The sequence below is a fragment of the Symsagittifera roscoffensis genome, chromosome 5 (genome assembly GCF_963678635.1).
Source record: "Symsagittifera roscoffensis chromosome 5, txSymRosc1.1, whole genome shotgun sequence".
NCBI classification, from domain to species: domain Eukaryota; kingdom Metazoa; phylum Xenacoelomorpha; order Acoela; family Convolutidae; genus Symsagittifera; species Symsagittifera roscoffensis.
Genome location: NC_087066.1, coordinates 62,761,738 through 62,823,733, shown reverse-complemented (window position 1 = coordinate 62,823,733; position 61,996 = coordinate 62,761,738). Strand labels below are relative to the sequence as shown.

Here is a 61,996-nt window from a genome sequence, read left to right as displayed (position 1 = left end):
GTCGAGTTGATCGCTCTAGGTTTCGATTTTGGAAGTCAAGCATGTGCAGTCTTGCGAATGAAACTCCGCGGATCAGAAGCAATTTTTAACTGAAACACCAGATTTTGAGAGTCGAAACATAGGTCGAGAAAGTCGAAACTTAAATCAAGCACAACCGATTGTTTTTTCGAATTTGTAATTTTTTTCAAGACGAGCCGCATGTTCAAAAAATTTCTACAATTTTGTTATTTGCAATTTTTTTTCTGCAATTTTTGCACCGTGAGCAACCATTGGTTCAAAACAATAATCCGAAATTATTTTATTTGGTTATTCCAAAGTATCTTTGTCTGCAGAAGCAACCAACAAGGCAATTTCAAAATTAATTTGGAACTGTACAGGGGCGGATCTAGGATTTTCTTTAGGTCGACCGAATTGATTTTCAAAGCTCTCCTAAAGCACTAAAAAGATGCTGTTTTGGCCAAATTTTCTGCGCCGCAGGAAATTTTTTGAAAAACAGGTCAAAAAAGCCGTTTTTGGGCACTTTTTGGAAAATTTTGACATAAAAAATCGCATTTTTTTGGCGCGAGCTCCCCCTCAAACTTAGTATATATTGGCGCCCAAGGCGCCTTTAGAAAAATTTTAGGGTCTGTCACCAAATATGGATTTCTTAAAAAGAACCAAAGGGGGGAACCTTTGGGTCGGCAGGGGGTCGAATCCCTGAAAAAAAGGCGTCCGCCCCCCGCCCCCCTCCCTTAAATCCGCCCCTGGAACTGAAGAAATATTGTACAATTGAAAAAAAAAATTGCAACATTTGCAATATGAAAAACTTTCTTCTGTTAAAACTTTCATTCTGGTAAATCTAACAATAATTCAGATTAAATGAACTTTTTCAAATGAAACAACAAAGGATTGGGGAGCTGTCGACAGAGTGGAGGACGCTTACGCAGACATATGAAAAAAAATTCTCTGGCGTCCGACCCTTCCTTATCACCCACAAAACTAGATCTCTAACAGCATGAAAGCACTTGCAGGAAAATAACGGTATTTTGATTACAAAATTTTAGTTCACAAAATCAGCAAAAAGATTTTCGTATGGAAAATTCTTGAGAAAATCAGAAACTGGTTTTCATATGCAATCTATAAAAAGTGGGTAATATCAGAAGGAACATTCAGTAGCTCAAGCTGAAATTTCCAAATCATGGAAGATCTGGTTCAAAACGCCAATCAAGAACTGCTTTAAAAAACTCTAGTAGTTTCAAAAAAGCTAGTGTTTTAATTATAAGACTTGAGATTTACTTTAAGCTGTTCTGCTTTCTGAGGCATCCCTCGGACTTCGGATGCCTTCTCAAACCTATATCAATCATAAATTAATGAACTTATTTTTTGTGTGTATGATTGTTTGAAGACAATTTATTAGGATTTTCATTAATGTGATTAATAATTTACAATAGTGTTTTGAATTAATTCCATTTATTTTTAAATTGTTTAGTGCAATTTGAGGTATTATGTTTCATAATTTTTTTGAGTTCACAATTTAGAGAGGCTGGAGCAGTCAATGGTTGAAAGTGGGGAATATATAATTGGTATATTTGTGATATAATGGTATATATGTAATACTTTCAAGGCAGCCAGAACTTTCATGGCTTCACTCTGATACGAGCAGTCTCGTTATATTAAGATGAAAATCCTGAGATTTTTGAAATCTTAGTATCCATATGTAGTGTATGAAATCGTTTAGAACTTTTCTCTATCAAGATTGTAAGTTTTTTGTGTGAAAATTTTCAAAAACTTTCCCTAAATTGTTTAGAATTTTGACAATGAATTTGTTTTTCTTTTATACTAGAGCTTTAATTATAGTTAACCGAGGTAAATATTTCATATCTCAAATTCTATTGGAGCTTCAAAAAGTAAAGTTTTCATAATTTCCATGTAATGTCGATATAAGCTTAGTAAATCTGACAATTAGTTGTGTGAGTTTTTTCGAGAAGGATTAAATCTTTTCTGAATTAGCGATTGAGTTTCATTACATAATTATTTCCCATGCGATAAAAGCTCAAGTCAGGATTCGATTTTTAATTTATGTTTTAAAACCGCTCAAGAAAATCAACCTTAAAAATAATCATAATAAATTGTTTCCAGTACAGGTTCAGGTTGATCATTATAGAGTATATAAATGACATTTTGAAAAAACCCACACTAGCAAATTGTCATTAGACAAATTTTGCCTGTTTTCAGACGTCTCTGAGCGCACAAAAAAACAAGTTTTAATTGGAATGATGGTGTAATATGAAAAAATATGAAAAACTAATAATCAAAAATTTGGTGAGAAATAGGCACAAGAGAAAACCGAGAACTATGGGAAAAATTAGAAGTTATTTATTAATTTCTTTAAATATATTTTAATTTATTTTTCTTTATTTCCTATCATTGCGCTCTCTAAAAATTTCTGGAGAAACTGTTAAATTTGCTCCGTGCCGTTTTGCAAATCAATTTTAAAAAATTGGAAAAATGTTTGTGAGACAGTTGTAGAGTTTTCGAGTTCTGGTAACAGTTGAAAACTTATGGTGTTTTTTAGGTTTGATCACTAATTTTTTCACTCCTCTATGATTATGATGAAACTTGAAGAGTTTGGCGGAAGTGATTACTTGCTGAAAGTCATAGATTCACATTCATCGCGAATGATTTCACAGAGAAAATTTAAAAAATCGTATAATTGAAGCTCTTGTACAATTTATATTTTCATTTTCTCCCGCAATAAATGAGCTGATTCGATTTTTTTTGGGAAATATAGCACTCTAAGTAATTTTGTTGATTTTGAGATCGGTCTCGTCAAGGTTTGATTTGGAAGTCTACCCGTACATTGAGACGCCAATTTGAACAGCAGGTTTAACGCTTGTTTGGTAAAACTGGTTCAGTAACTGTTCATTTAAAATCTTACGCAGCTGATAAGGGATACCACAGAACGTATCAAGCTTAGTATCAACAACTTCAATGTGATCTTTGAAATCCAGACTTTTATCGAGGGATAATTCCAGATATTTGAAAACGGTCTTTTGCTCTACTTCTTTCTGTTCTTTTTAATTGAGTGTTTTTTTATTTTGTTCAGTGACCCTACTAATTTTTTATCTGAGTTTAAAGTCAGTTTGCTTTTGTCCAATCATTCTTATGCTTTTGTCAATGCATTTTCAAGGTTTTCAAATAGTATTAATTTTTCAGACAGAGTTTTAATGGCTAAATCATCGGTATAGAGCTACGCATTAGTGTTTGCATTGAATTTTAGTATATCATAAATAAACGGATTGAAAAGTCGAGGTCCTAGATTTGAGCCCTGCCGGACTTCGCATTTGGTTTTTTGACTTTGCGATTTGATTCTGTTAATGCTTACAAACTGTTCTCGATCCGATAAAGTTGAAACTATTATATGCTGATCCCCTAGTACCGTAATCATAACATTTGCTTAAAAGAAGCTAGTGATCAACAGTATCAAGCGTTTTTCTTGCATCAAGAAAAATACACTGAGTTTTAATAGTTTGGTTTTTCCAATCAAATGGAAATTCTTTTTAATTGAGTCTGAACTGAGATCGATGTAGTATGTTTTGTTGATTAACAAAATCCAAAATTATTTTTTAAATTAATCATACTAGTTTTTTTCCAAAGACAGGTAAAAGTTAGGTCAGTCTAAAACTGGAAGGTTTGAGTTAATTCCCTTTTTTATATATAGTTATCACTTTTGCAGTTTTTATTGAGCTCGGAAAATTGTTTTTGTCAGAGTATTTTGAAATAAAAGAGTAAGTAGTTATGACAGGTTGCTATTAGTTCTCTTATCGAGAGGCAAGCCTAGATGTTGTGGCAACCAAGGCTGATTTTTTATCTTGTTTTTCAAGATTTGTTTAATTTCATAGGTTGTCACTGGTCTCAAAAACATTGATTTTTTTATATCTTCTGTGGTGTTCTGCATGATGTGCGGTTTACAGAAATTGTTTCCTAACTCTTTGGCTAAATTTCAAATTAATTGTTGAATAAGTCTGCATCTGTGATTATATTCTCCGTGTTAACATACTTGTAAATCAATTGAAATCGTTTTCCGGCTTGCGTCTGTATTTTTTGTGATAAAATATATTTTTTTTGTTCTCAATCTTTTGATCGAAAGTTTTTGCAATTTTTAATTCTCTCCGGCCTCTATTGTCCCAAAAAAATTATTTAAGTCTAACGTTTTTGTTTGCTGCATTTATACGAAGCAATTTTTCCTTGTGTAATCACAAGAATGTGTCGTATAAGCGTTTTTCAGAACTCCTCTCTTGTCTCTAAAGCTGCGTATAACAGCAAGCCAGAACGCCCTGCGTAGTCACAGAAAAATTGAGAAAACCGCTGCTTACAAATAAAAAAAAACGTTATTCGCGTCGCAAACTAGAACCAAAACATGCAGATTTTTTTTCTAGTCTTAGGAAAAAACAATCGGAAAGTGTAATTAAAGACTTTTTTCCTCGCGTTAGGCAGTTCGGGTTCTTTTTTCATTAACTGTTTGCGGTTACAAAGACAAAAAAAATTTTTTTCATGGTTTCAATTTAGTTTTCCTGAGGTCATCTATTTTATTGTTTTTTGTTTGGACGTTTCTGATCCAGGGATATTTTCTCACTCGAAGCAGAACTGCCCGCTGCATTGACGCTATTATTGAAGCTGCGTTTTATGGCTGTTGTTTTAAAGTTTATCGGGATAAGTTAAATAATTTACCTTAACTAAATTTCGTTAATTGTTAGTGTCAATGATAGGCACGAAAGCCACGCAGTTATTGGTAACGGTGATCGTACCACGTTTTACCGCCTCTGCTTTTGTTTTGGCTTCCGCTAGAGGAATTTGTTCAAATATATATACTGGTTTTCATTGTTGGTTTATATGTCTTTCGCAGAACTCTTCTCGTGTGAAATACTATATCCTTGTCCCAAAAAAAATCTGAATTTGCAAGTCACACTCGGATAGGTGCCATGAGTGTCTGCTGGTAGTACGCGGCATGTTTTTATTTTCTTGTGATTCAGTATTAATCCAAAAAAAACTAGCAAAAAATTGCAGTGTTTCCTGAGTAACGTCTTTTGCTTTTTTTTTCAAAAAGTCAATCCGTTTTTAATGTTCCTCAGTTAGGGCTCTTAGCTGTACAACTTGGTTTAAAAAATCACCTATTTTATCCCCTGAACTCCATTTTTACTCACTGACACCCCTCATTGCTGCTCACAAATAACTAATTGTGTCATTCACAATTGGCTTTATAGCGTCTTGATTAATTTTTTTGAAAGAATATAGCCAAAGATTTAAAACAAACATATTTTTTTAATATTGAAAGGTCTTCAAAAGAAATTCAAATTTCATATCAAGTTCATGCTTAATAGTTGAAGGTCAACCAACTGCTTCTTAATCTCTTTCTCAAGCGTTATAATTTGTATTTCAACGAATGCATGCCAAAAGATACAATCTCTTTTGAATCTAATGATAAATCTGATTTGTGAGTCTCAGGCAAAGCCCAAATGCAAATTCAATTTTTTTCCCCATGGTATCGGCCAATCGAAAAAACCTGGTTTTCCATAAAATTTCCAGAGCAACAATCCGGTCAAACCATCAATTTTTAAAGAGTAAGAGGAATATATATGCTCGTGGTGTTTTTTTGTTCAGACGATTTTTCAAAAAAAAGTTTTTCAAAGGATTGATTCCTTTATCTTCGTGAGTTCTTTCAAAATTTTTACCAAATTGAATTAAGGCATGCTAACTGTTCTTGGTTTTTCTAAATGCTTCTCAATTTTTCTTATTCAAGATTTGATTTTATCAGCCTAAATTCATAGTTTATAAAGTTTTCATTAAACAAAAATTATTCGAGACCAGTTCAAGGACAGTTCAAACATTCAGGGATTTGCCTTGATAGGAGCAGTCTGGTTTGATTCGATAAAAGCAGTATGAAGTTGTTAAGCAGTTTTTGCAGTCCCGTAACAAGCAAATTCTTTGTTTCTGGTGAGAAATATGTTTTTCTAATCTAAATATCTGGCCACAAAAACATTCCCAACAGAAATTAGCTAAAACTAGGCTATTTTTAGTTTTTACCTGAAAATATCTCATGGTAGTGCTATTGACCAAGTTCTCACGATTGCTAGACGTTTTGTGTTATCCACTAGGATTCAAGTCCTGAGAAAGTATGTAAGTGTAGCAGTCTAATGAAAAATAACGACTTTTGTGCATACTCTTAACGTGTAGACTCAACTTTTATTTAGCAGTTCAACCCACCGTTCAACTGCTTCAAGAGTTTTGGTTCATCAAGAGTTCTTCTGTATTTGGACATGGCCTATCACCAATAACTTAAGTAATTCTGTTCTTAGCTCCTCTCTACTAAACTTGAGTTGTTCAGTCTTACTCTATGAAGAGCAATAGGTGTTGAGACAAAGTCACAACATTTCATTACATGGGAGCTCTTTGCTGAAAGTTCCTGATTCATGTTTATCAAAAAATTTTTTGAGCAGCGCAGCATGCATACGGGGAACAATTAGTGGTTGCATTAGCTATTAATTTATATCTGCGTTTCTTAACGAGTTTGTAACCGATGAGTTTTTTCTCAGGCAAAATCTAATCAACTAGGTTTTTTTGCTAATGCTAGGTACAAGGAGTCCGTTTCCACCTCCTCGAATTTTTTTCATCGCAAAACGGATGATAAAGGCTGTAGGTTCATTCCAACAGTTTGATATTTTGTAGAATGAAAAATCCTAGAGTATTTGGTTCCCTTGTTCAATGATCGACTTCAAAAATTTTGTTTTGTGTATACACCTAACAATGAGAAAATTCAATCGCTTTAAAAACTTTTCATTTTTTGCTTTGCGTCTTCTCATCACCAAGCTATAAAGTTTGTCTAAAGCTGTCCATGATATGATAACCGTACAATTGTACTAGCTGGATTCTTCATCGTCTCAGCAAAAACTCCATTGTGTGGTTTCTCATCTCCTTCTCGTCGACAACCGACAGCAGGCGAACAAATGCGTTGAAACTATTCCGAATTGACTACTGATCCCACCGAAATCGTGTTTTACACTTTACACTGAAGTCCAATTTCCAGATAGATGAAAATTGAAGTTATGATTGTTGCATTTTCTGATTGAAAGCTAGAAATTAATATTTATTTCGGATTTTTCAGCAACACATTTTTTTGGCACAACTAATATGTACTCTGCAATATCCTTTCGGCAAAAGTCAAACAGTTCAAACATTGTATGAAAAATTGGTTTTCAACTTGTCAGAAACTATCAAATCACAATGGACAGAGCCAAAAAAGGATTCTTTCTTTATTTGTTTAAGTAAGGAATCAGTAGATAGTGGTTTTCTGAGGGAAATTTTTCTAAACCAATCAAATCTCCTCATATATTGATTGTTGTAGCCTTTTCTATTGTATATTCTGGCCTCATCTCATCCATTTATTTTTTAATGATTTTCTTTGAATATCTTCCTATGGCAAAAATGGATGAGATCCCTGACAGTAGCAGAGGTGATCGTATCAACCCTTAGCTTCAAACACCGTTTCAAGGTGATGGCAGTTTGCTTGTCGGTTTTGTAGAAGCTCTCAATCTTACACACCGGCTTTGATTTTTGATAGAAGGACATAACTAAGTTCTCGAAAATTTTTGCTTCAAGCAAAAACAACTATTATGGAATCGAGGCCTCTTTCAGACAAGAAAATTGAACCAAGGTTGACATCTCCTGAAACATTGAAAAAAAATATATAATTGGCTTCCAAAACTGTTTCCAAATTGAATTAAGGCATGCTAACTGCTCTCTCAATCTTACACACCGGCTTTGATTTTTGATAGAAGGACATAACTAAGTTCTCGAAAATTTTTGCTTCAAGCAAAAACAACTATTATGGAATCGAGGCCTCTTTCAGACAAGAAAATTGAACCAAGGTTGACATCTCCTGAAACATTGAAAAAATATATATAATTGGCTTCCAAAACTGTTTCCAAATTGAATTAAGGCATGCTAACTGTTCTCTCAATCTTACACACCGGCTTTGATTTTTGATAGAAGGACATAACTAAGTTCTCGAAAATTTTTGCTTCAAGCAAAAACAACTATTATGGAATCGAGGCCTCTTTCAGAAAAGAAAATTGAACCAAGGTTGACATCTCCTGAAACATTGAAAAAATATATATAATTGGCTTCCAAAACTGTTTCCAAATTGAATTAAGGCATGCTAACTGTTCTCTCAATCTTACACACCGGCTTTGATTTTTGATAGAAGGACATAACTAAGTTCTCGAAAATTTTTGCTTCAAGCAAAAACAATTATTATGGAATCGAGGCCTCTTTCAGACAAGAAAATTGAACCAAGCTTGACATCTCCTGAAACATTGAAAAAAACTATATAATTGGCTTGAGTTAATTCCAATTATACTATTGTCTCGAAGACTTTTAACGAGTTGCGAATATCAATTTGATTGAACACAGGTTCACCAGTCATTTCTTCTCAAAGATGGCTTATTTCACTTGCTTTATAGGCTTTCAGCAATGAATTCAGAACTTTCATCATTTGGAGAAATTGTACATGTCTAAACTTGAAAAAAAAATGGTTTGCTTTTCAAATTTGTAGACATCTCATTCTCCTCTCCAGCTTCAACACATTTGTCTTTTTTATTGAAATTGAAAATTTTGTCAATCAGTTTATCAGAGAGCTTTGGACACAAGCATTGAGAGTGCTCTTGAAATTCGGTCCTCAGTTGAACCTTGTTTTCTATCAGTCAGAAAATATAAATTAGAAACATCCTGTTTGTTATACTAACCTAGGAAGACTTTCATCTTTAAAACTGTCGTCTTCACATTCAAAAATCTCTAATTTTTAGTTAAAGTCCTATCGGTGAGTAAACCATAGATTTGTTTGACTCAATCATGAACATTGTATTCGATTACCTGAAATTTTGTCCGCATTTGGAGCTTGTTTTCTTTCCTGAAAAAAGAACTAAGCTACAGGCAGAGAAAATCATTATAAAGTCGGGATCTTTTTCAGACAAGAAAGATCCAACTTGTAAACTTGAAAAGAGTGAAATGGAGAAAAAAGTAGAATTTCCAATTCAAACTTTGGTTTGGGTTGCCTTCAATTGTTCTGTGAAAAAAAAAACGAAAACGACTTAAAACCATCAGTTGCCTTATTGCTGGGAAACTTTTGCCCTTCAATGTAAACAAAGTGTCGAAGACGTCTAAACTAGCAACTAGTGTTTCTCGTAGTGTGTACGCGTTTTTGGAATAAAGATAATGAACGCAAGCCAAAAGTCTCAAGACATTTTTTTTATTGATCTGATTTGTTCAAGAAGATGTCACAGCTCTGGTTCATCGAAAGTTTATAAAGAAACATTAGAACCGTTCTGATGAATGAATAAATGTTGATTATTAGCAAATTGACAATTTATAAAACTATCCGAAAACTTGTTGAGCTAGCTCTTCAATAGATAAACCTTCGTGAGTATCCAAACTGTATGTGAATATATTGCGTTCAACTAATTCCTTGACAAGAGGTAAACCTCAAATCTTCGAAAATCTAGGTTCAATGGCAAATCCACAAAATTTTTTCGGATCTTAACATGATTTTTATATGAACTTTGTAGAAATTTGAAATATTTTAGCATCGAGGTTACTATTGCCCAGCAAATACATTTTTAACTCACGGATAAGACAGATGGTTTTTGTATCGTTGCTTGTCTATGTGCGATAAGAGACAATTTACAGAATGATTTTTCAGCAAAGGTTCGAAAAAGACAGTTTTTGGACATCAAACTGCAATTGGACACTTTTTTAGTAGTGCGTTAAGGATAGTAGCTTTCTTTATCAACTTGATTCTTTGTTTTTTGGTTCCCACGTTTTTAGGTGCGTTGCTCCACGATATCAATTTTTCTAGTTTTTCTCGAATGGCTATCAAGTCAATTTTACAGGACAACTAATGCGACTTATCAAAAAAAGCAAAAATTTTTGGTGATCGCAGTTGAATAATTTTAACGGGTGTCTACATTTTGTTCAACAATAATTGAAAAAAAAAACATTTTTTTTCCGGCAGAAACGAGCTTGTTGGAGATTTTTCAATCTTATCATCCAAGAACTGTTGACAAACTCTCAGCTTTTTTTCTTTTTCTGCCAACTTCCTCCTCCTTCTCCACAATTTTGTTCAAGTCCACTACAGTACTGCTTAGCTCCCGTTGTTTTGCGCCATATTCCTTCCTTCGATGCTGTTGCGGAGAATACTAACTAAAATTGGCTCTTCACAAGACGAGCAAGTCGTTTATAAAATGAAATCTGATGAAACATGCTTCGTGGTCAGCTGATAATTCATTTTTTGGAGTTTGTAATTGAAATAATAACAATCTCAGCAAGAATCAGCTTTCCTAGCACAATTTGTTTGGTATCAACCTGCACGCGCCCGAACATAATTTTTTTAGTCCTCTTATTACGCTTTTTTGTTTATTTTTTGACAGCATTTAGCATGTACCAAAGTTAGGAAAATTGTACTTGGTACTTAAGAAAGCGGGATAATTGAACTGTTCCAAAATTTTGAGAAAACAAAATATATTCTTTTTGATATTTTCAATAAAAACAATTTTTTCAAGTTTTTTTAAACAAAATATCTACAGTTAAAAAGATCAAAATGATTTTAATTTGGTGGGTTGTTGCTTTAAGAAACCTGTCAAACCATGTTCGAAATCCCTCACCAATTTTGAGTTTTTCAGTTAGATTTACTTGTTGTTTTGCATTTCTCTCCTTATTAAGAAAATGCCTATTGAAAACTCTTGGATTTTTTCAAATTACTGAACAATGAGTCAAAAAAAATCTAATTTACTTTTTTTTTCTTTTTGAATTTGACGTTGATTCTTATTTTGTCTAAACTTTCTTATTGTACAAAATAGAGTTCGCTAGAAAATTTCAAATTTATCAAAAAAAATTTATGATAATATCTCATAGATTTTTTATCCTCTACCCGATAGCCAAATATGTCTAAACTCTTCAGCAAGGAGAACGTTTTTAAACTCTTCCATTTTTTCAAAGATCTTCAAAGCTAAGAAATTTGTTTGATTAGGTTCGGAACATGATTTCATGAGATTTGCATTGTTCAGAGATTTCCAAATTTTTGCATTGACAGTTTTTGGTTATATGCAAAAGAAATCAATCAACTGGATGAGAATACTTCAGAAATACTTCTTTTATTTATTTTCTATCTTTCGTAAATTATATCGGCAAAATGTTTATTCTTCACACAAAATCTTCTTTTCCGAAAGCTACAAAAATCTCTCCAGTGTTATTCAGATTCAAATAGTTGGAAGGATTTTACCGTGCAGCTCAATGAGGATACCGAGAAGCCAGTTTCAGAACTGAAATCTGATCTAAATGTCAACCCAGAATTTGAAGACGACAAAACAAAAGAGAAACCAAAAGTTTCGAATTTTTGTGAAGTTGTTAAAAAAGCAAAAATGTACTTACCGCTGTCAGCAATTTCTCAAGAGGAATCGAATTAGGATAAAGGATCAGACACTTGAGCAACCCCTCCTGAAGAAGAAACCAAAAAATATATCGAGAAAGAGCTGGAGTCTGAAGACGGTCCAGAAGTTGTAAATAACAAAACTGAACAGTCGACTAAACTGAACAGTTAGAATAAACAAGAATATGTTGAAAACGAAGAAATTCTAAAAGATAATCCGAGAATCCAGGCGGATTAAGAGGTGATATAGAAGATTTAAAAAATAAACTGAGGAGACGATCACGGAACTGGGGTCTGAAGCTAAGCGAGTAATGGTTTTGAAAAATCAAAATATTATGTTCAAAATGAAGACTTTGAGTCAGCGCCTTGAAATTTTTTTAACCAGAGGTCGATTCAGTAGCGGATTTAGGGGGGGGGGGTGGAGGCGGACGCTCCCTTCTCAGGGATTCGACCCCCAGCCGACCCGAAGGGTACCCCCCCTTGTACTATTTTGAGATATCCATTTTTGGCTGATTGCTGACAACCTATCTAAACTTTTTTCAAAAATTTACATGCGGCGCTGAAAGTTTGGTCAAATTTGGTTCTTCATAGTGGTTTCGGACAGCTCATAAAATCAATTTGGTCGACCTAAAAAAAAAGGTCGACAAAGTTTTCAAAATTTTAGATCCGCGCCTGGGTCGATTTGAAAAATATAACTGTTCATTGGAAACTGAAAAAGCTAAGGCAATGCCTTCCAGAATTCTACAGAGGAATTCAAAATTGCAAGTTCGGACACTTTGAAGACTAGAGAAAACTTAACTAGTCGATAAAACATGCGTTAAAATGTTTCTGAAATTGAATTCGAAATAAAGATACAGACGCTTATGCGGGTCTTGTAAAACAATCACCCTACTGAATGGAAGAAACTATTGATTCCTGATCAGGGAGTACTAAATTGAAATCTGAACTGGTCAAAAACAGAAATGAAGACAACGAAATCTAACAAGCGATTGAATTTATTGAACACCCGGGTTGACCTCCATAAACCGAAAATGCTTATCATACAATTTCCTACATCAAATGTATGGAAAAATGCTAATCATACAATTTTCCTACAATTTCAAAAAACCATTGAAAAAAGATTCAATCTAGTTTCTCCGGCTATTTGAACCAAATAAAACAGTATGGTGATGAAAAATAACTACGTTAATTTTTTTTGGAAAAACATGGTTATCTTACAATTTCCATATTTGAAAATTGTATGATAACCATTTTTTCATGAAAGGCAAGTTTTTCAGAAACTTGTTAAAACTTGTTTTTAATCAAATTTAAAGTAATTAGGAGTGCTTTTGCTCAATTTAAAGCACCTTGCTCATCAAAAACGAAAATTTAATTCGAAGCTAAAAAAAATGGTTATCATACAATTTCCATATATTGAAAGGAAAAAGTAATTGGTTTTATTGCAAGCTGATCTTTGATCAGCGTCATCTGAAATTTCTAGAGACGACTTTCAGTATGAAACTTTCAAAGTTTTTTTTGCCTTTTGACAAACCACTTCATGAATATATCGAGCTGATTTTTCCATATTTGGAAACAGAACAGAAGCTAGAAAATCAACTATGGCGAAAATGAACAAGCAATTGAGTCATAAGAAACAGGTGCTATTCGGGCAACGCTTTCGAAATTTACTGAAGAGAACCTTAAAATGGGACAATCAGGTATGTTTTTGTCTCTGTTAGAACAACACAAGAATGACAAATCTACTAAAAGTCACAATTTCCGAATTTGAACAGAACACAATTACAGTTAGAAAATTTTTATTCAAGTATATGAAATTAAAAGTTTTAGGCAATATCTCCAAGAAATCCTGCAGAGGATTTCAAACCCTGAAGGTTCGCACAATTTAAGGACTTAAGAAAAAAAACTCGGATGGTAAACTGCTAAGTAAGACAAAGCTGAAGAAACGATACAGCTTGAAGAAACAAATAAAAACATCGAAAAAAAACATTGATTGACTCAGCGCCCTACAAAATTTCTGATGTCGAATTGAATTTTAAAGTGATGATAGAGAGGCTGGATCGGCTTTGACAGATCAGCCCCATAAAGATGCAATTCAGGTGGAAACATTTATTGATTAGATTTAACAAACAACAATTGAGAGACTGAATAATGAAATTCCTGAAAACGAAGTTTGAATCGACAATGAAGCAAACACGCGATTAAATTTTCTGAACAAGGAAGGAATAAACAATTGAGCATTTGAAAAAAAAAACAAATCCTGGGTTTCCAGAGACATTCAAGTTGAAATTTCCAACGTTTCATTATATCTTGCCGAACAGTTTAATCAAAACATCGAGCAAGTGGGGTCCAAAATTGGAATACGAAACGACTGATAAACCATAAACAAGCCATAGATTGAGATTAATAATCCATAGAAACAGCAGTTAGTAAGTCAACGCTTTCTGAAAATCCTGAAATAACCAGTTAAAATTTGAACATTGAGGTGAATTAAAACGGCCCCCAAAACCTAACTGAAAACTTCAGCGAGATATATAAAAGAACTATTTCTGATAAAAATTAATAATAATAAAAATTTTAAGTCAGTCAGCCAAAAATGTACAAAGGGGGAGAGAAGCGTCCGCCCCCGCTTCAGACCACCCCCGCTCCCGCCGCTAATCCCCCCCCCCCCAAAATCCGCTAATAAATGAACGATAGAATTCGAAGAAACCAATGCAAATATCACAAGGAAGACATTGCGTCAGCACGATCCAACATTTAAGGGATTAGCTTGGAGGAAACTTTGACTATTGCAACAAAAAAGCAGACAATGAGTCAGCACCTAACAGAATTTCCCAGAACAGCCTCGAAAAATGGAGATCCCAATGTTTTTTTTAGCTCTTGAAGAGCAACTCAATGATGATATCAAGTAGGAAATCCTTCAACTAGAGTTTGATCCGAAAGAAAATTTAAGGATGGCAAAAATGAAATAGCGGCTGGTTTGAAAACTTTGAAATATCAGGCGTGAGTTAGCTGCATCCAATAATTCTGGAGAAGACTTCAGCGCTGAAGACCCAGTTGCTTCATAGGCTTTCATAGAAATTGTCACATAGAATTATTGCGAAGGTCACCTAACTAAAACGAATCTAATCTGCGTAATTCGCCTTAATTGGAATTGAACAGAACTTACAGAAAAAGAAACTGAAGTTTCAACAGAAATTAAAGAAAAAGAAGACATTGAATTGCAGTTGGAAGATTCAATATTATTCCTGATAAGAGTAAAATTGATATAACTTGCGGTACAGGTCATTAATATGTTTTCACGTCCTATATGCGCGTCTAGTTGTGCATTTTTGAAACAATTTTTGCTTCGACCGAACATTTTCAAAATGAATTTTTTTTTTGAAATTTTGATTAGTTATTTCAATTTAAACTACTCAATGGAAAATCAAATGCCGTGGAAATATTCAGGGTTTTGCCCTGATACCACTAGTCTTGTTTTTATTTGGCATTTTTTTGTATCAATTAGATCAAAAAGCTCTCCTCATGTCAATTTGAACTTATTTGCTAGCGAGATTTTTTATTCGATTACGTGTTACATCAACAAAATGGACTGCATGCTCATCACTTAATTTGCAATTTTTTTTCGATTAAATTTTAAATTCACAACTGTCAAACGCTGTTTTGAAGCTTGTCAAAAGCTAATTTTTGTTTCGGCTGATGCAAAAATGTTTCGAGTAATGCATAAAAAGAGGTGCAATTAGGATGTTGAAAACCAATACCCCCTACGACAAAATATATCTAACTTGCTTGTATCAAAAAAAATTTTGCCACTAAGTTTTTGCTTTTTCTTCGAACTCTAATGCCAGTTCAATTTCTTCTTCTGTGCCTTCTATTTTATCATCTGGTTCAATTCCAATTGTGGTGAATCTTGCAAATTAGATTCATAATAGTTATGTGGCATTCGCGATTTTTTCATCAAGATTTTCTAAAAAAGCGTCTGAAGCAGCTGAATAAAAACTCAGCGTTTAAGCCGTCTCCAGGTTTTTTGAATGCAGCTAACTCACTCCTGATTTTTCAAAGATTTCAAATCAACTGCTTGTTCAATTTTGCCATGTTTAAATTCTGATTTATCTTTCGGATTAAATTCTAGTTCAGTGACCTCCAACTTGATATCATCCTTGGGCTGCTCTGCAAGTGCTATAAAACGATTGAAATCTTCATTTTTTCGAGGCCGTGTTCAGTAATTTTGTTAGCTGCTGACTCATTGTTTGCTTTTTTTAATGTTTTCAATAGGATCCTCCAAACCAATCCCTGGTTTAGTTTTGTTGTCTCCAATTTTTTGTTGTTGCCTTATATGTTTCTTTTAGATAATTACTTTGGGACCGTAGTACTGTATAATTTCAACAAATATATTGATCTAGCTAACTGCTCATTTAACACACCTTAAATTCTGTTTTGCTTTTGCAATATATATCTGTTTACAGTTTGCAAGCAAAAAAATTGAAGAAAAATTAAAACCCTAACCAGTTGGACTATAGATTCCGTGCGATTACGGATTTTTGGTGTAACTTTGATATCCAGTTTGACGCAGTTCGACTCTATGCGGCGACTTTGATTGACTTTATGTTTCGACTATGGTTTTTTGGTCGTACAATGACATCTGGTTCGACCACTTTGGTCAAAACATAAAGTCAAAACCCTCCAACCGGGTTAAAATTTATTCAGTTCAAATTCGTGATTGCTGTAAAACTACGCAAAGTGAGGTTTGAGCTCAAGTTAATTTTGTTTGAGTTGGTAATAATCCTGTGAAACAACTTCCAAACAAGTATTTTGCACCGTAATGTTCTAAAAAACACCGCGAAATGCTTCGAAATTTTCAAGCATTGTTAGATTTTTTTATTTAGTCAAAGCTTACACCAGATATTTTTAATTGCACTCAGAACATTGATACTTCTTCTTGAGGAGGTCAAACTTGACATACTACAAATTACTGATTAAAATTACTCATAAAAATTTATCAGAAGTTTTGACAAAAAATTGTCATACTGGTCAATGAAAAATTCCTGAAGACGATAGAAGGAGTTTTTCTTACTTTGTTCAAACATAGGAACAATAAGGCATTATAAAAATTCAAAATTGCTTCAATGGCGGTACAGCTTTAAATAACAATGAGAGTTTTGTTCTCAAAACTTTACATCTAATATAATTCAAAAATATGATATTTTATGATTCAATAATATAATTTGAACAAGTGCAATTTTAAGACTCAAGATCCGCGGTCGAGAAGCAATTTTAAGAAAGAACAAAGTCAAAACATACCCGAATTTGGTCAAGAAAGTCAAAAAATAGGTCAAACACGTCAAAAGATACCCAATTTTGGTCATAAAATTCAAAACGTAGGTCAAGTTTGATCGGAAAATTGGCCGAACACAACCTCCCAAAACTTCCAAAATTGGAGATCTTATTTTAATCTTATCAATTTTTTCCTAAACATTAGTTGTCAGAATAAAAAATTCAGTCCAGAATTGTAAAGAAAAAACTACAAGAAAACTAGAAAAAATAAATGTGAAATTTAATTTTCCATGCCAAAACTTCACATTTTACCGATTCTTGTGGTTTAATTTTAGTTAAAGAATCCTGACAAAAATTTAAGCAAACGCTCATAGAATATGTTTCTTTCAATGTACTCACGTCTATTCATAGTTGAGGAAATCTTAACATTGTTCGAGCTCAGTCGAAACATAAGTCGATCACAGCAAAAGATAGGTCGAGCAAAGTCTAAAAATATTTCGAAAACAGTCGAAACAAAGGTAAAGTACAGTAGTAACAAAGGCCAAGCACAGTCGAAACATATGCCGAGAAAACCGAAACGCAAGTCAAAAACAGTCGAAATAGAGGTCAAGCACAGTCGAAACATAACTCAAGCACAGTCGAAGCAAAGGTCGAAACATAAATAGATCAAACGCAATCAAAACATAGGTCAAGCACAGTTGAGAGAGAGTCGAAACATAGATCGAGAACAGTCAAACTATATGTAGAGAAAGTCGAAAAATTGATCGACAACGGGCAAAACATAGGTCGAGCACATTCAGATCATAGGTCGAGCAAACTCAAAATATATATCGAGCACAGTCGAGACATAGGTCGAGGACAATCGAAACGTAGGCCAAGCACAGTTGAAACAAATCGAAATTGGGTCAAGGAAAACAAAACATAGGCCGAGAGAGTCGAAACATAGGTAAAAAAAGTCAAAACATAGGTCGAGCGTAATCGAAATGTATGTCGAGAAAGCCGAAACATAGGTCGAGCACAGTCGAAACATAGGTCGAGTACGGTCAAGAATGGGTCGAGTACAGTTGAGAGAGAGTCGAAACATAGATCGAGAACAGTCAAACTATATGTAGAGAAAGTCGAAAAATAGATCGACAACGGGCAAAACATAGGTCGAGCACATTCAGATCATAGGTCGAGCAAACTCAAAATATATATCGAGCACAGTCGAAACATAGGTCAAGCACAGTCGAGACATAGGTCGAGGACAATCAAAAAGTAGGCCAAGCACAGTTGAAACAAATCGAAATTGGGTCAAGGAAAACAAAACATAGGCCGAGAGAGTCGAAACATAGGTAACAAAAGTCAAAACATAGGTCGAGCGTAATCGAAATGTATGTCGAGAAAGCCGAAACATAGGTCGAGCACAGTCGAAACATAGGTCGAGTACGGTCAAGAATGGGTCGAGCACAGTTGAAACTTAGATCGACAAAGTCAAAACATAGGTCGAGCACAGTCAAAAATAGGTAGGTCAGGCACAATCAAAACGTATGTCAAGCACAGTTGAAATACACCCAATTTTGACCAATGAAAACAAAAAAAACGTAGAGAGAGTCGAAATATAGGCTAAGAAAGTCGAAACATAAATTGAGACCAATCGAACTATAAGTAGAGAAAGTCAAAACAAAGGCGAGCACAATCAAACTAAATGTCGAGAAAATCGAAAAATAGATCGAGAACAGTCGAAACATAGGTCGAGCACAGTCGGAACATAGGTCGAGCACAGTCGAAAAAAGTGTCAAGCACAGTCAAAATATAAGTCCTGCACAGTCGAAATATGGGTCAAGAAAGTCGAAACATAGATCGAGCACAATCGAACTATATGTAGAGAAAGTCAAAACATAGGTCGAGCTCAATCGAACTATTTGTCGAGAAAGTCGAAAAACAGGTCAAGAAGAGTCGAATCATAGGTCGAGCACAGTCGAAACATAGGTCGAGCACAGTCAAAACATAGCTCGTGCACAATCGAAACATAGGTTGATCACGGTCCAAAAATGGCTCGAGCACAGTTGAAACTTAGCCTGGGCAAAGTCAAACATAGATTGAGCACATTTGAAACATAGATAGGTCAAACACAATGAAACATTGGTAGAGCACTGTCGATAAGTAGTTCGAGCGCAGTTGAAAATACCCGACTTCGATCGATAGAGTCGAAACACAGATCGAGAAATCGGAAACACAGATTGCACACAATCGAAACGTAGGTCGAGCACATTTGAAAGGTTTTTAATTTTGTTCAAGAAATTCGAAACATAAGTCAAACACAGTCGAAGACAGTCGAAACACATCGAATATTGGCTAAGGAAAGCAAAACATAGGCGACGAGAGTCAAAACATGGGTAAAAAAGTCAAAACATTGGTCGAGTGCAAACTGAATCTTCTAAACCTCATTTTTTGACGATTTCAACTAAGTTTGAGCTAGAAACTGATTTCAACAATTGCTCAAAAACTACCTCCATCAGTCAGTTGCACTCAGCAACAATCTTTTTAAATGAGTTGCTTACCGCAAAACTAAAAGTATCAGAGGGAATCCTTTAATTTTTTTTGAGGGAATCCTTATCAAAATTTTTTTAAACATCAATTTTTAGAACAGCAATTTCAGTCCAAAATTGTAAAAAAAATTAAAAGCAAATAAGAAATATCAATTTGAAAGAGTAATTTTTTAAGTCAAATTGTAAGGTTTTCCTGATAATTATAGTTTTTTTCAGTTTAGTCAGGTAATTGATTGTCGAGAAACACAACAAATAGGTCGAACAAAATCGAAATATACCAACATTGGTTGAAAAAGTCAAAACAGGTCAAAAGCACTCGAAACATAGGTCAAGCTCAGTTGAAACATAGATCAAGCAATGTCGAAACATAGGTCGAGCAAAGTTGAAGCATAAATCGAGAACGACGAAACTTATGTCGAGCACAGTGGAAACATAGATATGTTAAACACGGTCGAAACATTGGTCGAGCACTGTGGAAACGTAGGTCGAGCACAATCGAAACTTAATTCGAGCGCAGTTGAAATTTATTTCAAACAGAGTCGAAAGTTGTTTGGAGCTCAGTCGAAATATGAGTTGAGCACAGTCGAAACATAAGTCGATAATCAAAAAGCATTACACTGAGGATCTCGTCCTGATACAAGGAGCCTTGCTGTTCTGACTTTCGAAGACTTTTTTTTATCTAGACGAATATTTGACTATTAAACATGCTATTTTCGCCATATTACTTAATTAATAAGAGACTAAACTCAAAATAAAGCTCACATTCTTGTGACCCAGAGAGTGGATGACTCTTGAGATGGATCAAATTAATTTTGCAAATTATCGAGACAGTCGAAACCTACCCATTTTTGGTTGAGAAAATCAAAACATATCCATGCGAAATTGAACAAACAAACATTTAAAAAGTGTCAGTCGAGACAGCCGAAGAACTCGAAATATACCAAATTATACCGAGAGTCGAAAAGTACCCGAACTGGAACCAACAAAGTCGAAAGTTTTTTTTTGCTGGATCGAGAAAGTCGAAATATACCAAAGTTTGGTTGAGAAAGTCAAAGCATGCCAAAATTTGGTCGAGATTGTCGAAACATGTTTATATTTAGCACTCTGTTTTTAAACGCAAACCAAACCATTTTCTACCAGGATTTGGATGTCGGAGGTAAATTATTGACTAATTTACAGTAGAGTTTCAGTACAGAGCTTTCTTATCTCTAATTTTTATGGTAAATTCTACAGTGTAATACTTTTAAAAATTTGATAAGGAACCGGCAAAACACTTTTAGGGGCATACATTCACATTATTGCTGAGGCAACTCAGGAACATTTTATATATACGATATTTGCAGACACCCTCTGATTAGACATTTTCTATTTCATCTCAATTTTCTTAAAAAGTTATCTCACTTTTCAAATCTCATTTTTGGCTCAAAAGTTTTTCAATCAAATTTATGGAATCTCCGATGAGCATTTTTGGGATCTTGTCATGCTGAAGATTTTCTCTCCCGCTGGTTTTAAAGAAAACAAGTAATGATGCGGAACCAACGTTGATGCTGAACCCACGATGAAGCACCGAGTTTTGATGCATGTTTTAATGCTTGTTTTAATGATTATAATTGATTTTAAGTGAACAATATAAAATCTCTATAGTTTTTGCAAACTTATTTGAAAAATTTTCAACACTTTCTGCTAAGCTCAAGGCCTAATCGAAATCTAAACCTAATCAATTTTATTCAAAATGAGTGTTTAACCCTACTAACCTGTTCAAACCCCCTCCCCTCACTCCACCCCAGCCCTGCGATTACTTTTCACTCCAAGTCGTTTAAACACCCCTCAGGCTCCCACCACCAACCCCTCTCCATTAATGTGGAAAGGTGTATGTAAGTGTGTGGGTGTGTGTGTGTGTGTGTGTGTGTGTGTGTGTGTGTGTGTGAGGTTAAAGTGCGGTGAGGGGCAGGGATGCAAACGTGGATGCACTAAAAAAAACTTAAGGTGAATTCACCAGAAAAATTCCTTGAAAGATCGCAGCAATTAAGCTAAAGTTACATTACCTTAAGTACACCTCAACTTACTTATGAACACCTTAAAAATTTACTTTGAATCATTTGAAAAATTATGGTGCATCAGCTTTAAAAAAAAACCTTAAATCTATTTTTATAGGTTATTTTATCTTTCAATTTTACTTTAAAAAAATAGGTAACTTACCTATTTTTACGTTTAGATTAACGTGTTTTTACCTTAAAATTTTCACTAAAATTACAAAAGTTAAGGTAAATTTACCTGAAGTGTGAAGGTAAAAAACCTTAAAAATGAGAAAATTAGGTTATTTTACTTTAACAGTTCAAGTGAATTTATCTTAACTTTTTCAGTAAAAAAATTAATGTAAATATACATTTATGATAAGGTGAATATAGGTAAATTACCTACTTTTTTAAATAAAAATTTCAGGTAATTTTACCTGAAAAAATGTTTTCAGGTGTTTTTTAATGTTGATACATAATAACTTTTAATTTGTTTTAGAGTTTAAAGAGTTTATTTTAAAGCTGTCTTTTATAGCTGTTTTTAAAGCTGGCAAATTTACCTGAAGTTTTGTTGTACTATAAGGTAAAATTTCTCGGCTTGTTTTGAGCTCATGAATGACATTTTGTTTTTGTCGTTTTGTCGGATGTAAATTGCTTGCATCCAAAGCTACAAATGAAACAGTTTTCTTTCCGTTTTCTTTCTATTGGAGCTCATGATTTCGGTTGTTTGCTAAAAACAGATTTGATTAAATTCCCCGATGATGTTTAAAGGCACAATATGAAGGCAGACAGAAATGTGAAACCAAAAAGGTTTAGAAAAAAAATAATACATAGATGTCAGCTCATTTCTTACAGAAGTAAGACATTTCTACAAAACCGCCACGTGACGGCCTCTTATTTGATTCTCATGCGAAAAAAAGAAAGGCTCCTTAAAATATACAAATTTCAGTAAAGCTTAATAGCAATTAAGCACCTAAATATTTCATTGATGGAATTAATATCACTATCACCAAATTGATAATTTCATTTATACATATATACGTACATACATAGATACATACAAGCATACATACATACATACATACATACATACATACATACATACAAACATACATACATACATACATACATACATACATACATACATACATACATACATACATACATACACACACACATACATATATACATACATACATACACATACATGCATACATATATACATACACACATTCATAGCTACATGCATACATACAAAAATATATTCGTTGAATGGTTGAATGTCAGGATAATCTAATTTTTATTTGTTTCCCTTACTCCTACTTTGTTAAAATTAACCTGATTTTTTTTTCAGTTAAAAATATGGTTAAGCTAAATTTAAATCAGTTAGGGTAAAAATTACCTTAAATAGCTTAAGGTAATTTTAACATATTTTTTTTTGTGTGTGTAGAAGGGTGTAAATGGGGGTGGAGGCGAAAACGAGTTATATACATAGGGGTGCAAACGAAGAGTAAGCAGCGGCGGGGGGATGTACACAGGGTTGGAGGAGATGTGTGGGACGGTAAGAGACGCAAAATGGATCAATAGATAAAGATCAGCAAAAAGATGAGAAATTAAACGTTCATGAGAAACTCCATTTATCTGATGTATTAGGCTTACAGAAACTGTCAAACTTTGTATATACTGCACTGTTTATAATTTTGGAAAAAAATACAAAAAATATATTATAATCCATCATAATTGATTATAATCGATTAAATGGATACTATTGATTTAACAAAAACTAATTATAACCCATTTTTAATTGATTATAATCGATTATTTTTGTCTTTGTAAGAGACTGACAAAGAAAATCCAATATATTTAGATAGTATCCATGAAACTCCAGAGCCGAATACCATTTGAACACCATAAAGTGAATGGAAAACCTCACAGCCAAGCGCTGATAAAACTTGTTTTATGATATATTAAAGCTTTATGATATAACATAAAACTAGTTCTTAGCAAAAACTCTTTGATTGTAAACATTTCAACGTACCCCGCAGAGAAGCTTTGATCTGAACTTGCTGTTTTTTTTTTACAAAAAAAGTTTTTTAAATAATTGTTTTAGGCTGCCGCAGGATCCACCATAGCAGCGAGAGAAGGAAGAAATTAATTAGATTGAAGTTATTTATTCAGAATTTATTCCATCGAAAGGTAGGTTATATTTTCCAAATCGTTGAAACTTTAAAAGTTTTCACTAGCGGAATTTGGACATCAGTCAGATCACTTTGAATTAACCCAATGGAAAAACAGTTTTAGTGGATTTTTGAAGGATTTTTTGAACCAGTTATGCGTCGTTTCTTCAGAAGTTTTTCTTCTTTTGATTAAACGCTTTTTCATACCACGTTTAAGGTACAATACATTTCCTTATTCAAGTGAACAAGATATTTAAATAATCAGATGTTTCAGCTCGAAAACCATTTTATGATCACGTAAGGAACCAGGAAAAATGAAATTCGACTGACTGTTTAACAAAATGACAATCGTTGTCAGACTTTTGGTATCGTTCGATCCATTTTAAATCAAACAAAACTGCTCGTAAAACCAATTTTCTCTTTCTTTTCCCAATAAATCATATCCCAATGAATAAAAAAAAAAGGATGCTCGTATCAGCGCCAAGCCCTGAATGTTCCGACTGCCTTTCAAAGTCTATGGAGCAATAATAGCATGAAAAAATTAATTGTCAGAAAAATAAAATGATTTTTTTTTAATTTGAGATTTTTTATGAAAATCATCCCCCCACATGCCATATTAAGTACAAAATGATAATTTTTGCTCCTAGTAACAAATCCTTTATGGCAAATAAGCTTCCTTCAATCAATTTCGAACAATTTCTAAGACAGATTGAATCTCCGCTTGCGCGGTAATAGCGCGAAATATATTATAATTATAAGCCCTCTTATTTTTACAAAAAACGATGACAAGTAAAATATCTTTTCGAATTTAAGCTCAGGACAACAATACTTTTTGAATGATATAAAAAACTCCTAGTTAAAAAGTCGAAAATTGTCTGAAGAAAAAAAACCAACCTGATCTCAAGTATTCCGTTACTTTTGCGTATTCCGTTACTATTATTACGAAAATAGCAATAATAGTTTGTGCTGCAATTTTTGACATCTTTTGCCAAAGTACAAAAGTGCTGAAAAAATGTCCAACAGTGCAGAAAAAAAATTGTTTGAAAATGTCTGAAATTGTTTGTGTTCAAATGTGCCGAGAGGTGAAAAATCTTCCGAAAACTTAAATTGTTGGTAGTAATAAGAAAAACACGTTTTTTAAACTTCTCAAATCGTTAGTCGATGAATTGAACAGTTTTTCATTTCCTCCAAACTTTTTTTTCAATTCCGCCAAAAAAATCTAAAAACTTAAACAGGTAGGGTTTGTCGAAAACAATGATCACTAATCAGTTATGCTTAAAAACCGAATTAAAATATTTTTGCACGATGCGACCGAAAAGAAAAAATTCGTTTAACTATTGTAAGGATTAAAAAGACGTTGAAAAGCACTATTCGCTTAAAATATAATGCACAAAATTTTTCATAGCTCTAAACGTTTATCTAAGCATACGTTTTTTCACTGCGAATAATTGCTCTCTTTTCAGATTTTGTTGCTGTCTCCAGTTGGGAAAAAGTTTGATCCCATTTGAATTTTTCTTTTTCATATATTTTTCGCATCAAACTCCGATTTTGTTTGTAAGAACAGCGTTTTTCAAATAGATTAGACAATATTCACAAACAATTGTAGTTTTTAAAAAATTTAGCAACCCGCAGTGAAAAAAAGGACTATCTACAGAAAAGTCTACAGATCAATTTATGTATAGATTCGGTTTATTTACAATTACTTTTCGAAGGATAATCAATTCTATACAGACAGAATTAGGTTTTTTCTATTCAATAAAACCTGTATATACTCCGCACACAAAGATAATAGGTATGCAGGATGTAAGCGGGAAAAACATCTGCGTTGAACCGGCCATAAACCATTCTTGCAGTTTCTGACAAATTGGAAACTAATGAGTTCTCTTCTCAGGTATTTACAATCGTCTTTTTTCTCTTCTGCTAATGCTAGATACAAAGAGTCCGTGTCCGTCTCCAGCTGCTCGAACTTGTATTCGTCGCAAAACAGAGAAAAAAGGTTATTGTATGACTCCAACATTTTGAGCTAAGCATTTTGTAGAAAACAAAGTCTTTGAATAGTTTTTTCACTGTGTTCAATGATTGTTTTCAACAGTTCTATTTTGCTCAAATTTTTTTTGCAACAATCAATCACTTATTGTTCTTTTGGTTTTCATTGGTTTTCTTATGGTCGAGATTTTTGGTTTTTGTTTGTCTATACGTGCCCATGACTTGGTAACCGTATGAACTGTTACCCAGATGTTTCATCGCCTCTGCAATAAATCCAGTGAGTGGGTTCTCGTATTTTTCTCGTCGAGCATTTATAACATATTACACAAAGTTTCGAAACATTTTCTTGAAGTGTAAGGCTTTAAATGGTATCTAAAGCCCAAGTCCCAGATAGAAGCTAAGAAGGGGTGTGATGATTGAGCCATTTTTCCAAGTTGAAGCTAGAAATCAGCATTTGTTGCAGAATAGTTAAAATTTGAATTGTTCGGCATAGTTTTTCATGTTTTCTCCTAAGTTTATCCAGCAGACGTCAAAAATTTTCAAATTCGGACAAGTTTGAAAACGGGGTTGAAGTTTTATCGGAAACTATCAAGTTACAATGGACATAAGCAATAAATTTTTTTTTATTCTTTTTCTTTGTTTTTTTTCCATTAATGTTTCAGTAGTTAAAGTTCTTTTGCAAATAAGATTTATCACGGCAAGATTAAATCAAGTTCAAATAGTTTTCCTGTTCATACTCCCACGTTTAGAGTATTGTAGTCTTTTTCTCGTATTCATTCTCGTCTCAACTAATCCATTTCTTTTTTCTTACTCTTATCTCAACATCATGATCCAATAAAGTTGGAAGTTTTTCTTATTGGAGCAGAAGTCATAGTAGCAATCCATAGCATCATTTATAATACAATGATCGTAGTAGCCACCAACATAAAAAGAGTCAGTTTCTTTTCTGCAATCCGGTCGTATAAAAAACTCAATTTAGCATTAAGAATCTTAATATTAGTACAAACCAACGGTCTCAAGTTTCTTGTACTGTTTATTTTGGTCTTCGATAATTTGAATTCAGACTCAAATTCCCATCTTGTGTAAAATCAGATTTGTATTTCTGACACATGAAGAATGGATAAATTAGCTTGCGTCATTTCCACAATTGTCTTCCACACGTTTGACGAAATTTTCTTATGAGTTTGATCGACAACAGCTTTTCGCTTAAAAACTATTGGCGTTTAACCAATCATCTTTTCTCTAGTTTTCTCACGCATTTCCGCACCATTTTCACATAAATTGGCAATTGGTTGAAATGTGTCAGAAGGTATTTGTTATATTTGGTTGGAAGCGGCCAGCCAATTTCAGCAATTCTATTCTTTCATTATGGTAAAACTCGATTATTATTGCATGGTTTCGAATAACTTGTCTTCATGGCTTCAAATAACCTTAATTTTTATTCTATCGAAAGAAATATTTGCAAGCAATCCTTGGTGGAATTGATTGCATAAGAATCTTTTGCTGGGAATTTGTTGTTCTAGTCCAATTTGTTTTCAAGGGGTTCGCTGTTTCTCAACTGACCCTAGAAGACTTTACGTGGGGCGCGTTCCGCACACTCAAGCTTTTCTGGACTATCAATCCATTCGTAATAGGAAAAAAATTCTTTTGTTTCACTTGCCTTAGAGGCTTTCAAACTGAATCCAAAATTTTTTCCTCCCAGAAATTTGTTTAAATTGAGAAACTCTACAACTCGTTTGCTTTTTTATAAGCTGCTGATTCAATTTTTTTTTTCAAAAATCAAACAAGGTAGGTAATCAAACAGGATTGGACACCGTTCAGATTGTAACTTCCAACCCAAAAAACCGGCAGAGTATTAAGATAGCGATCTAATTGTGTCAACTATTAACATATTAACATTTTGTCAACTATTAACATATCTAAGAAAATTAATAAAATCTTGTATCATACTTTATTACAGACTGTATACCCTATATCAATACGTATACGAACCGGAAAATTTTTTTCATAATTAATCTACTCGATGACTATGGGAAAGGTGGGCTCTGAAAATCTCACCATATCAAATTTACTAACTCAAACTTAACATCTTAAAAAATTGGTTTCAGATTTTGAAAACTCAACTCCTACAAAAATGTCTAGAAAATAGTTTAAAAGAATTCAATTTTTTTGCTTCATAAAAAAATGCCAGTCGTATAATTTCCCAACATAAAAATCTTAATTAGACTTCTCAAGCTTTTATACCTATGGCGTTGCATGAAACGTGTATTAATATCGTTTTCCCATATATGAAAATTGTATGACAGGCGTTTTTGGTCAACCCAGGTCGCTAGAAACTGCAGCGTTTTGATAAAACTGGATAAGTCTTTCAATTGAAAAAATATTTAACACTTAACCTGAGCTTTGTTTGCTCGTAACGATTTGAAGCTTCAGAGAGTTGAAGCTGCTTTCAATTTATCATTTTGTTTTTGCGTTCGTTATCGTTTTGTGGCCATTAGGTTCTGATTGTAACGCAATGGATCGCTTACTGCTGATTGTAACGAAGTAGATTAGTTAAGGTCTGAAATAAAAGCAAAACAGTCGATTCCTATGTTACGCTCAGACAACAATTTTGGATTGGAGATATATTTGAATCCTTTTGCGATTTGAGTCCCGCAAAAACTTATTGCCTTATATTTTATTTGAAAATCGATATAATGGGTTATATAAAAAGTAGGTTATCATTAAAATCACTTTTTCCTTTTTCGTGTTTTGCTTTTTTCGAAAATACATTAGAAAACATGAAATAAAAACAAAGCACGCCCTAAAATCAAAAGAGTACATGGAAAAAATGATAATGATCACTGGAGATAAACCCCTCCACCACGCGCCGAAATCAACTGGCCACCCCACTTGAACCAATCCCTCCCATCTGAGCCCGCCCCCACCAGAAACCCCATCGACATAAACCATCCCCCCCCCCGACCTGACCACCTACTTTACATGAACCAACCCCCACCTGAACCAGTCCCAATCCTACCGGAACCACCGCCACCCCACATTAAGCAACCCCTCCCCCACCTGAACCAAAAAACCACCCCCCCCCCCCACCTGAACCGAAGAACCAACCCCCACCTTCTGAGCCACCCGTCCATACATAAATGATTACCCAGACCCAATTAGAAACCCCCATCAAAAGAATCTTCCCTCCACCTAAGCCAGCCCACAATCCTACCGGAACTATCCCTACCCCACCTGAACCACCCCCCCCCCCCTACTTGAAACAAAACCCCCACCCCACATGATCCTGTTCGGGTGGGGCATGGGGGGGGAGTTGGATTAGGTGGGGTTTGGGTTGTATCAGGTGGGGGATGGAGATTGGATTGGATTGGGTTGGTCCATTTGAGGGGGGGGGGAGTTGAGTTGGTTTAGGTGGGGTTCATGTTGGGGGGTGGGGGGTGGGGGAAGGTGTCAAGGGCTAAGAGGGGGGGGGGGGTTTGTGTAAGGCGGCAAAGGGGCAAACGCTAGGGGGTAACGGAAGGAGAATTAGTCCACCTCCAATGTAACCGCCCCCCCCCCCCGAAAAAAATCTAATGATTTGAATAAATTTGTTGAAAAAAAAACAAAAGTGATTAATAATTAAGTAACATCAAAGAAGTAACAAAAAATGTCAAAGTTGCGTTGTTAGCGCGGCTAACTATGCGTTTGTTTTATAATGAAGTCATTTCATATAGAACTGTTTAGGCAAAAAGGTTACTTAAAACGAAGAAAATCCTTTAAACTTTAAGAGAAACTAAAACTTGAACTAATTTAAGACTTGTTTCGGTTTCTGCTTAAACTTATTTGTTGGCCGTAGATGATTGAATTTTTGATTTCTGTTCAAGCTCAACTTCTTGCAATAACTAATGATAAATAGAATTGTTCACGAAAATGTTCAGTTTGAAGAGGTGCCCATTTTATGCAGTTGCTAAAAATTGCAAAAGCTTATGAATACAAAAGAATTGTTCGAACTATGGGAAAAATGTTGCCAATTATTCTAGAAACCCTGATTTTAAATGTTATTTTAAGATTTTCCCGACGGTTTGAACAACTGTCTTCATAGAAATATAGGTAGAAAAAAGATAAATTGAACGACAAGTAACCTCCTTTAGCCTAAAACGTAGAAAAGACTTTATGTGCGTTGAAAATTTAATCTCAATAAAGTGGAAAACAATGGATTAAAATGAATTAATTTTGGATTTTGTTGCCTTGAATTGAAAATAACAAAATTATAATATTTTTCAAACCAAAAAAAATCGTTTTTTTTTCATTGAAACAAAACATGAACTGCTTTTCGAGTTTCAAACCCGTTTTTGAGAAAAATGAAGAAAAAAAATGATTAAGATGAATTTTTGTGGTTTGAAATGTTATCAATATAATCGAATCCCATGTTACGCTCATCTATATTGGATTTAAGATGGATTTATATACTTTTTGTTCCGCAAAAACCTAATGCAATATTTTTCCTTGTTGGTTTTCCTTGTTCCACTTCTGTTGAAAATACAATAAAAAACATGAATTAAAAACAAAGCACGCTCTAAGACTAAAAAACTAGTGAAAATTAGGTTATAAGCACGTAGGCAAACCCCTCCACCTGTACTAATCCACCCGTCAGAGCCAAAAACGCTCTGCCACCCCACCTGAACCAATCCCTCCCACCTGAGCCCGCCCCCACCAGAAACCCCGCCCCAACCAAAAGCCCCCTCAACATGAACCATCCCCTAAAGCTGAAGCACCTCCCCTACATGAACCAACGCCTACCTGAACTAACCCCAATCCTACCGGAACCACCGTCAACCCACCCTCACCAACCCCTCCCCCACCTGAACCAAAAAACCACCCCCCCCCCCCACCTGAACCGAAGAACCAACCCCTCCCGCCCCCAGAACCCACTACCCTTCCCCCACCTGAATCAATACCCCACATGATCCGGTTGTATCAGGTGGGGGAGGGAGATTGGGTTGAGTTGGTTCAGGTGAGTGTGTGGAGTGATTGATTTTTTTAGGTGGGGTTACTTTGGAGGGGTTGTTGTTGGTTCAGTTGTGGAGATTGAATCAGCTGGGGGGATGGCGAGGGCAAAGGTGCGAGTTTGCAAACGTTTAGGGTGGGGGTGTAAGAGGACAAAAAAGCAACCGCTAGGGGGGGGGGGGGGGGTTAAGGGAAGGGGATTAATCTACCTCCATTTAGCCCCTCCCCCAAAAACTCTAATGTTTTATTTAATTTGTTGAAAAGAACAAAAATGACTATTAATTGAGTAACATGAAAAAAAGCAATAAAACTATTAAAATTGAGCAGAAAATTTAAATTGAACAACAAGTAACCAACTTTATTTGAAAACGTAGAACAGATTTTATGTGCGTTGAAAACTGCATCTCAAAAAAAGTTGACAAAAATGTTTACGATTAACTAAGAATAGCTTTGTTGCCACAAAAAATTAAAAAATATATAATCGTTTTATAAACTGATTACAATCGTTTTTTTTTCCCTTTTATGGTCATTGACAATGAAATTTAAATATAATTGATTTGTATTCATGGAACTCCAATGCGGGAAAAGTTTTTGATAATAGTTTTTTTTGTTTGATTACTCAAAAATGTTGTGACCATAATATGTGACAGACTGTGTATTATATGTGGGCTAGGGTCTCACAGAAGCAATTTAAATTCTCTAAGTTATTATGAGATCAGATCTCTTAACCTTACCGGGTACGATTGTGGATCCTAACTCCATTGCGTAGGTTCCATTGCATGCTGGCTTTTGATTTTAGGAAAAATCGGGACCAATAATATAAACTATTTTTGTCACGGGACCAAACAAGAAAACAATTACAAGATTTTCTCTCAAAATGACATATTTGATGAAAATTTTCTGATGAAGAGCATAGCTAGAATAAACTTTTTATACTATTGAGCAAAATCTCATCGCAAAATATTTAAGGGCTCAATTGCGTTTGGCATATTTCCGATGCATTCACTTTTATCTCAAATGTTTTAATATCTGATTGCGAAACTAACTTGATAATGTATATTTCCTTCAAATCTGTTTATAGAATTAAGGATGTTTTCTGGGTCGAGGTACTCGAATTTTGTTTCGACTTAGAAAATTGAGCTAGTGCAATTATGCGACTCATATTACGACGTCGAAAAGCAATTTCAAGTCGACCACACAGTTGAAACAGATCAGATTTTTGTCGAGAGAGTCAAAAAATACCCAATTTTGCTCAAGAAAATAGAAACATAGGTAAAAAAATGTCAAAAAGTATGTCCAGCACAGTTGAAACATACTGATTGTTGTCAAGAAACTTGAAACAAAGGACGAGCACAGTCGAAACATAAATCAAGCATGAATATTTGAAAAACAAATTTTTTTGTTCAAGATAAATTATAATTATTTAGATTTCGACGAAAAAAAGTCTGCTCAGAAATAACCTCTGAAGCAACAATTAATTGAGGATATTTTCTTACCGCAAAACTAGACATTTAAGAGGGAAACCATTAAACTTTGAAGGGCTAAAGATTTCTGCGGCAAGAAAAAGTAATTTCTACCGCGAATTCCTCAAATATCAGGTCTCATATCACCAGTTTCAGTTCAGATTTGTAAAAAAAAAACAAAATTGAATAAATCAACTTGAAAAACTTCGAGAAAGCCGAAACATACCGTAATTTGCAAAAAAGTCAAAACATAAATGGAGCAACTCGACCCGGGTTTCTTTGTTTTAACATAGTCTGCAACACTTGAACCCAAAAATGTGGTTTAGAAAAACTTCAAATCATCAAATTAGCAATTTATTATTCCTCCATAATCCTGATCGATGTCACAAATGCGATGATTTGTTTTTGTTTTTGGCAATATATCCTTTTTATTCATAATAACAATAAGTGATTTCTTCGAAATTTCTTAATGCCAAAAAACTCTCGAAGAAGGATGGTCTTTATCAAATTTTGAACACTAAATAGTAGCAGCACTTAATAATTTTAGGAATACTTATTTACTCAAAAAAGTTATTCACAATGTGTTTGCCAATTTATACCCTCATCAACGAAAAAAGAAATGAAATCCATTGTAATAGACTTCTGTGGCTTAAAATGTTAACGAAATAATTGATTCCCATGTTTTCATCAGAGAACAGAACGGACCGAAAAATTGATTATAATCCATTGTTTTATCGAACCTAAAGTTAAATATAATCCATTTTAAATCACTTAGAAAGGATTTTATTTCACTATTTTGTTTCACGGCAAAATGATGCAGTTTTTCTGCATTTATTATGTGTATGGCCTACTCGATTTCTAAAACTAATTTTTCTCAAATCAAAAGAATTCACACACTTCCCCCCCTCAAAATTTGCCCATTGGCCACCTTACTCTCTTAACAACTGTCTCCTTGTCCTTTAGCCCGGTCAAACCGCCCCTCCACCAGACCAACCGCCCCTCCGCCAACCTTTGGCTCTGTGCCACCTTACGCTACCTCCCACCCACGTTTGCCCCCTTCGTCCCTTACCCCGCAACTACATAGTCATCAGACCCACTCGCAGACACCCCTCCCCCCTCGCGTTACAATTCTTGACACCAAGCGTTTTGACAGATATTTTACCGTCAATTTATTAAAATACAGGTCAAAAATGCCATTCTTGTAAAGTTTTGGTCAAAAACTCGATTTTTTTAGTGCGCGATTCCTGTCAGAAATAGTTATACACAAACATACATATATACGCACAGACATACATAGATAACAGCCAGTGTTATTAAAACCCCCATCCCGCCAAAATTTTCTAAGCAAATTTTAAAAAAAACTTGCTTGAAAACGACCAAACTGAGTAGCATAAATGGAAAAACAAAAAATGCCGAGAAAAAAAGTTAAAACTGAAAATGAATAAGCCAAATTTATTTTAGAAGTGCAAACTACGAATCTCAAAAAAGTGGAAATTAAATCGATTTTATTGGAGTTTATTTTTCCTTCTCTACAAAAATGAAATACAATCGAAATTTGATTTGCACTAAATTGACTTGCACTAAATTGATTTGCACGAAATTGATTTGCACTAAATTTTATTGGTTTTTTGAATAATGGCAATATCATCCATTCTTAACTGATTATATATTAATACTTTTAACTTTTATAGATGTTGACAACAATTTTCAAATTTAATCAATTTTTATTCATGGAACTCCTGTGCAGTTATAAAACCTTTTGTGGATTTAAGATGACATTTACACTTTTTCAAGTCTTTGTCAATCACCAGTCTAAAATTTAAGTCTTCAAATGAAAATAATATTTTTTTTTGTATATGTGAGAAAAATTGCAGAAAAAACTTTGGTCTAGAAAAAATTGTTTCCAAATTTTGTTCAAAAAACCGATTTATTGGGCTGTGAGCAAACATTATTAAATTTGAAATAATTTAATTTTTTGTAATATTCTCAAAAACTACCCTCCCAGATTAGAAATTTTGGGTTTCGGGTTCAATTTTATAAAAAGGTTAAGAAAAGCTCCCCGGAATAAACGGCAACGTACAAATTTTTAAACAAAAACATTATGGCACTCAAAAAAATCAATGTTTTCATTTCTTATGCATTTTTGCAAACTTTTTGACGCTTCTCGAAAAATATTCAGCCAAATCTAATATCAAAAATTATCAAACAGGTACCTCTAGCTTTAGCTAGGCCCCATTTTTTGGGTTATGAGCAAGCGTCACTAAATTGAACAAATTAAATTGCGCCCATGCGTTGAATGGATAATAATCAGTTATATTGATATTCCGATACATACTAGTCCACTATCATCAATTACGGATGTAATATTCAGACAACAAAATCAATTTTGTTGTCGAAATAATCGACTATTTCTGACAAAGAAAAATACATAGTAGTCCACTATAATCTTTTTCAAATGATTTCAATGTTTTATTTTTTGCATTGAAATTGATTTTTTTCTGTCAAGATAATCCAATACATTAATTAAGTTTGAACGCAAAATTTCTAATATAAAGGATTATAATCGATTAATTTTTTAAAAATGTAAAATTGTTTTTTTTGCAAATGTTTTGAAGCCATTTTGCATGAATTTCTATGATATGTCTCTAATTGATTAGGATAAACTATTTGGACAAACCTCGTTTACCACAAAAAACGAATTCAAGGGAGGGGGCTGGGGGAGTATTGACGCTTCTCTCTCCCTTCAGAGATTGGCTTGAACATTTTTAAAAAAACTTATTGTTCCGACTTTCGATACGAAAGTAACGGAATATTTGTGCTCGGGGTGGGTTTTTTTTTCTTCAGACAAATTTCGACTTTTTAACTAGCCATTTTTGACGGAATTTTTTAAATATCATTCGAAAGGTATTGTTGTTCTGAGCTCAAATTTGAAAAGATATTTCACTTGTGATCATTTTTTGTAAAGTTATGGGGGTTTAAAGATTGCCATTTTGGCCAATTTGGGACAATTAACCGGCGATAAATTTCGCGCTATTAACGCGTAAGCGGAGAGTTAATCCGTATTAGAAATCGTTCCAAATTGGTTTAACAAAGCTTATTTGCCATAATTGATTTGTTACAAGTAGCGAAATCTATCCTTTTGTGCTTTTTATGGCGTGTGGGGAGATGATTTATATAAAATAATTTCAAATTTTTGAAAAAAAAAATTTTCATTTTGTTTAATTACTTTTAATTTTTTAATGATATTACTGCTCCATAAACCTTAATGGGCAGTCGGAACATTCAGGGCTTCGCCCTGATTCGAGCAGTCTTTTTGGCTTTCGTTTCATATATTTCGCTCCGCTTTCTAAATTGAAAAGTCATTTCTGATAAGCTATTTTTAGTGTTCCATCATTCGATCCCTCATATATGAGGAATTCAACCTTGACTCAATTGGGCGAGTTCAACAGTGCCGAAGTACAACAGTGCCGAAAAAGACCGGAAAAGTTCAGAATAATTTACACGCATTTTCTAAAGAGCGGGAAATTACTGACGCCAATTATCAAAGAAAATCACTCCAATTTTGGCGCCATATATTTCATATATTTCGCTCCGCTTTCTAAATTGAAAAGTCATTTCTGATAAGCTATTTTTAGTGTTCCATCATTCGATCCCTCATATATGAGGAATTCAACCTTGACTCAATTGGGCGAGTTCAACAGTGCCGAAGTACAACAGTGCCGAAAAAGACCGGAAAAGTTCAGAATAATTTACACGCATTTTCTAAAGAGCGGGAAATTACTGACGCCAATTATCAAAGAAAATCACTCCAATTTTGGCGCCAATATGTCTGCAACTGCAAATTAAACAATTATTTTGGCGCCAAAACGTCTAAATTGCAAATTTTCTCGCTCAAAATCTTAAAAGTTTTATTTAAGATTGTAAACGATCGCTGTTTAATTTTTGATTGCCGCACTTAATATGTTAAAATTTATTCAAATTTTCGGCACTGTTGAACAAAGTTTTCATTTTCGGCACTGTTGAACAAGGTTTTCATTTTCGGCGCTGTTGTACTTCGACACTGTTGTACTGTCCCACTCAATTGCAATCTCAGTCAACTGTATTTTAATTAATTTCAAACTGAGGAGTGTGATTGTAAAATCAAATTTTGGAAAGTCAAATTGAAACTATCGGAGCAAGCGCTTTGTGTTTCACTTGGTGAGCAATGCTGTAAAACCTTGCATATTGTTTCCTGAATACTTTTCCGGTTTTTCATGGCGTTTTATGCTGAAAAAGAAAACGGCGAGTGCCAGAAGCTTCCAAAAAGTGTCAGAACTTTTTTCATAACCTTCCTCATGGGTGTATCCCCTTCCTCATGAGTTGGTCTAACCATTCAAATGCTCCCCTTTAGTACTAATGTACGGCATTAATTGTTAGCTTATCGACCCTTTCAAAATATCTTAAATTGTCGTTTATTCCTGTTTTTTCAAAATACGATTTTTGTTTGCAATCTTTAAGTTTACGGATTAGGTCTATCCTTAAATAATTGAATTCAGTTTTTAAAAGTTATCCGGATTTTATCAATAATCTTTCAAAGGGCATTTTGGACCATTTTCATCATAATTTTCTTGACAATTATATTTTGGGTTGTTTGTTCTTTTTCTGATATATTTTGTAGATTTAAACTAGGATTATTAGGCTAATTGAAGTGCTGTTTTCTAGAGGCATGGGTCATTTTTTTCAGGTAAAAAAACTTCTAAAATTTCCAAAAAAAGTATAGTTTCAACTATAAGAGTTGAGAATTACTTCAAACTGCTCTGCTTTCTGAGGCGTCCCTCGGCAGATTTCGTTTGAATACTTTAGGATGCGCTCTCAAACCTATATCAATCATAAGTAATTGATCTTAAATTTTGTGTAGATAATTGGTTCAGAAACAATTTATTATGATTATTATTATGATTTTGTGGTGTTTTATGGGATCTGAGAAAATCAATTCGATTGACCTAAAAAGTCTTGAAAATCTGCCCCCGTCAATGAACTTTCTAGATCCGCACCTAATTGCCACATTTAGCAGGATTAGATGGGGGATAGGGAGGGCGAGCTTTTAATCGCCATCAGATAAAAAACTAAAAATAAATCAATTATGAAAAATTATAGTAGGATGAAATGTAAAATCTAATGGAACTTAATAAACGGCAGCTAAACTAATCGGTAAATTTTAAATCAAGCAAGCAAATTTAAAAATGATTTTACAAAAAAAAATTATTATAACCGACTATAAAAATTGAAATTGGTTATAATCACTTAAAAATGTTAAAATTTTAATGGCATATAATAGATTTTTGTGCAATTTTACTGACTGACTAAAAAGTGACGAGATAAATGATTATGATCTATGGGAGCTCGGTACAGGATGCAAATACAGCTAAGTTTTCATTTTTTAGACATCGAATAATGCACATAAATATTTTTTTGTTGAAACTTTACGTGTGCTACTGGGGCATGAAATTGGAACTTGTTCTCGGACATTTATGGAAAAAAGTCAATCAGAGTAAAATGAGACATGGTAATAATAGTTAGATATACCTCATCGATTGTTAAGTAGGTTAAGTTAGTTGAACTTTTGACCAATCAGAATTCAGAAAAATTAGAATTCCCAATAGAAATGTTCAGTGCCACTTAACTGTTCTTAATCAGAGAGGTGAAGATTTCTTGATAGATACTATAGGGTGAGATTCTTAGGTTGATCCAGAAAACGTACCGTACCGTTTTCAAGTCCCTCCCATTTCCAGGTTTTACTTCAAAATGGATAAAATTCTTTTAGCCTTAGAATGTTGCGCTGCAATTGGGCAATTAAGATTTGAGACAAACTTTGAATTTATACCAATGTGTACCCCAAACTCGGGATGACTATTTTAAGACTTTTATGTTTTTGTTATCAATTTTACTCGGGCCGAGTTATGGCTTTTTGTGAAGACTATTGCGACCTAACTTTGGTATTTCCAGACAAACGCAACGAAGTTTGGGCGATCGTAATTGAGTATTCCAAACTTAAACTCTGTAGATCAAATAGACATGTTTGCGACGTTCGCGACCGGATAATCCTTGGCTACGACTAGAGCAACCAAAAAAATTTAACCGCGGCTGTCGCGAATTTTCTTTGCTAAAACTTGAACTTGCTTTTTACACTAACTTCCAGACTGTCCCAGACTTCATCTGCAGACATTTGCGACTATTAGCCAGACTGTCGTGACTTCATGCCTAGACTATCGCGAATATTTTGCAGATTGATTTGACTATAATGCGATACTTTTAGATTTTGTGTAAAAACCATATCCAGACTATGAATGTTCGGTCGCGGAATGATATTCGGTGCAACTTTGATATTCGCTGAACTTGGCCAATTAATATTTGTTATGATTGTCGTCATCGTTGTTTTTAGCGTTTTTAAATGTCAATTTTAGGTCAATTTCGTCGTCAAATTTGGTTTTTTGGACCCTTAATTCATTATATTCTCTTTACCTCGAGAATACCGTGTCAAAATTCGGTGCTATAAACGAGCAATTCAAGTAAATCCTTGAAATAACCTCGAACTATTTCCACCCACATATCAAAGAATAACCACCCTTAATAAAAAATAAATCAATAAAATTCATATGCGAATTTTTGGCCCCTAGTAATGAATCCCCTTTTTGCTTTAGGAGAAATAGCAAAAGAGAGCCTATTCAAGGATAGTGAAGCATTCAGGGACGGTAGAAGGATAGAAACTATCATGGTGTTTTCTCTGTTTTATATTGGAGCTGAAGTGTTTGATTCACCTTATGTTCAATTATACTTGACGGCCAAAACTGAAATTATTGATCAAATTCAGGATCCCTGGGAATGGTCTTCTTTCTATAGCAGACTCTCAGATATCTACTTATTGCAGGTAAACAGAGTTAAAATAATGAAATAATTTCTAGGAGAGAAAACTATTTCTTGAAAATTACTGCAGCCACGAGTGTGATGAAAAGGCAACCTCATCAGGCGGTGTTTGTCATATAAGCCGACGGCTGTTAAGCCGACTATGATTTCTACAGGACTTTCAGAAGACAATTGAACATTAGAACAAACAGAAACAGTGTTAAGATTTTCGCCGCTTAACTTTTCATGTTACGCGCCTTGTTTATGAGAACCATTTAACTTCAGATAAAATTGAAATAAAAATAAAATTAATATGTATAATATGGATAAAAATTTTTAAATAGCTTTCTACCTTTTTCGTCTTAGTGTCATGTCGTCTTATTCAAATTCACATTCTGTAGGCATTTTTTACAATATTTTTTCACCACGTCTGCATTAAGATTTTAGGACAAAACGCAGCGGAATTTAAGCCGGAACGACTTCAGTTCGGTTTTCAAAAATTTGAAGCAATCTAAAAACTCTGAAAATTTACATCAATATGGTATTTTTAAAAAAAAAACTCAGGTCGAATTCAAGTGAAAATCTCGAAGAATATGAACTGTGATGCATAGAGATACATCAGTCTGAAATCAAAAATAAAATATTTGTTTATTGTCAAAACACGTCATACATGGATGTCATTCGATCAATACTGTCATCCGGCCGGATTGGCTTAACCTCATGATGTATTTATTTATCTAATTATAACACTTAACGGCCAACCATTTGGCCTTGATCGATATGGACAAACCGTATTGGTGAGCATAAATGCTCAAACAATCAGAACACAGTATTGGGTTCAGCTACTTTTTCAATCTTGAACAGTTATATAATTAGCATTCCAATCCGTGCAGTTTCTAGAATAGGTCATACACACGGATATGATATGGCGCAGTCAGCAGGATACAAGAACCCGCTGAGTATCCCAACATTCTGGTAAAAAGAATCAGCAGAACCACCAGTAGAAAGGTCCAAAAGGTGGCCACGATGAAAATGGCTGTGTTTGCCGAGGACGGGATAAGGGTTAAAAAGTTTACTTAGAACAAAACCTCCAATTGTCGAGCAACTGAATCAAATTACGAAGTTAAAATTACCAGCAAAACAGGGCCCCAAAAACGCAATCGCGATATCCGCAACCAAGAGAAAAGAGTGACATGAGAAAACAACGTTATCAAAACCAGAGACAAAGGCGTCCTATGTAACAAAAATGCGTGGGACGATGCAGATGTCAAAGTAGGGAGCTACATTTTCCTATGCCTGGGAGCGGAAGGGCAACGAAAATTTCAACCGAAAAGACCGGGGCTCGACATCCAATCAGCGACTACAAAAGAACTCGTGCGTATAGTCGAAAAAGTTTTCCTTATGACAAAAATCGTAGCGTTCGATAGGTATAATTTCGTGTGCCGAAAACAACAAAAACACAAATCGTTGGAGCAATTCAACGCTAACTTCGTAGAACTAGCAATACACGCTAGTTGCGCAGATAGAGAAGTTGAGTAGGTTCGAGACGTGTTTATGGCTCATATTTTAAACGAATGGATAGCCGCCGAGCTTCTAGTTTCTATCCCTCAAGACGCTTATGAATATGCGATTAGAAGAGAAAAAAGATAGAACATAGCAAAGCAATGAAAAACAAATCTGTTCCGATCATCATCAACTATAACGCCAATAACTAAACAAGAGCAAATGGGGTATTCACAGCCACGCAAATGGGGTATACACAGCCATCAAAACAATCAGAAGTCCGGGATTTTCGAGAAAACTAAACCATTTCTCCAGAGGAAACTCAGAGGCAAGGGTAACCAAAACCAACAAAATGAACAAAACAGAATGTGTTAAAAATGAGGCAGACCATTTGGCGCGAGCCACCTACAGTTAAGCCCAGCGAAAGAAAAATTCGACACAAACTGTGCTGAGAGCGTTTATTTTGCTAAAGTATGCAGATTAATATACGTTAACTACATGCAGGAGTCGAATAGAAGCCAACGTGAAGATGATGTGGAAGAAGCCACCGGATATATGAAGAACAACGACCCAATGGATTATGCGGAACCTGTATCCCCAAACTGCTGAGAAAATATACCAAAGACACCTTCATTGTTTTGGCGATTTTGGAAGCGTTTTAAAAACGAAACTCTATAGATATTCACGAAGACAACTTAAATGGCCATAAAGTGAAGCTAAAAACGAAAGCCAAAATCGCCAAATCAGGCAACCCAATGTCATTTCTAAACGAAAAAAAGCACAAAGACTTTGAACAAACAACCGATCAGCAATCTTCAAATATATTCCACCGGAGGACGCAGCAAGAAATCTATTATTTTATAACGAGATGTAAATTATTCCAAAAGGACACCTGATGATCGCGGTGGAATCTGGAGGGTGGACCATACAATCAGTAGAGTGGCTTGTATACGACATAAGTAGTGACGATAAAAAATTTTTGAATATAAAAGCAGACCTTAGTAAAAAGCTCTTAGTACAAAAACGTAGTGCAAAAACATTTAAAAACTAAGCAGTTCCATGGGTTCAAGACATCACCTCACAATATACAAACCAAATCTTGTAAAAACTGCATCAACACTAAAACCACTGCTAAAAACACAGATAAACACAGAACTTTGGATTGGAGGTCCGAGCACACAACCGCATTCCACAATATACTAAAAATCTGAATTTACTGAAAACTATCACTCTAATCAAAATGTACAAAACCGTAAACGTCTTTATTTGGTTTAGGAGCCGCCCTCGAGCAACCTACAGACGATGGCTGGGTAGCAATAGCGTATGCCTCGAGGTTTCGAAATTTTTTAGAAGAAAATTATACCGTAAACGAACTAGAATTAATAGGGGTCTTGTGGGCAATCAAACATTTCAAATATCAATTAAACGGGAAAAAACCGTCATCTTGGACCACCAAGCTTTACTCAGCGCAATAAATGCCAGTGAGAGATCAAAGACTAGCCAAAGCAGGCTGACAGTTTAATTCCCTTCAACTTTGACATAAAACACTTGGGGGAGACAAAAATTGGATTGAAAAACTATATGTCCAGAAATCCAGTAGGATCAGCGCTTCTCCCTGTGATTACGACAAAGAATTTGTTGGGGCGTCAATTAACTCATTCATCTCCAACCTTGAATTGAGTAACAACCAATTTCTCAAAAAGCTTACCAATCAGAATCAAGCACCGAATGCAAGTGCATTTCGAACATTCCAATTACATTGAAAGCGGTAATCTGATAAAAAAATTTTCACTTCAACAACCTCACGCTCAAAAATCGGCTGACCACAAAAACAAAACAAACAACATCTCTATATTTAATTGATCATATAAGAGAATTGAGATGGCGAAACAAAAAAAAAGCTTCATGGGCGGATTCATTCCCGATAGCGCATGAGCTTGAGGGGAAGCAACACCAAGCAACCCCAAACGCCACGAGCGAAAAACCCAGAGCTGACCTTTAGAGAAGAATCGGACAAAGAGGAAAGTTTTTCCGACCCAAGATGGCACAGAAGAACAACGACGACAACTAACTAACGATGGAATTCAGCCTTAAACTCAACAATATCAAGCCGCTAACAAAACATTCTGGACGCATGAAAGATAACAACAAAAAAAACTCACGGATTTCCAAAAAAAGTCTTCGCGGATAGTCCATCAAGTTCCAAGGATGGAAAAGATGAGGAGAACACAATGGTGAGAAAACGGCAGACAAATATCTCGCTCGACATGACCGAGAGCCCGAACTACAAAAAAATCTCAACGTAAACACAAACAGAGACACAAAAGCAGAATCAGAGACCCAAACAACTACAATTTATTCCAAGAAACAACAGAATGACCAGAATGACTTTCAATCGCAAACAGAACTGACTCTGGAACTAAACAAGCAGTGCGAGCACTGCGTGAGCAATGTCGAACCGGAGCAACAGTATACAGAGGAAACATCGCCAAATGAAGCACAGCCAATGATGACGGGACACACACAGCAAATCAAGGTCGGCTACGAAATAAAAATAGCGAGTGTGATAGCATTAACTGATCAAGCAACAGCAACAGATGCGGACACAGCACAGAACATAAAATTGTCGACACTACACGGTAGGTAAATTATAAGCTAGCGTTATGAAAATCACAATCTTTCCAAATTGAACCAGTTGTCGAACTGAATGAGGAAGTACAATTAGACCTACACAGACCCTTACCGGACGAACTAAATTTGGACGCGTACCTTTTAGTTGCGGTAGACAAATAGCCAACATTTCCAGCAACAATAGTTGTCACAAATTATACTGCGGATTAATCTATAAAATTTACGCAAAGATATGTATAAAACGTTGGGGTCTCAGTAAAACTAAGATGCTATCAGATATGAAAAGTTTACGAGTCAAAAAGCTCCATATTTTGCAAATCAAACTACATAACACTCCTAACTGCTCCGGTACACGACTACAGATCCAGTGTTTTTGTCGAACGCCTAAAAAACTCTAAAGCGTAGATAAGGAGTCATGCGTTTAGATAGAAAATATTCCCATTTAAGCTGATGCCACCGAATGTCGCCAAAATTTCTTTATATATGCATACCATTTAACGGCCGAACATATGGCCTTGAAAAACCGTATGAACAAATTGCATCGGTGAGCCTGAACATTCATTTAATCATAGTTTTGAAATCAGTTATCTTTGAAACCTTGAATAGTTATTGAGTTAGCGTGCCAGTCCAATCGGACTCTAGAACTGATCATACATAGCAGTTTGACAAAAACATTCGTTCAAAATACAAAAAATTATCCATCGGTTTGTTTTTCAATGCTGTAACAACAATAGGGCATGAAGAAGGACTAGGGTTGTAAAGTATCCTTGTCGATAAAGCAGGGCTATCTTGCAATTTTTTGAAAAAAATAACATGTATAACTGCAGAAGATCTTGCAAAATTCATGCCAGATGTTGCAAGATAACTATCATGCAAGATAATCATAATTTTGATCGACTAAACGACGCTAATCTCTAACAGAACGTTGAAAAAAATTGTCGGTAAGACTCGAAACGTAACCTAAAACAATCGTAATTTACTGAGAAAACAAACAATTAAAATGTGCTGTTCGCGATGATCGAAACACCCAAGGTTTTTGAAACATTTACGCTGATTAAAATGTTCAGCCAAATACTGGTCTTCTTTGCCAGGGTCATCATCCTAAAATCATCAAGGAAACAAAAGTTTTCAAAAAACTGAAATAACAAAATTATCAGATACTGTTTAACACATTTTTTTTCTACTTTTAAAATGAACTTTTTTTACTCTATAGACATATAAAATCGATAGTACAATTTTCCTAGTTAGACATATTTAGTGATTCAAACTTATTTTGGAAACAATAAAAAATCAGCTGTAACTAATCCAATCAATTGTCATGTCATATAGCTCGGAACGTGTGGCATGTGGGCCTCGATTAAAAATCTGCAACAGAAATTGTCTACAAACAACCGTGTTACATTCGCCTGAAAAGTACATAACGACGGAAAGTAAAACTAAACCCTATGGTAATTGGCTAGCGTCAATTTAGAGTCTTACACACTTTAACAGTCTCTACCAGAGCCAATTTGAAGACCGGGTCAACGAACTTGTTGCCACTTCAATGTTCTCGGCCGCACAATGGAAAATAATTCAGTTACAAGCAAAATTCATGAGCTGATGACTAGGTCTCAGCATCCCCAGAGCACGAGGTTACGTCTAAAAACAGTGTTACTGCATTATTATTAGGTTACTTTTGTATTTGTACAGTCAGAGAAAAATATACCCCATCCGTCGGGTATTTTGATTTTTTCCTCACTCCTAGCTCCTCATGTCCTAAAATTGAACTTTCTTGTTTTAAAAAATAAATTTAGGACAAGTCCAGTGAGAAGAAAGTTAACTAAACTGACAGTTCTTGAGTCCAACTTCGAACCCTTCTGGTTCCTCATTGAAGAAGCGTCTTCTTCACTGCCAGACAGAAGTTCTCTTCTTGTTCTCGACCTTCCCAATCTATGAAATACGTCCAGTAACAATTTTAACAGTACAATCGTTACTTTCCAGAATGTTTATTTTCTCCGCTGTTAATTGATTGCGATTCGCAACTGCTTCCTTAAATCTGTCGTCTTAATCTGATGAGCGAAATTCGTCGTTCTGGTTTTTGCGGTTTCAGTTGTCGCAAAAATTTCAGTTATTACTTGTCATGCATGCCCAATTCGAAACATTAAAAATAATTTCGTAACTTTTATACCATTCACTTTCCGGCTCTTTTTGCAGATAACGTTGTTAATCGTCAGTTTAAATTTACCGTACATTCCCTTTAATTCTAATAAAATCACCGATCATTCTGACTGAATGGCACATAGCAGTTTCCTTGGTAATCTCATGTAGTGAAACAAAAATTTCGCCTACGAGGGTTCGCATCCCTCAGAAGGCGTCGCCCCCCCCCCCCCCACATAAATCCGCTACTGCTTATATTAGCGATCATAGACAATTTATAATCTGATTGACACAAAATAAAAGAAAAATTGTTGATTTTTTTAAACCATATTATCTAAAAAATAACGTATCAATCAGCAAAACATATCAATTGCTACTTTACATAGCTTGTCAAGCAAGAAAGTTAAGGAAAAAAGTTTTTTAAATAAACCAATAATGTTTTTAATTTTTTGAAAATGTAATTTTTTTTCAACCCACAAAAACATGTGATCGACTATTGAGAGCACTCAGTACATTCAGTGCTTCCCCCTGATGTACGAATAGTCTTATTTTAAAATGAAGTGTTTTTTAATCAATTTTGTTTCAGTCTGTTGTGATTCTGTTCTCGACACTTTTGTATCTCAGATGCTTCGTGACAATTCTGCAGAATAAAGGGATCATGTTCAGGAAACTAGCTAGGACAAATGGTTAGAAGTTCGCATGAGTTATGTACTTTTTTGTTTTTAAGGCACTGCGTCCTAAATGAGTTCAAGGTATTAGTAAACTATTATTAGAAAAACTTATTGGTCACTTCTTGAAGCATTGTCCTGAGTGCTAATTCTGTTATTGCTGACTGCAGTAATTGACTTGTATTTTGAAAGAAAGGTTGTACTGAGCAGAGTTCTCTAAGATCAGAATGAACAAACCGGCAACCGCAGCAATGACTAGTTGATTATTTTTCAACCAACTCTGAAGTGTCTGCCATGAAAACTAAATCTGTGAAAACTTTCGGGTCGTTCAGCAGTACCGAAGCGCAACAGTGGAAATGAGTAAACTGAAAATGTGTTCAACACGGCCAAAACTGGTATTTTTTATTCCGACTTTCGAAGAAAACGGAATATTTATGCTGGGTGTGGTTTTTTTATTCAGTCAATTTTCGTCGATCGAAACAATAGTTTTCAACTAAAATTTTTTATACCCTATTGAAGATATTGACTTCCTGAGATCGAATATAGAAAGATACTCTACCTCCATTATTTTTTGTTAAAATTTGGCTGTTTGAAAATTGCCAAATTGCCCGTGTTCTGGACTACATTATGCGCGCTCTGAAGAATTTATTCATATTGCTGAGAGTGTAACGCGAATTATTTTTGCGTGGCGAGGAATTATCCCGCACAACAAAATCGTTCCAAATTGAATTGAGGCTACCTAATCAGATTGGCTTATTAGTTTCGTACAACATTTCACACCTTGATATTGTCCAAAAACTTTCTTTTCCCAAAAACTATCAGTTACGAAATAAGGGGCAGTCGGAACATTCAGGGCTTTGCATTAATATATGAGGATTCTTGTTGAGGTTTCCCTATGTCGGCACATAAGCGTGAATTTTGTCTTGTTTTAAAGCAAAACTGAAATCAAAAGTTGACATTTTGCTGAGTTAACTGTTTGTTCATAAAATTTTATGACACCGCCCTTAGGGCACTTTTATTGATTAACAAGCGGCATCAATTAAAATGGTCAACTTTATATTTTCAATTTTGTGCATTTGAGTATAACAACTCCAGAATGATTTTAGAGCAGTAAAAACAGTTTTTAGATAGATTAACTTATGACAGTCGAACAATATATTTTTCTCCACTTTTGTACTTCGGTTCTGTTGTACTGCGTCGACATTTTATATCGATTTCCAATAATCTCTCAGGGACCATTTAGAGTCAGGGAGGATCTAGGTTTTTCTCGAGAGGGGGGCAGATTCTCAAAAAACCGAAAACTTTGTCGATTTTTTTTATCGACCAAATTAACCAAATTGATTTTGAGCTCTCCCAAATCACCATAAGTACCCTATTTTGACCAGTTTTTCTGCGTCGCAGGTGATTTTTTGAACAATTTGAGCAAAAAATCATCGCGTTTAGAATTTTTTTTAGGACCAGTCAGTCAAAAGTGGATGTCTCAAAATAGTACAAAAGGGAACCATTTGGGCCGGCAGGGGGTCGAATCCCTAAGGAGGGGAGCGGAATCCCTATATTCTACTCTTCAAGTACTTGACAATCAGGTTTTGTTTGTTCTGCTCTTGGTATGGTTCTGCTCGTCGACCATTTTCCTCTAAGAGCCGTGTTCGTGCTCACCGGTCATTTTTCCAAATAACTCACACACAAAAAAAGAAAATTTAATAAAAACAAGAACATTTCAAATGTTCTATGAATTGTCGTTTTACTTTTGTTTTCAGTTTTCAGTTCAAGAAGAAATAAAAATTAAAAAACATAGTGTATGGAATGTAAAATACCCAAAACTTCTCAGATAATGAAAAATGAAAATAAAAGTACTTCAAACATGTGGGTTTGTGTTTGAATATCAAATTGAAACAAGCTTTTCAGTATTACATGTTTTTTTCCAGCTTTTAAGAATTTATTTAAAATTTTTGATCAATATAAAAGAATTATTTTTGTATGAAGTTTTTTTAAGTAGTGAAATCAACAGTGTAACTCCTCGAACAGTATAATAATTGCAAAAGATATCTGAAACTTATTTCTAGTTCAGCGTGAATGTTTTCAAAGATCTTATAAATACTTTTGTTGAAACTCGAACTACAATTTTCTGAAACGCTTGTCATTACGAGGCCAAACTGCGCATATTTTGATGTATGTTGGTCAAGACACAAGTCTTTAAACATACTTTAAAATATCAGAATGATCAAAGAACACGAAAGAACAATAGAAGATCAAAGAGAACGTCCTTATTGCGTTATTCGGCTATAATTCACAAAAACCACAGTTTGGTCCCGTAATGGTTTGCAAAGATCTAAAAGCTTTCTTTAACACTCACTAAGTATATTAATCTTCTTATTCTGGGTTGGAGTACACTTTTCTTCCAAAATAACGATTCTTGCTGTTCGATTAAAGAAGCAAAGTTTTTTCAGTCTTTAAAAAACTATTAAGAAACTAATAAAGACCTAAACACTATAAATTTGCCGAAGTTTTTGGGTCGTTACAGTATTGTTTGACTGAAAACTATCGCGTTCCATATCGAAAAACAATCAGTCGTCGATCGCCATTTGAAAATCAACAAAATTTTGGGGCTATTGAATAAACCTGTTAGATTCGAATTGTATATTGTATATTGTATCCAAAAAAGCATGTCTCAATCAAATCAATCATAAAAGAAAAATGTTCCAAAAACTAAAGAGACAAAATACCTCGGCAGTTTGTATTAAGACTGGCCAATTTGCGTAATTATTATGTTTTAAAAATAATTGTTTGAAAATAAGGGAATGTCCTCCAATTTTAGAATTTGACTTCGAGGAAAATTTATGAGTTTGACGTCGCAGCTTCACAGAAAAAATTCGAGAAAGAGGAAAATTTCAAATATTAAGTCCGCATTATGCTAGACTCAGCCAACTTTTGTATTTTTATTTTTCATAAAAAACTGTAAGAATTTTTTCGGGAAAAACTTAACAAGTTGCTTTTTCTTGAAAATTTTCAAGTTTTTGCAATTGGAAAGTTACTGAAATGAAACGCTATGAGCAAACGAACGCTTGTCATAAAAAAAATGATCTAGGTTTTTCTCGAGGGGGGGGGGCAAACCTTGGGGAGGCTTAAGACATTGGTTCAGTCAAATTTTTTCTTTTTTTTGTGGACAATTTTAGCGAATAATATTACCTTTAAAAATTCAGTAGTATAGTCTACCAGAACAAATTGTGTGTTTTGATTAAAAGCGTGCGTACAATTGATAAAATCCAATAATATCACGGTACCAAAACAAGACAGTTAATCACTCTATATGGTCCGTAGACCACTCAACTACTGTCCATTCGAATGTACATGAGGGTATAGGGAAAAAATTTAAGCAAACTTTTCATAAAAAATCATACTGAAGCTTTGGATAACTTATTAAGGAAAAACTGTGAAATGTCTACTACCCCTTCATTAAACTTTTTTTGTACAATTTGTTTTTTTTTCTTTAGAATTCCACTTTTCAAGCTTTGTTCTACAAAAAACTTATTGGTTTATGGTAGTGAATTAGTATTAAAATTAGGAAAGCTGAGTCAATTTAATGTTTAAAAGGTGGTTTTTTTGGTCAATCAGATGCGAGTTTTGACAAAAACACATCTGGAATTCTTACGTAATTTTTAAAAATCCCTCAGCTTACACTATTTCAAGTTTAAAAAAAATTTGGTCAGTAAAAAAATCAAAATAATTTCTGCTTTAGTTAATCAGATAAAAGAAATATCAAAGTGTTTTTTGCTAACTGTGAAAAATTGAAGCTATGTGCGTGCTGTTTTCGTCGCTCACCAATACGTCTATTCCAAAATGAACCCCGTGAAAACAGATATAAAAATTAAAAATGTTGGTAAAAACAAAAACGGAGCAAGTAAATCGATAATATAATTGAGAGACACCTTCGGAAAAGTGGAGCTGTTTAGGTAATCAATTCTTCTCTTTGATTACCCTTCCTTACTCTTTTGTGGTTTCGAATGATTATGTTGGTATTTCGTCGTGAGTCACTTCAAAGTGTAGAAAAATTGATCATAATCTGTAGCGGATGGGTGTCATCTTTGTAACTCTTTTAGATCATCTGCTTTTTTCTTATTGAAGCTGTAGAGACATTCGAACTCAACTTTGATCTCAAAGGTTTGATTAAAAAAAAAAAACTTGTTATGCTGCCCGGTAAGTTTGCATGAGCTCAGAACAGGACTTTGCAGACCGAGGAAATGTGTCCATTTTCAGACTGTTTTTCATACTCTGCCGCGACAAGTTTTTTGACCATGTCGAGATTAAATTTTCGACCCAGTCGCGACTGTTTTTTCGACCATGACCTGACTAATTTTTCAATAATCAAGACCGAAGTACGGTTTTTTTAGATTTTGTAAACGACTGTAAAACCCTGTTCAGACTATGGATTATCGGTCGCGGGAATTAACAAAGGCGCGACCGACAAAGTCGAAAAATAGTCGTGGTCATTCCCATCGAAAGAATGGTCCAAGAGCCGAGCAGTGGAGAACGAAAACTATTAATGCAATCGGGTGGGCTTGTGTTTACTGCTTGCCATAGTTCAGAGCCATGAACTGTTTTTGAGAACTTATCGTAGAAGAGCGCCAAGAAATAAGAAGCGTGGCCTTCTGCCTATGTGCTATTCTCTACCGAGTTCTTCGTCTCCAAAGTTCTGTACAGCTTCATTGATAACAAATTGTCTTTTTTTATTAACTTTTTTTGCTAAAAATGACAGGAGAAGGCATTAGAACAGCAGATATGAGCGTTTCAAGGCCTGAAACACACATACATGCGTCCCCAGGCCTACCATTATCATTTTTAGCAGCAAAAAAGTATCAATTATTGAAGAAAAACTGGAAATAAAGTTATACGTTATAAGTATTAATATGATCCTTCGCTCACTTCGCCGACAAAAGAAATGAAGTCTCTTGACTATTACTTCGTAATCATGCAAACGGCAGTGGGTTTATTTGGTTCTAGTGGCTTATTGGGTCTCATTTCTTCTATTGTTCGAACTGTGCTGTATTCAGCGGGAGCTTGCTACCATAATGACGTAATTGACAACCGCGTGGCAACCGCATACGAGGAACTACAGGATCCCAGAAGGTCGAATAAATCAAAAAATATTTTATATTTTGAAAAGCCCTGAAATATAACACAATTGGTTAATATTTCAATTGTAACGTTGTCAATTAAAATCAAAAATTTTGATAGGAGCAATCAAAACCGTCGCTGATACAATTATTCTTACCAACAAAATCGCAGTCGTGAGGCGATCCCGTGAGTGTTCCGATAGACCTTTGAACTGTCCAGAACTGATTAAATTCTCCAAAAACAGTTCACTTTCTCAGTAACCATTTTGGCTCTCACTTTCGTCAGAAAGAATGGAATATTTCTGCTCGGGGTGAAACTTTATCATCAGGGAATGTTTGGCTTTTTAAATTGCAACTTTTGATGGATTTTGTATATGAACGGGAAAATATTGCTGGCTTGAGCCGAAGATGAATATGTTGTTTTAACCTTCAACCGTTCTCTGTTAAATTAGGGTTTGAAATCTGTCAGGTTGGCCCGGTTTATCGAGCGACTTTTATACGCGATAGATTTTCATGAAAAGCGTTTATTTGGCTCAAAAGTACATACAAATTTAATTTAGGGTAACAATTTATTGCGAGTAAAAAACGCTCAATAAATTTCGACCAAATTAATTCATTTTGTTTGAATAATTCTCTCTTTTTTCTTATGAAAGTTCCATCTTTTTTCATCAAGAACTTCTTAGATGGGCTAGAAAGCAGTTGAATTATTCTACGTTTTGCTCTGATACCAGCAGTCTTACCTGGAACCAGGCCGAGCCAGAGGAAAAACCACGTCAAAGTCTTGCAGATAATGCCCTGGACTTCCTGGAGCATGGAGTGGTCTAAGAGTTCAGGCCTAGACTTCGATGTTTTTTGGCTGAATTTTCCAGTTTTCAAATTTTTGCGCGCCTGCCCAAAGTCAACTTGAACAAAAGGATATTCTCATACAAAAAAACTTACGGGTTAACTGGTGAAAACCTTGCAACCTTGCATTTTAAGTTCAGCATTGAAAGTTAAATTGAATAGCTTCAATTTCGTACTGGTTTGAGATAACGAATCAAGGGCAGATCTAGGATTTTCTTGAGGGGGGGGGGGACTTTTGAAAAAATCAAAAAATTTGTCGACCTTTTTTTAGTCGACCAAATTTGATTACCGGGCACTTTCAAAACACTACAAAGGCACTATGTAGACAATATGTCGTGCGCCGCAGGCAATTTTTTCAAACAAAACGGCAGGTCAAAAATGCCGTTTTTGTGCATTTTTGATTAATTTCGACAAAAAATTGTGTTTTTTGGCGCGCGCTCCCTTATAATGTTTATATAACTTGGAGCCTTTAGAAAATGTTTGTGTTGGTCAGCCAAAGTTGAATGTCATAAAAAAAGAAAAAATAATCCTTTGGTTGATGAGATAATCGAATCCCTGAGGGAAGGCTTCCGCCTTTACCCTTAAATCCGACCTGTAGCAAATCACAACTTTTTCTATGAGCCTAGATAGCTTCTACTTCAAGTAAACAGTGTTTAAAAAATTTTGTGATAGTTTTCTGTCATATTTATGGCTTATCTTACCAAGTAAAATCAAACAAAAACTAATTATGTCTCCACACACAACATTCATTCAGATTTTGGGTTCTTTTGTGCTGAAATTTGAGTCCAGGCTTCTTTATACATCCAAATAATTCCCTTTATGCATACATTTTTTGTCCAATTCCCTTTTTTGAGCCTATTATTGAATTTGCGGTGATTAAAACTTGAAAGAAATTTTTTTTTAGAAATATCGCGTTTGCTGGACTACTAAATTTACCGGAAGGTTACCTAACAGGTGTCCAAGCCTAGTTTTCAAGTGTTATTTTCTTAGAGTTTCTGACAAGGTTCCTCGATTGTCCGTGCCAGGAAATGCAGGATTGCTCTGGATCCCATAAGATCCTGACAGGAAGTCCAAAATTTTCCCACGGGAATGTAATCGGGGTTCTTTATGATTAGAAACAAAAAAAAATATTTTTTATTTGATTTTTTTTTCAAAAATTTTCACCCCAAGTGCTATGTTAAGAACAAAAAAATAGTTAAAGATCTCCAACGTAATAAAACAGTAAATTAACTTGCATAAAGTCTATTCGGAACAATTTCTGAGCAATCAAAGGTCATTTATTTTCTGCAGTTTGAGTCCATGACACCAATACTTTTAGTTGGTGTAAAATATATTCTATAAATCGTTCAAAGGGGCTAGCTGGAAAGTTGAACAATTATCTTTTCTTTAAAAAAAACAAGATGGGACAAACCTTGATTTTTTCTGGATGTCCTGTAATGTCTATGAAATATCTTTTGAGTTGAAAAATCACAAAATTTTCAAAACACAAGAAAATATCAAATGTAATTTTGCCAGAAGATGCTATATCAAGTGAATGAAAATGATATATTTAGCGTCTGGTAACGTTTTCTATGCAAAGTGTTTTATCTAATCAATTTAGAATAAGCTTGCGAACTGGAGAACGCAAAACATCGCGTTAATTATCCCAAATTAGCCAAACAAGCATGTTTCAACTTCTTCAAAAAATCAGAAAATTTGAAATAGATCTCCTAAATTAACCAATTCATCCCAAGCAAAACCATGGTTTCACTTTTTTCGAAAGGCAAAACAACACGTGTGCCCTTATTATTTAAGTTTAAGTGATAACATATAAAAGGAAAATCAGTAGAATTAAATGCTTCCGTCTGAGTTGTTTGAAACATTTTAGCTGATAAAATGTTACGCCAAAATGGCCGTTATAATTTTTGAACAAACAATTTTAAAGCGTTTCTCACATTTTCACATTCAAAATTATAGAACTTTAAAATCTTTTTTTATATAAATATAAATTTCGCATAATTGTTTTCCACGCAAAACTAGTGTTGCGATGCAAATGTAGAGTATAGATGCATATAAAACAAGAGTATAGATTCATATAAAATAAGAACAGTTGGCCAAGCGGACTAAGACAAAGTAACGTAACATAACAGTCGACGTAGGTTCGAGTCCCCCACCTGCCTATGTATTAATATACTAAAAACGGGGGTTACATCCTATTTTAACTGTTTTTTGGTTCTAATTCGGTTCAACCTTGATTAAGGCTGACCGCCAGAACGAGCAATTTGACTCAAGGACATTACCGACCGGTTCTTGTGGCTAGCTTGCACCAGTTTGTTTATTGAAACGGTGGATTGTTGAAATTGTGAAAGTGAGTTGTGTGAAATGTTGGCTTTAGTAAATTAATGACGATGAATGTATGTATTGCCGAGAATACTACGAGTTAAAACAATTATTTGCCGAGCCGTTTTATACAGTTTTGGAGATTAGAGCGAGCATAACTAGGTACCACAAAAAATATTTGTAATGGGTCGAGGAAAATATCGTATTAAAACCTATCATATCATATGAAAAATTTTGGCTAAATTTAGCCAAAAAAATTGTCAACTATAAACTCTCAATTTTCCAATGTCAACCCAATTTGAGAAAAAGGAGATTAAAATTTCTGATTCATTTTTTTGTCCGGATAGTTTAAATAGGCGCTCTTAAAAGATAAACAGAAAAAAGGCACGAATGATGCAAACAAACGCACTCGAAACAAATATGGTAAAAAAAAAGATGACAGGGAAGTCCCTCATGTGCAAACGACCGAAAACGCATAATTTTTTGTGGGTAAATCAAAATTCATTAGTCAACAGCTTTAGCAGAAGAAACAATGAAACCAGTCGGATTGGTAAATTTATTGGGCTTTGATTGGTTGAAATTTTTTGCGCATTCGGTCTACCGCGCATGCAAAACGCCCCTAAGATCGCGGTAACAATTTTTTCGTGCTGGACAACAACACAAGGGACCCGAAATTGTCAGTGATCACCAGGCCGAATTGTGTGGTTGGCCGAAAGTGGGCGTTTGGCCGAAAGTGAGCGTTTGGCCGAAAATACCACATAACCAGTTGGCCGAAAGTGGGCGTTTGACCGAAAATACCACATACCAGATGGCCGAAAGTGGGCATTTGGCCGAAAATACCAGATACCAGTTGGCCAAAATTGGGCGTTTGGCCGAAAGTGGGCGTTTGGTCGAAAATACGAAAACATCAGAGTCCCGAATTGGCCGAAACTCGTCAAAGAGTTTATTTGACGAAAGTGGGCGATTGGCCAGAAGAGCCGACAGACGACATAGCAGACAGACGAAAGAGCAGACTGACTAGAGGAAGAGAGGTCTGTTCAGGTGTCCTGATTGTTGACTTTTGGACTTTTGAGCTGTGTTTTTCAAGACAACCGAAGTTTTGGATTTTTTTCCCGGTGTCGCTTATCTCCAATTAAAAACTGTAAGAAGTTCTAAACTTTTAAAACTCTCCATTCGTGCTATAAGCTTATATACGAAGTACTATATGTTAAAAAATTTTCCCGCAATCTAGCCCCCGGCAATTTTTCTCAATACCCAGAATTTTTGGACTGTTCCGTTGAACTGAAATATCTTACAGTCGGTACATAGTTAAACTGACTTGACATTTTTCTCGATACCAAAAATTTTTGGATATTTGTGAACGGAATATTAATCCGTGAAATCGGAAAATAGACAAGAGATACTGGACTAGTTTTTGGATTGGTTTTTGACTCGAACCTGCTGACCAAAGTTTTCTGAAAAATTTTGTGAAAAAAGTAAAAAAAAATTGCCAAAAAATCTTCAAAACGTCTCCAGAATTCTGCGAAACTGTGCTGTAAGATGACACCAACCTTATGTTAAGTGGTCTGGTAGCAAAATATCAGGCAATTTAAGTTTAGTTTGTTCATCCTCACGTTTCTTCCGCGTGTGTTGTTGGAACTTAACCAATTTGCCTGATCCCCCACCCACCATTGGTGAAACTGAAAGCCAGTTCGCTTCAAATAAAACAAAGCCGTTTCAGCCCGTCCGATTATTGATTTCGTTGCGTGACAGTAAAGTTAAGTGGTCAGGTATGGTGATATTAGGTGAGTTAAGTTGAATTCTTTCATCCTTAGGTTTACTCCGTGAGTGTTGTTGGAGTTCAACCGACCTACTTAGTTTTCCAACCCCATTGGTAGTTAAGCGTAACGAAGCCGTCGCATAGGTCCCTTAAGTATATGGTATTCATTCTAGGAGCTAGTTACTTAGATCACGCGCTCCGAAAACTTCCCGCTCCGTCCCAGAAGCGCGTCAAAGATACTTGCTTCACAAAGCCAGGTTTAAGTTTGAACTTTAACGCTAGGTATTCTCAGAAAACGATACATTACTACCTTCATCTTTACTTGTCGCACCGTAACGACCTCGTAATTTGGCATGACGCCATTAATAACTCAATAATTAGGCACCGCAGCAACAATAACCGCAAGCTGAGTAGTGAGCAAATTGTCAATTTGTTATTAAGGTATAGGACAAACATTTGTGCGATCGTATACTGTAGACGGAATGGAACCGAGGATATAGAGGAAAGTTTAGGTTCAACAGGTATTCTCGTTCTGAACGTCGTTAAAGACTTTATCTCAAAGCGTAAGGCTAAGGACCAGGTACTAATTGAGAAGTAAAAAGAGCTTCACCAGCCTCCTGCCCTTGAGTTAAAGACTCTCTTCCTTCTAAGGCGTTATAGCGCTAATCTTAAAATCCTTAAGACACGTAAGAAGCGGAACCGCTTACCCCTCAAAGCTCTGAAAGCTATAAAATATAGGCTTCAGGCAGAAGCTTTGAGACTTCAAGTTCCCCCATCTTGTAAGCTAATGTTGATTTATTAATGCAAACTTAATTACATACCAAAACAGTATCTCACTTTATTGATTGTTTCCTTTAAGTGAGCATCCGTAGAATATTGTCAATTTGTGAAAAAAATGGACGAAAAATTCCAAAGTAAGATACGCAAGTTATTTGAAACCCGTCTAAATCTAGAAAATGAGCTGCTTAAGCGTCACTCATTATTACTTGAGTACATTGAGAATAATAGTCGCACCACAAAAATTGATCATGCTGTTTACAAATGTAAAATTGCGTTGGAAAAAGCTGTCGAAGTCAATGAGCAATTAATTAGGTTAGCGGGAAAAACGGAAAACCCCGAAAAAATTATTGCTCAGCAAGACCTTTGGCATAAGAAAGTAACCGAAAAGAACGACAAAACAATGCATGAAGCTCAGAGTTACAAGATGAGCCTTGAAGCTTCGTCATTTCTAGCAGCCGGCATTACAGGGAGCAAGGGATCTTTACAACAAACTAGGTCTGAGACATCCTCACGCTCGCACAAAACAAGAGATTCAGAAGCACGAGTATCTGAAAACAGGTCTAAGGTCTCTAATATGTCTAAGGATAGTAGAAAGCTTGACTCACATAAGTATGATAAATCTGCTTCCACTCGTCATACGTCGACTGTTCGCACTATGTCATCAAGTGAGAAACGGCATGAATTAGCTTTAGTAAAACGACGCTGGGGGCAGTATCAAGTGTCTTTAAGACTTAAAGAGCAAGAGAACCGTCTTAAGTTCGAACAAAGTCAGCTGGAACTAGAGCAATTGGCTGAAAGTCATAAAAAGCAACTAATTGAAATGGAACTGAAAGCGTTTGAACTTGAGGACAGTTCATCTGAGGTTAGCGAGAAGGTAGCGGAAAGTAACTCGACAGGAGTAAGTCAACCTATTTCAAAAGTAGCCACCAATCGAACTAATGATTGGGTAGACTCTGTTAGTTCACAAGCACCTCCCGACGTTGCTAGCATGCCAGGTTTGCAGGCCTTCACTCCTGTACCCATTTCGTCAGGACCGACGACTTCCTCCATTCTCGCTCATGCAATTCACACCAGTAATAGTCATAACCACGAGCACACAGCATTGAGTGACCCCGGAATCCATAGTTATGGACGTCGGGCTATGCCTCAATTTGGCAGTGCTTTTTGCCATTGCAAGCTTCTGTTCCATTCCCAGTTAACAATATGCATTCTAGTGCACACGTGTTACCACCGCCGTCTGCTGTTCCTTTACAGACCATGAGTTCAAACATAACTAATGGTAGTTTTGCCATCGCGCAACCGGAATCATTACCTGTCCTAATGTTACCGGCACAACCCGGTTCTGGTTTTGTTTCTTTGTCACCTGCATTTGCTGGTGGTGGCTTCTCATCTTCTGGAGTAAACCCAACGCCGGTTTTCTTTTCAGCACGTAATTGCCATGCAGCGCCAGTCCAGACGCAACATAATCTTCCCTTTGTTCCGCATACTGTGTCACCTAATATCAACGATTACTACACAAGTGATGCAAACTTATGGCGATTGGCAGCTTCAACTCCAATCGTCACGCCTGCTCAGTGTTGTAATGCTGGAAACATTTTTTCTAATGTGACAACTGTTGTTCCATCGTGTAACACCGCCGCTCCGTATACTAGTGGTGGGACTGTGTATTTTAATACTCCCCCAGTTCATCCACAACAAGTTCCGCATTTTGTCAATCATGCTAATACTGGTTATCAGCCAGTCAACAAAGACTACGCACCGTCTTCCACTTATCCCAACCAAGGTTGTTCATCGGATCGACCTCTCTACGCTCGTGAATTGGCGGAATTATTGATGCATAGCCGCAAAGATCATCTTCTTGAATGGAAGTTAGCCCAGTTTGACGGCAACCCGTTAAACTGGCACCAATGGTTTGGTCAGTTTAAGTCCACCATTGATTCCGCTGTTCTCACCGATGATACGAAACTGACATACTTAAAAACGCTCGTCACAGGCAAAGCAAAAACGCAATTGCGGAGTTTAGTTATAGTGGCGTTATGTACAAGGATGCACTGGCCACCTTGCAACGGAAGTTCGGACAACCACATGCCATTGTTGGTGCGCATCTTGATAAGCTGAATACTTTTCCTCCACTTGAGATGCACAATTCGGAAAATGTCATTAGTTTCTCCTCTGCCATTGCCATATCTGGCCTCGTAGCAGTTTTCAAATCATTGTCTTTCAACGATGATCTAAAGAGTGTTAACCTGTTAAACCAAGCTGTTAGTAATTTTCCGCCTAACCTCAAGGAGGCTTGGTCAATGCATACTGTTAGACATAATTGGCAGTGACCAAAACTTTTAGACTTTAACAACTGGTTGAAAGAAAAGACCGAGGGGCATGAGAGATTACTACTAAGTCAAAAAACGAGGAACCAGTTAAACCAAAAACAACCAAAGTTTTTGCAGCCCATTGCCAGGTAACTAGTAAGGCTCAGGAGAAGTCTAGGTTTCCGCCGTGCGTTTTGTGTAAGTGTATTGTGGAATTGTGCTGTTTTTAAGGAAAAGAATGCTACTCAGCGAGCAAAATACAGAACTGTTAGACGAACAGAAACTTTGCTTCGCTTGCCTCAATGGCAATCATAGTTTCCGGCAATGTTCTAGAGCGAAAAAGTGCCCGAAGCCAGAGTGTGATAGCACACATAATGTCTTGCTCCATGGAGCCGAAAGAATATTTCCTCGGAAGGAAAATTCAAATGTCTCGAATAATGCTGGAACAAACAAATCCAAGGAGAATACAAAAACTTCCACCCATGCCGCTGTTAGTGATGTACATGACATTGAATCTTCTAAAGGGTTGTTGCCAATTGCAACACTTGGTGTATCCTCGGATGTAACCAGTCTCCTGACGTTGGTTCTTTGTGATAGTGCATCGACTCACCCCTGGGTGTCTTTGTCACTCGTAAACCATCTCGGCTTAGTAGGGGAGCTTGTTAACTTGTCAATTAATGGTTTCAATTCAACCACCGTTGTTGAGACTCAGAGGGTCAAGTTTACAGTTTCCTCCGAGCCGAATAATAGTGATTTCGTATTTTCTCTCTGTGCATATGTTAAAGACAAAATTCGGATTGGTTCCTAATTAATCAATATTGCTGATTTGCAGAATAAATATCCACAATTAGCACCTATTAAGCCCACTCAATATACTTATGAGGACGTTGAAGTTATTATCGGACAAGACTACTACCACGCCGTTAGACCCATTGAGTTCATCTTGGGAGATGATAAAAACTCACCGTGTTCCGTTCGCCTACCGATAGGTTGGGTCATAAGTGGTCCGTTGCCGCCGTCCGTTAATTCTACTTCTTCGTGTTCCAAGTGTGTTGTTGAAGATTCTTCTCTGACCGACCAGATAAAGTCCTGGTACAAGTTGGAATCGTATGGTGCTTTCAAACAAGTCGATGCCCGTTCCGCCGCGGATAAACATGCTTCATCCATCCTAAATTCTGAAACCGTTCACAATGGCGAAAGATACATTGTGCCTATGCTTTGGATTGAAAGTAATGTAAGTCTACCAAACAACTATGACTCGTCACTCGCCCAATTTAAAACATTGGAGAGACGGTTAAGTAAAAACCCTAAGCTGCGCGAAAGATACGCAGAAACAATTAGAGAGGTCATTAGGAAAGGCTATGTCGTTACCGTCGAACCGCATGATCCACGTAAGCGTTCCGATCGCGAGTGGTATCTTCCGCACCATCCCGTCGTAAATCCGAATAATCTAACTTTCACGGCACATCCTTAAATAAGTCCTTATTGGTGGGTCCGGACCTACTCCAAAAATTAATTTTTCTACTTTTGCGATTCCGTCAACACAAGTACGCCGTCTCCGCGGATATAGAGGGTATGTTCCTCCAGGTAGGAGTCATTGCCCGCGATCAAATTTCGCTCCGTTTTTTGTGGCGGGAGGATACCACTTCCGATGTGATAGTTCATCAGTACACTCGCCATATATTCGGCGCTCGGGATTCGCCTACGTGCGCCTATTTTGCGTTGCGAAAAACAGCAACTGATAATATGTCCACATACCCTGAGGCCGCCTCAGTCGTAAATGAAAAATTTTACATGGAAGATTACTTGGATTCATTCGAGAACGTTACCCATGCAATTAAAATTAGTCGCGATTTGTTTTCCTTGCTAAAATTGGGAGGAACTAATTTGACTAAATTTGTCAGTAATGCTGATGAAATCACTTCAGCAATGAACCCCGAGGAATCCGAAACCTAGACTTCACCCATCAAGGAAATATGTAACGGTGCCGAACAATCATCACACGTCTTAGGTCTTAAGTGGGACCATGTGAAAGACACATTGGTTGTTAGCAGAGGCGTGGATCGTCCTCTCGATAAGGCAATAACTCAACGAACCGTCTTGAATTTCGTCTTTTCTTTGTTTGACCCTGTTGGGTTAGTAGCTCCATACACAGTAAGGGCCAGTCTTTTACTAAAAGATATTTGGAAAATCAGTGGTCAAAGTTGGGACGACGAATTGCCAGAAGACATAAGAGATAAGTTTATTGAGTGGCACTCCGGTCTCCCTCTCTTAGGGCAATTGACTATTCCCCGTTGTTACTTCACAGAGCCTGTTAATCAAATTGAGCTCCACATGTTCGGTGATAGCTCGCAGGACGTTTTCTGTGCGGTTGGATTTCTGAGTGCGCGACTCTTGAGCTCGCACAAAACTCAAATAACCTTCATCTTTGGTAAAGCTCGCGTTGCGCCCATGAAAGCGCTATCTATTCCGAAGCTAGAGCTTCAAGCTGCTCTGCTCGCCACACGACTAAAAGATGATTTACTGACCGCCCTTACCGTCTCTATTAATCATGTCTACATGTGGACAGATAGTACAACAGTTTTGCAGTGGCTAAACTCCACTGAAAAATTACCTGTATTCGTCGCTAATCGTGTCGGCGAAATCCTCGAATCGACCACTATTGATGAGTGGCACCATGTTCTGAGCGGCGATAATCCAGCTGATACCGGTACGCGGGGGATTTCTTCGGAAGCCCTCAAGGATAGCAGCTGGGTTATTGGTCCGAGCATTCTCAGGACCCGACGAACGTGTAATCAATAAAATTCGTTAGAAAGGTCCTTCTTGTGATGTTGATAATTGCTTGGAGACATCATCTTCCTTCGTCACCGATGTCACATCCATCAAAAATCCCGAACACGGGTTCAATTGGGAAAGGTTCAGTTCCTTTACAAGATTTAAACGAGTAGTCGCTTTTATGTTGAGGATGTTGCCTTCACATAAGCATTTTCGTGGTAAGGACTTACGAATCACCGACCCACTGAACTTGATATTGCAGAAAGCAAACTGATTCATCTTGCTCAGATGGAATCCTTCCTCGTTGAGTTAAAAACACTCACCGCTGGCAAACCTATTAAGAATAGTAGTAAAATTGCCATATACTCGCCATTTATCGGTCCCGCTGGTATC

At 35.6% G+C, this 61,996-nt stretch overlaps 1 long non-coding RNA gene across 1 annotated transcript; it reads left to right on the top strand.

The window, feature by feature from the left end:
• The first annotated feature begins 23,383 nt into the window (after positions 1-23,383).
• Positions 23,384-45,693, top strand: LOC134845554 (uncharacterized). The gene is made up of 3 exons (XR_010162753.1): positions 23,384-23,471; positions 38,568-38,794; positions 45,626-45,693. It is a non-coding gene; the product is annotated as an uncharacterized LOC134845554 (long non-coding RNA).
• The last annotated feature ends 16,303 nt before the right edge of the window (positions 45,694-61,996 follow it).